The sequence below is a fragment of the Equus asinus genome, chromosome 4 (genome assembly GCF_041296235.1).
Source record: "Equus asinus isolate D_3611 breed Donkey chromosome 4, EquAss-T2T_v2, whole genome shotgun sequence".
Taxonomy (NCBI): Eukaryota; Metazoa; Chordata; class Mammalia; order Perissodactyla; family Equidae; genus Equus; species Equus asinus.
The window spans coordinates 105036576-105108664 of record NC_091793.1 but is presented as its reverse complement, the minus strand read 5'-3'; the positions used below and the strand labels follow the sequence as shown (position 1 = coordinate 105108664).

The 72089-nt window shown below is 37.4% G+C and overlaps 1 protein-coding gene across 4 annotated transcripts; it reads left to right on the top strand.

Moving 5' to 3' along the window:
* The first annotated feature begins 15599 nt into the window (after nucleotides 1-15599).
* SLC38A11 (solute carrier family 38 member 11) lies at nucleotides 15600-69890 on the top strand. 4 transcript variants are annotated; one of them, XM_070508026.1, is made up of 13 exons: nucleotides 16473-16657; nucleotides 16845-16947; nucleotides 17119-17236; nucleotides 19050-19124; nucleotides 26158-26292; nucleotides 27523-27588; nucleotides 31962-32068; nucleotides 34435-34514; nucleotides 53557-53627; nucleotides 54310-54471; nucleotides 57499-57611; nucleotides 60491-60622; nucleotides 67284-69884. In XM_070508026.1, the coding sequence occupies exons 4-13, from the start codon at nucleotides 19064-19066 to the stop codon at nucleotides 67575-67577; spliced, it is 1221 nt and encodes a 406-aa protein (XP_070364127.1). In that variant the 5' UTR covers nucleotides 16473-16657; nucleotides 16845-16947; nucleotides 17119-17236; nucleotides 19050-19063; the 3' UTR covers nucleotides 67578-69884. The 4 variants fall into 4 exon arrangements, with proteins under 4 accessions (XP_044624718.2, XP_014715781.2, XP_070364126.1 ...); XM_044768783.2 differs by lacking the exons at nucleotides 16473-16657; nucleotides 16845-16947 and adding an exon at nucleotides 15600-15811; XM_014860295.3 differs by lacking the exon at nucleotides 16845-16947 and having other exon boundaries at nucleotides 16201-16657; nucleotides 67284-69890.
* Nucleotides 69891-72089: the final 2199 nt, after the last annotated feature.

Below are 72089 nucleotides of genomic sequence, written 5' to 3'. Positions count from 1 at the left end.
ACAGACTTGTCCATGAATGTTCACAGTAGCTTTATTCATAATAGCTGAAAACTGGAAACAACTCAATATACAAGTAAACTGATAAACAAATTGTGCTGTGTCAATTTAATGGAATACTATCCTACAATAAAAATGAAAGAACTAAAGATACATTCATTGACATGGATGAATCTCAAACTCCTTATTCTAAGTTAATGAAGCCAGATGCAAATGAATAGACACTATATGATTTCACTTGCATGAAATTTTATAATAAGAAAATCCAAACTATAAGGATAAAGGCAGATTAGTGGCTGCCTGGACTCAGGGGTAGAGACAGATTGACTATAAAGGTGTACAAGGGAACTCATTGGGGTTATGGGGATATTCTACATCCTAATTGGCGAGATGGTTACAAGGATGTATATCCTTTCGAAACCCATTGGGGCTATCCCTGTGGCCTGGCGGTTAAGTTTGTACGCTCTGCTTCACCAGCCAAGGGTTAGATGTTTCAGATCCTGAGCACAGACCTACACACCACTCATCAAGGCATGCTGTGGTGGCATCCCACATAGAAGAACTAGAATGACCTACAACTAGGATATACAACTATGTACTGGGGCTTTGAGGAGAAAAGAAAAAAAATGAGGAAGATTGGCAACAGATGTTAGCTCAGGCCAATCTTCCTCACTAAAAAACAAACAAATGAAAAACGTCATAGAGTATGCACTTCAAATGTGGACTGCCAGATTGCCAGGAGCTTCTGAAGGAGTGAACAACCTTTTGGATAAAAGGACAAAAACTTGAATTGAGAGACCACAGTAATGTTGGAGGAATTTTTAGGAACCCACAAAATCAATTCACAACAGAAAGACAAAGCTTTCGTCTTTTAAGTCCAAAGAGTAGAAGCCTGTTTACAATGACACCAATCATGTCAGATCCTGAAAGAGAAGCCTTCCCCTGACTCTCAAATGCCAGAGCTGTCAAAATCTGTTGGGCAAAATGAAGAAGGCAGAGGGGCCAAGGAAGAGAGAAGAAGCTAACCAGTCCTCCCACTGCCTCCCAGCCACAGGAGGCCCCCTGCTTCCTTGGAAAGCTTTAATTACTGAATTGAGCCCCCGGTTAGCTTATCACTTAATTATTATGGGGCTGTTGGAAATACCATTTGGAACAAGAGAAAATTTTCCCACTGAGTAAACTTTAAGGGGAGAAGTAAGAAACAAAAATAAAGTTGCATTTTTATTATAGTGTATTTGCTAGCTATGCCAATGTGTCTTCAAGACAAACAAGGTAACACCACCAACTATCCCCCGCCGCCCAGCCTCTTCATCACTGATTCCAATCACTGGTTCCAATCAGACTGCCTAGAAAATCTTAAAGCTTCCACTACTTCGGTCAATCAGTTATGACTGCAAACAGAGTCATTTTGTTAAAATACAGATGCTGGTGCTCCTTTCTTTGAAATGTGTGTGAGGATAAAGGTAGATATTAAAAATTAAATGTTGAAGACAGAATCTTAGAAAGAGCAAACAGAAACTGTGCACATGAGTTATGCTGTAAGTAGCAGTTAATAGTGTTAAGTAGAGTTAGCCTTTTCTTGTTCCACTGTGCACTGTAGGGGAGGAAGAAATATTTCTCTACCTTCCTAGGTTCTTCTGGCTGCTCTAAGAATTAAATTGACATGAGACAGGGGCTGGCCCAATGGCGCAGCAGTTAAGTGCGCACCTTCTGCTTCAGCAGCCTGGGGTGCACTGATTTGGATCCTGGGTGCAGACGTGGCACCACTTGGCAAGCCATGCTGTGGTAGGCGTCCCAGATATAAAGTGGAGGAAGATGGGCACAGATGTTAGCTCAGGGCTGGTCTTCCTCAGCAAAAGGAGGAGGATTGGCAGCAGATGTTAGCTCAGGGCTAATCTCCCTCAAAAATAAATAAATAAATTGACATGAGACAGAATAACAAGAGAAAAATCAAACATGTTTAATAAGTAATATAGTTATTAACATGTATTGTTAGTTTTCTGGGAGAGACACAGGAAAACTGAGTAACTCACCAAAATGGCCAAAGCTACCACCTTAAATACCATCTTCAACCAAAGACAAAGAAGGATGTTGGGGGTAGTGATCTGGGACTTCAAAGGGGAGGAAGGCAATTCACATGGAGATGGAAAAGCAAATGTTTGGTAAACAAATCTTTGCCATGCCTTGCAGAGACAATGGGACACAAAGGGGTCTTTCATCCAAGGGGCTTTGCTAGGTTTCTCCCTGTCTACGACACCTAGTTCATATTACACTATAGTTATCTATGCCAATAGATAGATAGATAGATAGGAGATCCACTCCTTCCCGGAACAGGCCTTCTATCTGAAACTCTTTAGGCAGTTAGAGGGAAGGTCAAAATTTCCTGCTGAGTATTTTATTCTTAAAAATAATCAAGTCAAAACGACCCATTTTGGGGTAGCAAATTCTGTTCCCCTATAGCACCATGAGAAGAGCTTAAGTTCTCCTGCCCGGAAACAGTAAAGACTCAACATCACTACATCCAGCATAGAATCTAGTCTCTAGAAAGTAAAAGGAAGGAAGAATAGATTGAGGAAATGGGTGGAGAGAAGGCAGAAAAAAGAGGAGAGAAAAGAAAGAAAAGGGAATTCCCAGATTCCTTTCTGAGGTAGACTCTATTTGGGCTGACTGGTTACATGATGAGAAAAGTTTTTAAATGTTTGCACCATCCGCTGGACCCCAAATACAACTCTCCAGAGATGTTTTGTAGCCAAATTGGTCTAGAAGATCTCAACTCACCACAGTATGGGTCCCAGGACCTGGACATCCTTCTTCTTCAAGGACTAAGTCACTGGATCGTATAAAACGAATTATGAATAATTTAACTACTGAAGACCGTGTTTCTCTGACTGAATATTTTTATTATCACTGGAATCACTGAAGGAGTTAAGCCACCCCCCCTTAATCTTATCAGCAGACACAGCACACAAAAAAAGATGTCAGTTAGTAGCTTACCAGAAAAGTAACTAGAGATTATTTGATCCAACACAGAAACCTACACAAATGGGTTAGGGGATAATAATGTTTTCCATTTCATTTTTTTAGCGTGATTTTTAATCCTACCTTTTCCCATAAATATTTGGGGAGTAGATAACAAAAGAGACATACATAAATCGAGTATGTATAGTCACATGATGCTTTAAATAGAAAGTTATTACAAAAGGAATTTCTAAGGGGGAAATATTTCTGCTAACTAGGCTACAGAAAAATGTACAAATGAAAAAAATGTATTTGTTTTTCCATCTAGCTCAATCAATGAAGAGTTATGCTGCCCTGGTAGCCACTGGCTAGTTAACTTAAAGGGGAAAAGTGTACATGATTTATTTTCACTCCCCCAGTATTTAGTTTGATTTGTGTGTGTGTGTGTGTGTGTTTGTGTGTTTTGGGGGAAGATACACATTAAACATATTAGATTGCTCTTATTTTTCCCCAGAAGTTATCAAAGGGGTAAATTTACAGACTTTTTAGTACGACATACTTCACACCAAAAAGTTCTCTGATTTTTACAATTAAATTTTACGTTTATCTTTTTTTGTTGTTATTTTTTTATTTTATTTTATTTATTTATTTACTTATTTATTTATTTATTTTGAGGAAGATAAGCCCTGAGCTAACTTCTGCCAATCCTCCTCTTTTTGCTGAGGAAGACTGGCCCTGAGCTCACATCCATGTCCATCTTCCTCTACTTTACATATGGGACACCTACCACAGCATAGCTTGCCAAGCGGTGCCATGTCAGCATCCTGGATGTGAACCAGCAAACCCCGGGCTGCCGAAGCAGAACGTGGGCACCTAACCATTGCACCACTGGGCCAGCCCCTACAATTAAATTTAAAACACACACACACATACTGCCTTTTTATGGCTTACTGAACTCTGGTTGTTGCTACTAGTCTACATGTCCAATCATTAAGTCCATGGTTTCTTCCCTTTAGATAATTTACATTTTAATTGCAGTGTGTTTTACATTATTTAATTACCTTTTTTTTTTTTTTTTGCCTTTCTAGTGGGGACATTTAAGTCCAGGCCAACACCATGCATACAAAAACTTAGCAAGGGCTTTGCTGTCCTGTGTTTCCCACCACATCCGGGTCACGTCCCAATGAAGGAAGGTCATGAGAATGTGGCCGCGGTCTGCCTTGCTTCTTTTCCAGCCCTTAGGGAAATGCAGGTCCTTTTGGACATTAAGTTGAAGAAGGTAGTAGTACTTAGAACAAATATGCATGGATTCTTATCATTCTTGCCCATACTATTTTAAAACTGCTTTTTATAATCAGGCTGGTTTCCTGACTGGCTATGTGGCAAGAGGCCACTTTGTTTACACTGACATTTTTCTAGAAAACATCTCAGATATAGAGTCTCATGTTGAGAAGGAGATAGGTTGGAATCTCTGTGAGAAAGAAACACAGCCGAGGAAGAGAAAACTAAAGAAAAATAAACTGAAATTAAAAACAAACGCCTTATAAAAAAGAAAGAAAGAAAAATGGATCAAGTAAAAAAATGCTTCATTCTTGCTTTCACTTCATTTCCCAAGTGGCTTTCTATAGAGAGAAATTAGCCACTGGTAGGAACAAAGCCACTTATTACCACACATTATTTTTAACTTCATGAAACACTCATAGTGCTTCATATTTTAAAAAAATATTTTATATCTTCGCAAATTGAATACTTGTTCTATTTTTTGTTTAGTAATACGTGCATGGTACCTCCACAGTTAACAGGAAGAAAGTTAATATTAAAAACTGAAAAGTAATGAGAAATAATAATAAAACTAACTAAAATCTACCTTTATCTAGTTCCAAACACCACTTTCTCTTTCTTATTTTATTTACCCCAATAGTAGCTGTTTCTGCCTTATTCCTCATATCAGGAATTGCCATAACCTCCCCTTATCTTACTTTCAATGATCAAGGTCCAACTCAAAACCTACCTCACATAATGGAATTGACGAATTACAAGTTCCAGAGGAAACTTAAAACTGTCTATTGTCTTCATTTATACTGGTCACGGTTCAGGCCAGTGCTCAGGCTTACCTTTAGCTCAAACTGTTTCCTCAGCCCCATTCCCCAGTGCTTGGCAGGGAAGCCACAGTAGCTGGTCCAAGGGTCTGATCATTGACTGGCTGAGGGATTGGAACCTAATCCCAGGAGAACTCATCCGTAAGCTGGCAGCCACCCAGGAGGAGGTGTGGTTCAAACGGCTGTGCTCAACAGAGATGAAGGCATTTGGCTGAACCTGTCAAATTCACTCCAAACTCTTTTCCTCCAGCAGAATAGAGACTAGCTGGTCAGTTGCAAGAGAATAGGTAGGTCCACAGAGAGAACCAAAATTCCATGAGACAAAGATCACACAGCCATGATAGACAGCAAAAGCAAATATCCAGGGCTATCTGGAACACTGCAAAATTTTCCAGCCCTAGATCCAGTATATAAATTTTTCTTGTCCCTCCCCATCCATTCCTAAGGAAGTTCAACTAAGTTTCTATTTGTAAACAAAGAAGAAAATCTTCCTATCCTTCATCATCCCATATAATACAACATCCCTGCCTGGTTGTCATGCCTATATTTAAATATCTGCAGTAGGAATTTACCACTCAAGTCATTCCAGTATATCTCTAGGTAATTAGATTATAAAGCCATTCCATATATTGAGTAAACCCTTAATCCCCTGAATTTTATATTCTCCAGCTATTTAAAGCTTCAAGAGACTTTTCATCATTCTGATTCTTCTTTTCTGAAAAATTCCTCTCTTCTAAAAACTTGTAAATTTCGCAAATTGTGGCTTCCATAGCTAAAAACAATAGTCCGTGTGTGGTGTAACCAACACAGATAACCAGAACTACCACTTTCCTTGTTCTGTGTAATATATTTCGATTACTGTTGCCTATGACTGCAGTAGACTTTTTTCAAGGACATCGTTGAATCATTTTAAACTTATTATTAACTAAAAGCACTAATTCATTTTGAAATGAGTTTCAGATAACCCACAAGTTTGCCAGCCTAAATTTTATCTGTTTCCAGTCTGCTATCAAATGTCCCTGACCACCCACTGCAGCCTTTTATGATCACTTGATTCTCTGAATTGCTCTAGCAAATGCATCTATTTCATTCATTTGGTACATCACTCATAGTACTTAATTAAGTTATTCATCTTTTAATGAAGGCTGGCTCCCAAGCACTGAGCTGATATATCTTGTTTTCAGAACCTACAGAGTGCTAAACTCAAAAATCTTATTTGTAGTTAATAATGATCAAAAATGAAAATTGTGACCATATCCAGTAGATCCTACACCTTTTTTCTAGTCAACATCTGTGAGCTTGCAGATACATTATTGGAGTGCGGCTGTGCTGTGGAGCCCAGCACATTCCTAGTACATCCACTCATTGTAGAGGATGAGTGGATAATCCTCTCGAAACATGAGTGGATAATTTTTACCTTCGACTGTTATTATTTTGGATGTCCTTGACATCTTTTAGCAATATTTCTACTAAACATTTGTAAGACAGACAGTGCCTCTCACAGGTGGCTGAAAAGTGTCATTTGTCTTGAGTCTTCAATGCTTGAAGATTCTCAGATTTAGACATTAACTCAGAAGTAAGTTATACATACAACTATAGAGATATATTAATGAGATTAAATTCTGTCACTTATGATTAATTTCAAGTCCCATGAAAATGCCATCCCATTTTTATGCATTATGAATAAATATATTTTAATAATCCTATAATTATTGTATAAAAGAATACCACACTGTATTTTGCAGTTAAAAGCAGAGCATTAATTTATTAAATGGGAACACTTAAGACTGTATTACAACTTTGTGTCACCCTTTTCTATAATTTATTTTTTTCAGTATTCTAGTTGCATTAATAAATGGAGATGATCCAGGCCTTTCTCAGCTTCTCAAGGGCCCTGAAGGCAAATGAGCATCATAATCTCATTACTGAAATGTTCTCCTGATGGCCCTTATTTCTGGCCAATTTAAAACTCAGTCTCACTTAACAAGACTTTTTACAAGCTGATTCCTCTTGAGATTGTTTCTTCCATTTGGTATATTTTTAATGAGCAGTAGAAATTGTATGAATCAGTGTGCTAGGTTCAGTGAACAAAAAACAACATTATCAACAAGAGCAATATAAATGTGATCTTTTCCCTCAAGCAGCTTACTATTTCCATAGACAAGTCCACAATTACCAGTAGCACAGAGTAAAGGATTGGGTATTGCATTTTAGGAATAATCAAAATGATCTAAGACCAGAAAGAAAAAGACATAAATTAGATTAGGAGATTCGGCAAAAGTTTGCCAGCCCCATATTTCTACACTATGGGTAATCCTGGCTCTAGTCACAAAGTTCTTTTTGGTCTATTTGCTCTCACTTTCTGATTTTAACCCCACCTGCCATTCTTTGTGACAAAGAGCATTTCTGGCACATGTCATGCATGAGAAGGCAATGCTCCAGCTGGGAGAGGATACACAGTTACGGTTGTTCCTAATACTTCTGCTGCCAAGGTTCTGCCACATTCTCTGCTCCAGTTCTGCACGTGCTTGAGCTGACGAAGTCAAGAGCACTATCTTGCAGAGTCTCTGATCTTCCTAGGCAGCCCAGCTGAGGGGTACACAATATTCTTTGTCATGGCTTAATTCAACTGACACCAGGCTGAAATATTGCAAATGAAACTTTACTAAAATAAAAGGAGAAGAAAGACCAAAATAGGCAAATGAGCTCTTATTTATTTTAGTGTAACCTTATAGATTACCTTGACTAATAGGTACTAAAGAGCATGTAGCACCCAATTTCATCTCTTCAACCTTGTCACTTTGGGTGTGCTCGGGCATATTTATCTATTTATCTATTTATTTATTTATTTATCTATTTATTCTGAGGAAGATTAGCCCTGAGATAACTACTGCTAATCCTCCACTTTTTGCTGAGGAAGACTGGCCCTGAGCTAACACCCATGCCCATCTTCCTCTACTTTATATGTGGGACACCTACCACAGCATGGCATGCCAAGTGGTGCCATGTCCACACCCGGGATCCGAACTGGCGAACTCTGGGCCACCGAGAAGTGAAACGTGCAAACTCAACCGCTGCGCCACCGGGCCGGCCCCAGGCATACTTATTAATGAGTGATAAAAACTGGTACTATTTGAATATAAATCTCAGCTTGCTCACCTGTTGTCATGCATCATGCTATTCTAGTGGGCATGAAGTGACTAAGCTGTAATAGCCATTCACCCAGCTCCAGCTTCTGGAGTTTGGGAAATGATTCTAATGTTATAAAGTAAATATTGTGAGCTGCAGACATGAAGGATCAAATCTGAGTTTGGATTCCCAATAGAAAAACTTCCTCTGATAGAGACTTAAAATTGCATTCTCTATCATATATGCTGAGAATACAGGCAGTAGAGTGGGAGATGCTGAGAGTGCCCTTGAATCAGAGTCAGAGCTGCAGTTTTGCTGATGGGTGCCCAGGTTAATGATCAAGGACTAAGAATTCTTTGTGGTGAGTGATGCAGACCCTGAAGGAAGACATGGACAACCAGTGCTCACCAAACACCTAAGGATCTAAGGATAAGACCAACACAGGACACACAGAAGAGGACCCACGCCATATTAGCAGAGTATTCCCCCAGCCATATTAGCCAAGATTTCTCACCAGCTCATCAATGAGGCCAAACTGAAAATATCAAAATCTAATGATTTATAGTTTATTATATATGCATGTAATAGTAACTGTATATATTTATTAATGTACAGTTTAATTAATCACAAGGAACTCTCCTTTTACTTCCACAACGAATTTGGTTAAAGAACCTCTTTAGGTGGTGTTATATGGAAATGTCTGGATTGGATGAATCTTATTTGACTATTAGAATCAGAGTCTTGGTACCCAGAGGAAGCATGCTAACAAAGATTAGATTTGTCTGTAAATGACAGAAACTCCCAAATAATAGTAGTTTAAACAAGATAAAGTTTATTTCCTTCTCATATCACCTGAACAATCCCGAGCTGCCATATCCACCAGGGACCCAGGCCCCTTCTATCTTGTTATTCTGGGATCTTCAAGATGAAGTTTCCAACACGTGGTTGTCCAGGATAAAGTTCCCTTTTCAGCCATGTGTCTCTGTACCCCAGTCAGTAGGAAGAAGCAAAGGAGAGAAAAAGATATTACCCATCTCTTTAAAGACATATGTTCCTTATGTCTTTAAGAACATATGTCTTTGTGTCGAAGAGGACCTACATCCTTTTGGTCAGAACTTAGTCACAACCAGCTGCAAGTAAAGACGTGAATGTTATTCTTCTTTCTAGGTGGCCACGGTCCGGACAAAAATCAGAGGCTCTATTATGGTGGAAGAAGGGAGAACGAATATTCAGACCAGATGGCATTTTCTGCTGCAAGAGTCAAAATTCCCTCTACCTTATATAATTTTGGCCTAATAAAGTATTTATCTGTTTGGATATAGCAGCACGAAACATTTATTGAGAAAATATTATGTGCCAAGCAATTAACTAAAACCTTTTGAAATAGTCTGATAAGTTGAATTGTCACTCAATTAAGATACATTGAAGTCCTAACCCCAAGTACCTGAGAATGTGATCTTTTTTGGAAACAGGGTCTTTGCAGGTGTAGTCAAGTTAAGATGAGGTCTTTAAGATGGGCCCTAATCCAATATGATTCATAGCCTTATAAAAAGGTGATCCTGGACACAGACACAGAGGGAAGAGAATGTGAAGAGACAGAGAGAGAATACCATGTGAAGATGGAGTACTGAAGTGAGGCATCTACAAGCCAAGGAACATCAAAGATTGTCAACAAATCACCAGAATCAAGGAAGAGGCAAAAAAGGATTCCCTTACATGTTTCTGAGACAGCATGGCCTGATAATACCTTGATTTCAGGCTTCTAGCCTCCAGAACTGTGAGAATAAATTTCTGTTGTTTTAGGTCACCCAGTTTACCATACTTTGTTATGGCAGCCACACTAACACAAGTAGGGTATCTCTTTCGATTCCCACAACTGCTATGAAAGAGGTACTGTTATTCTTCCCTTTTTAAAAATAAGGAAATTAAGGCTTAAAAAGTCACACAACTTACCAAGATCCCTTGAACTTTTCTGATTCCAGAGCCTCAATTCCTAATCTTCTATACTAAAAAAATTAACTGAAAGTCCATATTTTTTAGATCTTCCATCCCTTCTCAGCTTGGACACCACTAGAGAAAACCGTGAGCGCTATGCAGATATTAAGTGGTGTTATTATCCCTCAGGTGCCTTTGTAGCATGATGTCGTGACATCATCCAAACTGGGACACTTTCGAGAAGGAAAATGATGTTATTCATAATTACACTGGGACAAAACGCCTAAATCAGGACCATCTTGGGCAAACCAGGCTTCCAGTTAAATTAATTTTAACTCATTCCTCAGTGCCCCAACCACTCTGACTTTTAACCAGAAATGTCATTATAGTGGCTTTACGTAATTCTACTAATTAGTTAGAAAACATCAAAATACCTTAACTATGCAATAATAATAATAACATGGTACCACAATAAGATATTCCTTGATAATGAGCAATATATAGACCATAGAAGAGTGTTACGAAAATAATTTTGTAAGATAATTGAGCCATAAAAAGAAAGGATACATTTTGATTATTTGGCCAAAACTGGCTGGGCAGTCCTTCCAGACCTCTAACAACTGAGGACTCCCACCTCTGGAAAGTTAATAAAGGGAAAGAAAGGCCTGTCTTGTTGGAGACTGCATTTTAAGGTTCTACTTGTTACAGCAGCTAAGCCCATAATTGAATACTGTAAAGAATATCAAGCATCTGTTTTTACACAAAACAAAATTATCTCTCGTCAAGACTTCTTTCCAAGGTTAAGGAAAAAGTAACTTCCCAGGGATGGGGATTGAAAGTTGTCTCTGGTCTCATTCAAACTTGAACCTTACCAGTGTCAGAAAGGAGTCAGGTTAGCCGTCAGGAAGAACTTTGTAAATTCAGATTTCTGCCAAGATACAGCCTTCTCTGATTATTTCTAAGAGAGAGAGGTGCTCTTAAAAGTCACCTAGTCTGACAGTAACCAAATAATGAAGAAAAGTAATAACCCCACATGAGCATAGTATACTATCTACATAATTATACGATCTGATAAAAAGCTCAAATTAAGGCTGTCTACTTTCCTGAAAGTCTGGCTCCCATGGCCTTTATCTGGGCTAAGACAGACTCAATAAAACCATTTCTGTGCATGTAAATACGCACTTACCCTCCACATCAAACACTGTATAATCTGAGTAAACTGTAGGGTTCTACAACGTTAGCTGTGTTCACCTCTGCATGGGAAGATTTCCATGATTCTTTGTATTCTATTCTTTCTTCTTCATGTTTTCTCACTGCGAACATAATACTTTTGAAGTTACATGAAATAAATAATACTTTTGAAATTAGAAAAAAGGTCTTTATGAAAGATCATTAAAATATATAAAAAACTTTCAGTTTCTGGTCCAGTATATAACAAGCTGAAATATGCCACTTTGTCCTAAAAATGAGTAAAAAGCTGACCAAACTGAAAAATTGACAACTCTTCTTAGATCCTTCAGAGAAGTGAGGTTACAGGGCAAACTGCTACCCCCAAAATTAGACAGACCAACAGACAAATACAGAGAATTACAAACCTGAGTGGGACCCAGAGCCAAGGTACGGACACCAGAACCATAACTGACAAACTGCCAGAGGCCTAGCATTACATGTCTGAGAGATAAAAAGTCCAGGGGGACCCAGTCATTAGGGGCCCCCACACTTTTGTGAATTTCACCTTCAGGAGCTCAACCAGGTTCTCACAGTAAATACTACAGAAAAAATCTCTTGCTTCCTGTGGCAGGAGGAAGACCATTTTTAAATACTCCAGAGAATTCTTTGCTTCTTAACAAGGTCTGTCCTCAGAAGAAACTATTTAACCAGAGGCTAACCTGCTGGGATTTAATCAGAGCCTAACTGGCCTGGAGGAAGGAAAACACATAACTCCAGCTTACTCTAACTATCCTATCCCACCTAAGGTCGAGGGGAGTACTGAGAAGCTTGCGTGGAGTTCACAGTCCAGAGGTATGTGCTCACTAAAACATTAAGACCTACTCGTAGGACTACAGAATGCTTCCCAGCCCCCTTCCTCACCATCACATTACCTATTACAGCATTGCCTATTTACAGCAGTTCCTTTTACCCAGTGCATCATGTTCAGCTATCAAGAAAAAATTACAAGACATACTAAAAGGCAAAAAACACAGTGTGAAGAGACAGGGCAAGCATCAGAACCAGACTCTCATATGAGAGGGATGTTGAAATTATCAGACCAGGAATTTAAAACAACTATGATTAAGATGCTAATAGCTCTAATGGGTAAAATAGACAGCACGCAAGAATAGATGGGCAGTGTAAGCAGAGAAATGGAAATCATAAGAAAGAACCAAAATGAAATGATACAGATAAAAAGCACTGTAACAGACATGAGGAATGCCTTTGATGGGCTTATTAGTGGACCAGATGTAGCTGAGGAAAGAATCTCTGAACTTGAGGATATCCAAATAGAAACTTCCAAAAATGAAAAACAAAAAAGAAAAAGAAAAAAAAAACAGAAAAAAAACACCATGAGAACAGAATATCCAAACTATGGGACAACTACAAGAGGTGTCACATATGCATAATGGTAATACCAGAAGGAGAAGAAAGAGAGAGGAACAGAAGAAATATTTAAAACAATAATGCAATAATGACTAAGAATTTCCCTAAATTAATATCAGACACCAAAACCTTCGATCCAGGAAGCTCAGAGAACACCAAGCATGATAAACACCACAAAAACTATGCCCAGGAATATCATTTCAAGCTATGTAAAAACAAAGATAAAGAAAAAATTCTGAAAGAAGCCAGGGGAGAAAAATACCTGACTAATAGAAGAACCAAGATAAGAATTATATCCAACTTCTCCTCAGGAACCATGCAAGCAAGAAGAATGTGGAGCGAAATCTTTAAAGTGTTGAGAGAAAAAACCTACCAACCTAGAATTTTATACCCTGTGAAAATATCCTTCAAAAGTGAAAGAGAAATAAGACTTTTTCAGAAAAACAAAAATTGAGAGAATCTGTTGCCAGTAGACCTGCTTTTCAAGAAATGTTACAAGAACTTCCTTAGAGAGAAGGCAAATGATATAAATCAGAAACTTAGGTCCACATAAGCAAGAGAAGAGCATCAGAGAAGGCTAAGTGAAGGCATAAAAAAATTTTTATTTTTCTTATTCTTAACTAATCTAACAAATAAGAGTTTGTTCAAAATAACAATAGCAACAATGTAGTCAATCATATATGCTTATGTGTATATTATATACATATATATGTCTATATATGCTTATGTCTGCTTATGTATAAGCGAAATGAGTGACAGAAATGATGCAAAGGCTAGGCAGGAGGAATTAGAATTGTTTTTATTATTGGGAGGTACTTGCACCACCCATGAAGCAGTATAGGGTTCTTTGAAAGTGGACTTGGATTAGGTGTAAATGGATACTGTAAACTCAAGGGCAAGCATTTAAAAAAATTTTTTTAAGTATAACTGATATGCTAAGAAAGGAGAGAAAATGGAATCATACAAAATGCTCAACTAAAACCACAAAAGGCAGAAAAAGCGTGGAAGACAAAAAAAGGAACAAAGAACAGGGGCAACAAAAAGAAAACCGTAAAGAATCTGGTAGATATTAATCCAACTATATCAGTAATCACTTTGAAAGTCAGTGACAAGACAGAGATTGTCAGAGTGTATCAAAAAACAAAACAACTCTATTTTGTATGCAGGAAACTCATTTTAAATATAAAGCACGTACAGATAAAAAGTAAATGGATGGAAATATACTATGCTAACACTAATCAAAATATGAAAACAAGAGTAGCTATATTAATTTCAGACAGAGCAAACTTCAAATCAAAAAAAGTTATCAAAGATAAAGATGGTATTGCATATGATAATGGGGTCACTTCTCCAAGAAGTCATAACAATCTTTCATGTCTATATGCCTAATAATGGTGCATTAAAATATGTGAGGCAAAAACAGACAGAAATGCAAGGAAAAATAGATGAATAGGCTATTATTGCTGGAGATTCCAACTATATTAGAAATGGACATATCCATCAGGCAAAAAATCAGTAAGGATATAGTTGAACTCAACAACACAATCAACTGGATATAACTGACATCTACAGACTGCTTCATCCAACAACAGGAGAATACACCTTCCTCTCATGCATACATGGAACATTCATCAAGACAAACAACATTCTGAGCCATAAAACCCATCTTAACAAATTTAAAAGAAGAGAAGTCATATCATGTCTGTTCACAATCACAATGGAATTAAACTAGAAATCAATAAGAGAAAAATAGCTAGAAAATACCAAACGTTTGGAGATTAAACAACACACTTCTGAATAACACAGGGTCAAAGCAAAAATCTCAAGAGACAGTTCAAAGTATTTTGAACTAAATTAAAATGAAAACAAAACATCAAAATTTGTGGGATGCAGGGAAAGCAGTGCTTGGAGGGAAATTTATAGCACTGAGTGCATATATTCGAAAAGAAAAAGATCTAAAATCCATCATAGAAGCTTCCACCTTAGGAAACTAGAATAAGAGCAAATTAAATCCAAAGTAGGCAGATGAAAAGAAATAATAAAAATCAGAACAGAGATCAATGAAATTGAAAACAGAAAATCAATACAGAAAAATCAGTGAAACCAAAGCTAGTTCTCTAAAACAATCAATAAAATTTATAAGCCTGTAGCCAGGCTAACTAAGAAAAGAAGGAGAGGGCACAAACTACTAATATAGAAATGAAAGAGGGGATATCACTACAGATCCCATGGACAGTAAAAGGATATTAAAGGAATACTATGAACAACTCTATGCCTACAAATTTGATAACCTAGATGAGATGGACCAATTCCTTCAAACATACAATCTGCCAAGACTCACAGAAGAAGAAATGGAAAATGTGAATAGGCCTCTATCTATTAAAGAAATTGAATCAGTAATTAACAACCTTCCAAAACAGAAAGAACCAGGCCCAGATGGGTTCAATGGTGAGTTCCACCAAACACTTAAGGTATAAATTATAACAATTCTCTACAATATCTTTCAGAAAATGGAATCAGGGAGTGTACTTCCTAATTCATTCCATGAGGCCCACACTGACCTAATAACAAACCAGAGAAGACATTACAAGAAAAAGAAACTACAGACCAGTACCTCTCATGAACACAGATGCAAAAATTCTCAAAAAAATATTGAATCAACTCGATATTGTTCAATTCAATACTGTTCAATAAAAGTAAATTGAATCCAACAGAGTCTAAAAAGAATTATACACCATGACCAAGTGGGATTTATCCCGGGTATACCATGCTAGTCCAGCATTCAGAAATCTATTAATATAATCCATTACATCAACAGACTAAAGAAGAAAAATCACATGATGATATCAACAGATACATAGAAAACATTAGACAAAGTCCAACACCCATTCCTGATAAAAACTCTCAGGAAACTAGAGGTAGTGGGGAACTTCCTCAGCTTGATAAATAATATCTACAACAAACTTTCAGCTAACATCACAGTCGACGGGGAGAAATTCGAAGCTTTCCGGTTAAGATGAGTAACAAGGCAAGGACGTCCTCTCTCACCACTTATTTTTCTCTGGGCCTGTTTCCTAGACTGTAATATAAGAGGGGTGAGTAGACGGTTATTTAAGATTCTTTCTAGCTCAGATACTCTAAGTACTTCCCCTTTCCCATCCCCTTATACCGCACCCCACCCCTCTTTAAGGTTCATTACCTGAATCCATTATCAATCCATCTTCCTTTCCCCTCTTTGTCTCCTTTTCTGAAAAGTCACCAGGAAACATTTGACGAAAGCATGCTCAGTAATCAAGTTTGCTTAAACTCTAGAAAAGTTTTTGTTTGTTTGTTTATTTTCCATTTAAAATCAAAGTCCTACGTTTTCATCTGTTATTTCTGACATAGGAAAGTGTAGAGAGGAGGAGGAGGTAACAGAAAAGATGCTCCATGGCAGCAGACGTGCTGCTGCATTCTTACCTGGGCATCAGACTCCAGCCAAAGAGCAGCTAACTTGGGAATGAACTAAAATGAGGCCATCGTTAACTCTTTGCACAATCTGGGCAGGGCAGCATGGGCGGCACAAATTGTACTTTGCATCTGGAGTGGGGGGTGGGCAAGAAAGACGCGGTGCAGGATCAGAAACATCGTGCAGCATCTCTGCATGAGAAGAAAGGTGCATTTGGCTGGGCAAGTTCCTAGGGGGAAACTGCCAGGGGCCGCGGCAGTCAAGCGAGCTCGGAGCTGCGCCCGCGCGGCCCGCGGAGGTGCGGAGGCGGGGCTGGGGCGTCCGCAGAACCGCGCGCTCCAGCTCTGCCGCTGCCCGCGCACCCGGGTGTGCGAGGTCGCGGAGGACCTGGTTCGGCTTGAGTGGGATACGCAGCCCCGAGAACCTTCCACGTCCTGAGGACCGCGGTGCAGCCATGGGCTACCAGGGACAGCGGCCCGCCGTCCCGCCGCAGGTAAAACTGGAGACTGGGGCAGGTTCTGAAGCCGGGTCCCTTCAGGTTTCATTCACCCTGCAACAGAGGTGGCCTCCTTCACCTGGGGTCTTGGTTTAGCACCACGGAAAGTTCTCCGGGAGAAAAAATTGCCTTGATCTAGTTTTTCTTGGCAGGCACTTTCTAACATAACCCCTTTGATTCACAGAATCACACCGTTGGCTCTCTAACAGATCCTGTACTCTGGGACTCCACGCTGCAGTCCGGGAACATTTTAGGATGGAGATTGTTTCCACAGCTCTGCTGAACTAGTAGCTATTATTGTTATTCTTTATTGTCATCTTCACCGTTTTCTCATTGTTATTGACATTACTTACTATACTACTAATATCGTGTTAGTCTGCTACATTGCATATTTGTCTGACAATTTTCAAATTCTTTGAGCTACTAAATATTTGTTTGCCATTTTTATATTAAAACAGAGCAATCTAGATGACAGAGAAACGCTCGTTTCTGAACATAAGCACAAAGGGAAAACTTGTCGTCAGTCAGCTGCTGTTTTTAATGTTGTCAACTCAATTATAGGATCAGGTATAATAGGTAAGTGTTTTGGGTTTTTTTTCTTTTAATTTTAAGTGAAAAGGCCAAATTTAAGTCTAATTGCTAGTGTTCATTATTTTGAAAGGAAAAGATCTTAAATGATAAAATTGATAATTTTCGTCCTTTTTAAAAACCTTCCCTTTTTTCCAATGTAACAATGAACATCACATCAGTCTCTTATGCTGAAGACGGGATTGTGATTGACACTCCTTCCACATTTGAGAGCATCCTCTGCATGTGGCAGATTAAGGTAGAAGAGCTGCATGTGGGAGATGCTGAGATTTTTTTTTTCCGTAGGCTGCACGGTCAATTGATAATATCACCAACCTTACTTTTTTCTCCTCTTCCTGAAGTGTTCACTATTACTTGTCACTTTTCTATGATCAGAATCACCTTTCTATGTCTAGAAAGAGATGTAAAATCTCCAGATATTTGTAAGTGTCGGAGGTACAAAAAGTGTAATGTGTAAACATAACAGTCTTGTGAAAAATTAAACCATACAATATCTCCTTACCCATCTATAGTCTTAAATTTTCAAAGTACAATCTTATTATGATATATTAATTTTAAATATCATTTACTCAATACAGAGAAATTGGTTAAATGAAAACACATTTTTTTTTTAACAGAGGAGCCAAATAATCAGAATTGAAAGAAATGAGCAGCTCATATTTTCCCAATTTTAAGCAAGGGTAAAATTCTGACAAAATTAAGTGCATTGCATGACAGTAATAAAGGAGGTTGTTTTTTCGGTGCTTATTATTCTTTTTGTTATTCAAAAACATCCAATTTAAGAAAAAGCAGGGGCAAAACAAAATCCTGCAGTGCTCATTGAGAATATTACTTTTCCTATAAATTTTTGACATTTTAGTCACAGTCACCATTGAACATTTATCTGGGTTGAGTCATTTTTCTCACCTTTCACAAGTTGATGCATTTCTTGATTTTACTTGTTTCCGTATGTAGACTTTTTATTTCAAATGGTACATAAAATGGAAGTGCCTGAGGTGAGAGAGTAGCATGAAGGGGCGAGGCCGCGTTTGAAGTTGTGCCCACATGTACCCCGGAGGCGTGGGCCGCTCCGCTTGGCAAAATTCCAGACTTAATTCCTGAGGTGAACACTGGAAGCTGATCTATGTCAGCAACGTTAAAAAGTACCTCTTAATTATGCTCAGCAGGGTTCTTTAAGGGAAATTTTTCGGAGAATAAAAATTCTGGGTGGAAATATTTTAAATATGTTTTATTTGAAATATTTTATTGTCCAGAATCTAAAATTATTTCCAAAAATAATTCCTAAGAAATAATTTCATATACCCCCTTCAGCTTTATAAAAAGTACTTCGCCAGCTCATTTTTCTCTCCTTTTCCTACATCGTTACCCACTTTGAGTCCAGAGTGTGTCTTTTCTCACATCCCATAACCCTTCTGTGCTCTTGTCCTCTCTGCTTTCCCAGCCAGCACATGAGAAAAGCTTTGGGTCCTTAGTCTCCACGTTTTCTGGGACATATGTTCCCCTTATCCTGAAGTGAATGTTATTTGTGTGAACTGGCATCTATTTTTCGTTTACTGCTTTCTTATTCCTATTCCATCACCTCATAAACTTGCTCTCTTGACATATCCTTAGTTATAACATTTTATCCTGAAATTAGTATTAATACGCTAACATTGAATTTCAGTAGTCATATGCACTGTGTACAACTATGTCATATAAATATGTCAATTTACTTAGCCTATTATATACAGAAATTGGGGAGAAATTTCTGTATTTCTATGTTTTATTAATGTGATGGGTGGGGCATTTTATGTCTTTCCAGGATTGCCTTATTCAATGAAGCAAGCTGGCTTTCCTCTGGGAATATTGCTTTTATTCTGGGTTTCATATGTTACAGGTAAAATATTATATAATTATTTATTCCCACAAGTTAAGTTGTACAATGACCATTTTACACACACACACGCACGCACGCACGCACGCACACCCTGTAATTGAATTCCCTAATTAAAAGTGCATCAAAAAATCCTAAAGAATTTAGACATTTGTGTCTGAGGAGATTTACTTTTCTTGCTAATCCTCTGAGCAGATTAGAGAAGCATTGTATATTGCCAGGCCTAAATCCTTTTCATGTGCCTTTTTCACTTTATGCAGAAAGTGGTAGATGGAGTCATTTTAAAGGCTGATTAAGGCTGGGAGAGACTGTGCTCTGAAAGTGTAGACGTCAGGGCTTCCTTACCCACAAAACTCATGGGCAGGTGCACACGAATGAGCAGCCTTTTCCAGCTATGTTTATGCAGGTGGAACTGAGCGCCCTGGTGCTCAGCCAGCAGGGCTCGCCGCCCCCTCCCCACCTTGCCCATGTCTGCCTGGCTCCCTGCCTGCCGCTGTCTTTAAATGCAACAATAAGATGCTTCTACCTCACTTCTTCCCTTCTGCTTCCCTCTTTTCATGTAACGTGTTCATTCACAGCCGCATTTTGCCACTCCCCCTGTAAAGTGCATGCTTTCAACTCATCATCACCTCCTCTCCCTGTTGTCTTCATCCCTGCCCTGTCAACTCACCAGCTCACCTCATGACAAACTCAGGGTCTTTCCTCCACCTTAGGATCACTGTGGAAGAGGCAGCAATCATACCACCTGCAGTGGCTGCTGCTATGGCAGCCTCTATACGTGTCACCTAGATGCCCTGTTACCAGGTCATGCAGAACACCTCAGCGTCCCCTCTCCAGAGTGTTGACCTGGGCCTCAATGGCTCGGCCTTCCTGTGAGGTTATGACCCACAGCCTTCAGCCAATGACAAAAGCTGGCCTCCTTGCCTCCAGGAGGGACCAAAGTGTGGTGCACTTGGAGCTCCAGAGTGCCACCACCACAGGACTAGGCTGCAGCTCGTCTCCACCTGAGACCTGAGACCACGTCCTTACTGAGCTGTTGCCCCTGCCCTAGCCTCTCCCTCCCCTTCTCCTGAGAGCACTCCCTCAAGACCCTTGCCGGAGAGGCTCTGTCTCAGCTCGGCTCTGGAAACCCTGACCAAGGGCCCTCCCTCATCAAATTTCAGACTTCCAAGACCAGCCTTTAGCTCTGCTGTTGTCCCTTTGGCTGAGGAAGAGAGAGTAAAGCATGCAGTAGGTACCAAAGTCAGAGCTGCAGAGGCACTGAACTCTCTTCCTCCCTGCTTTCTTCTCAGCACCCCAACTCCCAAAATCTAAGCTGCTTTTACCTTCTACAGTTCTAATTTGTAGCTTAAGACCCAGAACATAGTAATGTGGGACCCATTACTTTGTGCTTATTCAGGGTTGCTGGTGTTTAAAAATTGCATTCTATTCATGAGAGCATTTATTACACTGAAAAATCCCATTCAAGGATTTACCCTGTGGGGCTGGCCCAGTGGCATAGCGGTTAAGTTAAGTTTGCATGTTCTGCATCAGTGGCCCGAAGTTTGCAGGTTCGGATCCCAGGCGCAGACCTACACACTGCTTGGCAGGCCATGCTGTGACAGGCATCCCACATATAAAGTAGAGGAAAATGGGCACTCAGGGCTAGTCTTCCTCAGCAAAAAGAGGATTGGTGGCAGATGTTAGCTCAGGGCTAATCTTCCTTAAAAAAAAAAAATAGATTTAACGTTGTCATTTTTAATTTCCTCTTTCCCAGTCAATCAGCACTGACAGATTATTAATTCCCACCCAGGCATAATAACCATGGCTTATTTAAGTGTACTGTAAATATTTGCACACGTTGTAAAGCAGTAGATAGAAAAAATTAAAATACATGTCACCGAAGAATTCAATACTTGAGGGGAGTGAACAGTTTAGCAAAGCCAAATCACGTTATACGTAAAGAAATCATACTGTGAGTAATGTCCTCACCTGATGCTGTACGTCAGCCTGCAGCAATGACTGGGAGCAGTGCTTTGCAAAGTCGTATATTGCAAAGTTACCAATCAGTGGAAATTAGCTACTCATTTTAGTTGCATGATCAAAATCCTTAAATAATTTTGATAAAGGGTGGCCACACAGAAGCAAAAAAAATTATAGACTATAATTCCCTTTTTTTTTTTTTTGCCTTTTTCTTCTCCCCAAAGTCCCTCAGTACATAGTTGTATGTTTTACTTGTGAGTGCCACTGGTTGTGCTATGTGGGACGCTGCCTCAACATGGCCTGATGAATAGCGCCATGTCCGCACCCAGGATCCGAACCAACGAAACCCTGGGCCACCGAAGCAGAGCACGTGAACTTAACCACTCGGTCATGGGGTCAGTCCCCATTTTATTTCTTAATTGGGCTTTTAAGAGCAAAATCTACAAGTAAGGTATAATATTGAATTTTTCTCTAAATTGACACTGTAATTACACAATGGTTTGTCTCTACAATTATTATTTTGTCTTTTTAAGGCCTCTAATGGGATATGTCCAAATCAAGAGGTAGTTTTTCTAAGCTCTGTTTTCATGGTTGTGAAATATTGGGTAACAATAAAGAATTATAAATACTTAAGCAAATAGTTTTATTTTAATTTGCTTTAAGATTTTCAAATTTGTTGATTAGAATAAAATAATTTCTTTTTTTGTGGTGATGAAGATTGGCCCTGAGCTAACATCTGTGCCAATCTTCCTCTATTTGTTGTATTTGGGACACCTCCACAGCATGATGACTTGATGAACGGTGTGTTGGTCTGCTCCCAGGATCTGAACTTGCAAACCCTGGGCCACCGAAGCAGAGCGCGTGAACTTAACTGCTATGCTACTGAGCCAGCCCCTAGAGGAAAATAATTTTTATTGTCCAAGCATACATAATAATTTAAAAGAAAATTTTCCTGTTGAATGACAGACTCATTCAAGGATTATCTAAAATTTTCATACAATGTATTTAAAGTGAGATCAAAATGCTATAGTGACTGATATTTCAGCTTTCTAAAACTTTTAAGAGATATATTTGTAGCCTGTATTTTACAAGTAGCTTAAAGCACTTATTATTGACTACATTTTTAGCAAATTGTTAACTAAATTATTGACTCGATTCTTAGCAAATTGCTAACTTTAAGTAATATGTTTTGAACTTCCGTAAAAGTCAGCATTCTCATCTCAAGCATATAGTTCTTCCCCAAAATGTCACAACTTCTGTGAAATTGGTTACCTCCTCCCTGTTACTCACGTCTTCATTGATTCTCTTCCCAGGTCAGTATGTTACTGTTCAGTCTTCCTGCCTTTAGCATCCATCCACTCTCTATATTGCTGCAAGAGTTCTCTCTATAAAACCTCAGCCTGACTTCTGTTACTCTCCCCATCAAAACATTCCAAAACTCTGTAATGACAACAGAAAAGAAATGATTGCATTCAAATTTCAAATTTCTTCATAGTTTGGCCACAGTCTGCATTTTTAGTCTCCTCTTTCACTAACCTAACTTCTCTTTCACCTTGTCGCCAATGCTGCCATATGTGGAACTTGCGTTTTAGCCATTCTGGACTATTCCATTCCCCACCTATTGAATATGCTTTTGTGCTGCCTTCCCACGGATAGTCCCTTGCTTGACATTCTTTTTCTCCTCTCCACCTGATGAAATCCTGTTTATCCTCAAAGGCACTACTCAACTCCTCTATGAAGCTTTTCCCAGTCTTAAACAAAGGAAAATAATTAATTGCTCTGTCCTTTGTGCTTGCAGAATATCTTTAAATATATTTATTAGGTAATTTATCACATGGAATTTGAATCCAATATGTAGACATCTAGCAATTCTGCTCTATTGATCATTGTTTCATTCAACAGATATTTACTGACACTGATGCCATTATAGCCATGAAGAACATTATTCTTACCTGTGCGAAGCTCACAATGTGGTGTGTCAGGCAGACAAAACCACATAATTATAGTACTTCATGAAAAAACACCATAATAAAAATATATGCACTATGATAGTGATACTGGCGTTTAACCCAGCCTCAACGGAGCAGGCATGTTTCGGGGTGGAAGAGACACCTCTACTGACCGTTTATGGAAAAGTGTGAGTGAGCGAAGAAAATGGAAGGGTACTCCAAGCAGGTGGAGATGTGAAAATGCAAAGGGAACTGTGTAAGTGAACCAGTCTGGCTAGAGTGTAGGCTTGGTGTTCGTGAGTGGAGAGAGACGAAGGCAGAGAGGTTTGCAGAGGCATCTATGCAGGCTCCCATGTAATGCTAATCATGACCATGTCCTGAGGACCGGCTAGATGCTGAGCATAACTCGGCCACTGCTCTTAAGCCTTCTGACTCCATGAAGTAGGTATTCATGTTCTACTTTTATGAAGGAGGAAATTGAGACTTTAATAGGTTAAAATGACTTGCTCAAGGTCTGCAGTTACTGGTAACAGAGCTGAGATTTTCATAAAGTGCGTGGATTCTAGGGCCAGACTACCAGGATCTGAGTCCTGACTCTTCCTTACCAGCTCTGTGAAGTTTGGAATTTGCTTAACCTTCTGCGTCTCCCTTTTCTCATCTATTAAATGGGGGATAATAATGGCACCTACTTAGGATGGTTGTGGAGATTAAAGAAGTTAATATACATAAAGCATTTGGAAAGAGGCCTGGCACGCAGAAAGCCTCGTGAGATTATCTGCTGGTATTTTTGTGGCTATTATCATTATTATTATCACTGTTATTGGACCCCAAAAGCAATGCTTTTTCTACCACCACATGCAGCCTATAGAAGATAACCAAAAATAGCACAGATTCTCATGCATTTTGGCTCTATAATGTGCCAGGCATTTGGTCGCCATTTAAACAGCATAAACCTCACAGACTCTTCAAGGTTGCTGTATTGCCTTACTTTACAGAGGAGACTCAGGAAAGTGAAGTCCTTCGCCTAAGATCACACAGCTAATAAATAATTTTTTTCTGCCTCATGAAAATGAGTTGATTTTTATCCTAAGGCATTAGAGAATTCCCCTGGAGGATTTGTTTATCCTTCTTTCTTTCTTTTTTTTTTTTTTGAGGAAGATTAGCCCTGAGCTAACTGCTGCCAATCCTCCTCTTTGTGCTGAGGAAGCCTGGCCCTGAGCTAACATCTATGCCTATCTTCCTCTACTTTATATGTGTGACGTCTACCACAGCATGGCGTGCCAAGCGGTGCCATGTCCACACCCAGGATCCAAACCGGAAAACCCCCGGCCTCCAAAGTGGAACGTGTGCACTTAACTGCTATGCCACCGGGCCGGCCCTGGCGGATTTTAAGCAGAAGACATGAGCAGGTTTACACTGCAGTCAGATCCATCTGGTAGAGGAGGAATGTCAAGAAAGTCTTGAGAGGAAGGGGATGTCAAAAGTGTCTTGATGGAGGGCCAGATTGGTGCCTGAGATTTCTATTAGGAGATGTTGCAGTAATCCAGGTGAGAAGTGATAAAGGCCTAAACCCTCAAATAAAGCAGGTTAGAGATTAGAAGTGAGGGGGTACAGTTGAATAATTTATGATGCAGTAATTAATGGACTTGGTGACCAAGGGAATACAGAAGGTGGTAGATAGAAGTCTAAAGCAATTCTCAAGTTTCTGTTGATACTATTCACAGTTTAGAGAAATGTGGATGGAGACACGGGTTCCAGAACAAACATATACGTTAGAATTGGGGTATTTAAAATAAAGATTCCTATGAGATCTCCAAGTTAAAGTGATTATTAGATAGCTAGATGTAGAAATCTGGAGTTTTAGAGGAATCTGGGTTAGAGATACCAATTTGGGGTTTACTAACATCGTTTGAAAATTGAAACCCCAGGCAAGAATACAATCACAGTGGGACATCTCAAAGAGTGAGAAAAAAGTCCAAGAAGCCGGGGGTTGAACAGAGTAAAAGAAACTGGTGAGAAACTGAGTATAAATTGCCAAAAAGGTAGGAGGAAATCCAACAGAAAGTGATGTCATAAAGGCCAAAGGAGGATGGTTGAGAAAGGGGAATGGTAAACAGGAGAAAAATGCTACTGAAAGAGGAAATAAAATAAAGATTTAGGAGGTGCCAGTTGGATTTATGAACTTGGAGCTTATTGTTGACCTTCTTGGAAGAAGTTTTAATGACATGGAAGGGAATCGAGGTGGAAACCATATTGCAATGATTTGTATTTTCTTCTTTGTATTTTAATGCATTTCTAAATCACTTAACGGATAAAATAAAAAATCACCTGTGATGGAAGCATGAGCAAGAGCAAAGAGAAAGCAAGAAGCGCACGTGTGCATAGCTGTGTACCCAACATGACTGCAGCGTTGTTCACAAGGTGTTCCAAAAATGTTGAGTTAAATGAAAAAAAAGAGAGAGATTAACTTTTAATTATATAATTTATACATATTTTTATCTTTACTTTCAACTCTAAAATTGGAACTTAAGTCTCTAAAATGTAAATTTAAAAAAAATTCTTAGAGTACTCTCTTAACCATAATAACTATAAAATAAAATTAATAGTTGTACTGTGTTATAAAACAAAGAATTTGATTCCCCTAAGTATATGTTTTTTCTGAATGCTGACAGCGTTTTTCATTTGCAGTCTTTACATGTTGATGCCTATGAAATATTTGATCTTTTCATTCGCAGTCTTTACATGTTGGATGCCTATGAAATATTTGATTATCTGCATTCTGTTGCTCAGACAATTAGCCACATCCTGTTAACAGTCGTTGCGTTGGTTAGGTTAGGAAAGTAAAATGGAAAAGTGACGCTTTGACTCCAGTCTGCGTACCCTCTTTTGTCAAGTTCATTGCACGGATATGTTAAGTATATTTGCATCTTGATTGAAAAAAATATATGACTGGAAACAGTACTCTTTCATGAAAGATAATGTTTTATGAAAATAAGCCTTGTCATGCTAATCTACTGTAGCATTAAATTAAACTCTTTTTTAAAATTTCCCTTTTTCTTTAAGTCAGAACATGAAAAACCTTTGTATTAAATGTAATCTGACATTTGTTTGTTATTTTGCCACAGACTTTTCCCTGGTTTTATTGATAAAAGGAGGGACCCTCTCTGGAACAGACACTTACCAGTCTTTGGTCAATAAAACCTTTGGCTTTCCAGGATATCTCGTCCTCTCTGTTCTACAGTTTTTGTATCCTTTTATAGGTAAGATTCGGGTGAAAATGAATATTGTCATTATTTGCATAAAAATACAGCCATCTCTGAATAAAATAGTTTTAATAGGCATTAAATAGTCATTAAGGAATACTAGCCGTTGAAATATTTTCCATGTTAAGTGTTTACATCTTTAGCCATTTTTCCCTTATTTTCTGGTTCTTTTCATTGGTTTTCTGAGTATTTCATTAAAATCAAGTGAGGATGATTTTCAATAGGTTAATGCTTGTGCTTCCAAATTTTGGTGAAAAATAGAATGATCAGGAAGTAAAAGTGAGTGAGAGAAATAATAGATTTCTTCTAAGGCTGAAATATGTTTTTTTGAAAACCTAAGGATTTGTGGAAGCTGTCTACAAGGCCAAAATGCTATTTAAAGTTTGTATCATAATGGCGGGAATGTCACCTAGCACTTCTTAAATAAGTAAAATGTTAACATTCACCTATGGCCAAATTGACTTCATTGTTTAAATCAGTAATACAGATGCTATTGTTCAAACCACTAGCTCCTTATGTCTCCACAGAGGCTTAGCATGTGTTTCCCCAAAATCTTCCCGTTTCCAAATGAGGGGATATTTTGGAGCCTTCACAATTTTCTGTTATTGTTCCCTCACTTTGAGTAATACACGTGTTCCTGAAAAAGTATTCGTAAACTGAATTTTAATAACAAAACAAATTGCATTTTATTTGTTTAATTTTTTTGGTGAGGAAGATTGGCCCTGAGCGAACATCTGTCACCAATCTTTCTCTTTTCGCTTGAGGAAGATTGATGCTGAGCTAACATCTGTGCCAATCCTTCTCCACTTTGTATGTGGGATGCCACCACAGCATGGCTTGATGAGTGGTGTGTAGGTCCACACCTGGGATCTGAACCCATGAACCACAGGCCGCTGAAGCAGAGCACACAAACTTAACCACTGCACCAGCGGGCTGGCCCCAACAAATTGCATTTTAAATCACGACCAAAACTTAATATTATTAAAGATGTTCTAGAAAGAATCAATTTGTAAAGTGAAAACCTTTCTGTAGCAAAAGTTGATATTCTCCCATAAGTCTGTGGTCTACTTGTTTTTAAAGTTGTGCATATTCATAATCACAGCATGTATTTAAAAGTTGTAAGATTATACCAATATTTGGGAAGTAATAACTGATGACTTTCAGAATATTGAAGATGAAATCTGTGATGGCTTGTTGGTGATGGTATTATTTTAATTATGTTTTTAGCTATGATAAGTTACAACATAATAACTGGCGATACTTTAAGCAAAGTTTTCCAAAGAATACCAGGAGGTAAGCCAATATATTTATTTCATAGAGTTGTTCATAGTTAAAGTGGTTCATAATAATTTACAAGTAAAATATTTGCAAGTGGAGGAGTTCTTAGCTGTTTAAAAAACATCATTACTATTCATATAGTTAGAATACTTTATATTTTGCATATCTTACGTGACATATCACCACCCCTCTGTAGTGACATTTTTTCATGTACTCTTTTTACTACACCATTTGTTAAATAAGCAAGCTGAGGGGCTGGCCTGGTAGCACAATGGTTAAGTGCACATGTTCCACTTCTTGGTGGCCTGGGGTTCGCTGGTTCGGATCCCAGGTGCGGACATGGCACCGCTTGGCAAACGCCATGCTGTGGTTGGCATCCCACATATAAAGTAGAGGAAGATGGGCACAGATGTTAGCTCAGGGCCAGGCTCCCTCAGCAAAAAGAGGAGGATTGGCAGTAGTTAGCTCAGGGCTAATCTTCCTCAAAAAAAAAAAAGCAAGCTGACCTTTTCCCTATTATTTAAGGTATAATTTAATATAGTAAAATTAACTCTTATTAATGTATAGTTCTGTGAGTTTTGACAACTGCATATAATCATATAATCACAGCCACAATTGAAATATGGAACAGTGCCAGCCCCCCCCAAATTTTCCCTCTTTCCCTGTGTAGTCAAACCCTCCCTCGTCTCCAGCCCTGTCAACCACTGGTCTCATTTCTCCCCCTGGTTTTTCTTGTTCTAGAATGCCAAGTAAATGGCATCACATAGTATGTAGCCTTTCGTGTCTGGCTACACTTAATGCATTTGAGATTCGTCCTTGTTCTGGGGTGTATCAGTCATTTGCTCTTTTTTGTTTTTAATTGTTAAGAAGTGTTCCATTGTATGGCTGCACAACAGTTTATCTGTCACCAGTTGAGGGACATTTGGGTTGTTTCCAGTTTGACATTTATGAAAAAGCCACTGTGAACATTTCAAGCAGACCTTTTCAGCATGTGCCACAACCCCACTCCCTGTTCAGTCTTTCACCATAGCACGGCTATTTGAATAATTCAGAAACTGTGAATCTTTTTGCTTTGAAGAGCTTCTCATCCAAGCCACTTAATCCCCATTTCTTAGGGACCTAACTCTATAGTTGTTATTACAGTCAAAATTGATGCAAAAACACATTTCCCCTTACTGCTTGAATCACTCCTTCCAGAGACATACAAAACAAAATCTAAAATTAGAAATTGCACCTATTCTTCTCACAGAGTTTAGTGGAAACTGAAATCAGGGAGACTTGACCGTCAGATCAGACCCTCCACTTGCTAGCTGTGTGACCTTGGAAGGGTTAATGCCCTCTCTGAGTTATAGTCTCTTCATCTCTAAATTATGAATTAAAGTATCACCTGCTTCCTAGGATTATTGTGTGAAAAAGAGGTAATACAGACAGTATCTAGCATACAGTAGGCTTATCCCACACTGCAATCTGCAGCTTCTGTCCTAGCCCTCAACTGCCAAATCATGTTTTCATAAACTGAGATCATGTGAGTGAATGGAATGCTAAGAAAAAAATGAGCAGAGTATAATACCGTATATACAATATGATCTAAATTATGTAAATTTTCCATTTCCATAAATAAAGAAAAAATATATTCACATGTAAACTGTGGTTTTCTGTTAATTTTGGGACCCCTAGGATTTTTTTATTTTTCATTTTTTCAGAGAAGCATGTATTAATTTGGAAAGAAATATTTTTTGCTTTATGTTCTTATTTGAGAAGTAATTCATATTTATTGGGAAAATATTAGAAAACACAGATAAGCCAAATAGACACGATAGAACATACTCATAATCTCTTTCTCTTTAGACAACCAGGTAGGGACCATCCTTCCAAGAACTTCCATCCTTCTTTCCTTCCTTGCTTCCTTTTTAATGTACACATTCAGTTTTTAAGACTGCGTGTACCTTTGGATATTCATGTGAATAAGATAACGTTACACATCTTGTTCTGAAACGTGCTTCGTTCTCTTAGACGTACATTAGGAACACATTCTCCTATCATAACATAGAGATCTATCTTATTTGCTTTAATGGCAGTTCAATATTCTGTATAGTATCTACTATACAGGGAGATGGACCATAATTAAATTAATTTCCCCTGAAAGAAACATTTTGATAATTAATTTTTATTTATTTTTAATTTTAAAAATAATATATAAATATATACTCATCGTAAAAATAAAACATCCTAGATAAGGCTAAAGTTCCCTTTGAAACCCCTTCCTGGTTATTAATTTTATAGTCATCAAAAATGACTTTTAAAAAATAGGTCACATTGCAAAGAACACACTTAACTCATCACAGTTTCTTCACTGTTCTTGAATGTGATATTTTATAATGTATGCTATGTTTGTATATCTTATAAAGCATAATATAATGCCAAAGTCTTTTTAGAAGTAGATAAATTCCTTAGCAAAGCTGTACTTTTTTTCCTGAAATATATCACTAATGCTTTAGACTGGCATGTGGTCAAATGCTTATACTTTTCTCAGGTAACCAAAGCCTTGGTTCTTTTTTCTTTTCTTTTTTTGCCAAGGAAGATTTGCCCTGAGCTAACATCTGTAACAACCTTCCTCTGTTTTGTATGTGGGTTGCCACCACACCGTGGCCACTGGTGAGTGGTGGGGGTCCTCGCTTGGGATCAAACCCAGGCCACTGAAGCAGAGCACACCAAACTTAACCACTAGGCCATGGGGCCAGACCTAAAACCTTTCTTCTTGATACAAGTCAAACTAATGTTGTGTAAAAAGTAGTGTGTTTAAACGATTTTGCAATTTTTCAAAAATTTAAGTATTCGATTTTCTTGACTATTGTTTAAACATTTAAAGTGTGTATCCAGGTGCGTTTTTGTTAGAAGATCAGTATAGGTAATAGATCTCATCATTAGATCATTGGTGAAAAATGTCCTTTCTGCTAAAGAAGATCCTCAGTTATTAGGCTCCTACGTGCTATTCATTGCAGGCTATCTCAGTGTTTTTCTAGGCCTTAGAATTTTCCCAGTGAAGGAAATATATTTTCTACCAAACATATTTAGTAGAGCAAATGGTTTGAAGGTGTAAGTAGAAACAGATATACAAATAACTTAATTCAGATTATGTTCACCAGACAGACGTGAACAGTTGAGTTCAGGGTTTGGGAAACTTTAACTTCCTATTTTCTTATTTAATTCACAATTTTATCATGATTGTTTAGTTATAGCTGAGTTGAACAAATACTAATGATTAAGTATTCCATTCTACTATGTGTGTGTGTGAAATTTATGCCCTTTTGAAATTCCTAGCTTGAAACTTCCTTGTAAGTTAGTTTATTGGCCATATCAGAAAATTAGTCTCACTTTTTAGAGTAACAGCTCTTTTTTTAAAAAAAATCACACTTATTTGACTTGACTTCTATAGACTTTAGACTTTGCAGAAATTAATGCATAAAGATTTGGTAGGTACCACTGAAGACATTTCAAAAATATAATGACATGATCTCTGAAAGAATTCAGAATGAGCTAAAAAAATTTAAACAATAGTGTCTTCATTGGAATAGATGTACAGCTCCTGAAGTGAATACTGTGATTAGCACAGCTTAAAAATATATAAAGCCTTGTAGGTATGTTATTTTATGTTTACAGATTTTGTTTGTGTTTGATGATAGACACACACACACACACACAGACTGTTATCTGCTCATTCTGATAGGCAAGAGTCTGTGGTGTATACCAGACCCAGCATCTTCCCTGTGACTTCTCTATCCAAGTTTCTTCTGTCTGCTTTCCTTCAGGGAAAACACTTCTCTCTCAACAAAAGGATAGAAATTTGTGAATATTTTTATCTGAACCTTGATTTTTGAAATTTTGCTGAAGTTTTACTGTTCAAGTCTCTCTTGGATACAGAAGTTAAAAAAAAAAAATGCACCTCAGAAAATGCCTTTCCTCATGTAGCTTACTTTCTCAATGTAGGGTTCTGGTATTAGAGGGTCTGGGACAGGAAGTGACGTAATGGTTTTAGCCTTTGGAAAGGAGCTCTGTAGTTTCTAGATTAAGAATATATTCTAAAAGGACAATGGAAAGTAGAAGCAGGGAAACTGATTAGGAAGCTATTAAAATAGTTTGAATGCAAAATATTATAAAATTATTTGAACTATAGGTTCATCCTTAAATTATTTTGTATTTACATTTTCGTGAATTCTTTCTATTTTTACATGGTTTTATGGAATTTATTTACCCTTAAAATCTTTGCCATTTAGGTAGCACTTAATGTTATTTAAGTCATTTTTATAATTAAATGTTTGGCTATTTGCTTGTGTCGCTGGTGTGTTACTCATACCTATAAACACTTCCTAACATTGATTGTGTTTCAGTTGATCCTGAGAACGTGTTCATTGGTCGCCACCTGATTATCGTGCTTTCCACGGTCGCTTTTACTTTGCCTCTGTCCTTGTACCGAGACATAGCGAAGCTCGGAAAGGTAATGTTTACATTTTAAATTGGCACAGAAATGCACTTTGTTACCTGCGTTAATTTAACTACTGTCTATGTGACCAAGTTCTTAATTGCAGTATTCATCTTTGGTTTCTTTCAGTTTACTTCTAATTATGCTAGAGTAAACTCGGGTTGAATCTTTAGCTTATTTTGGGGAACTGATGATTAAATAGTTGATGAGTACGAAATAAATGTGTCCTTTATTTTTCTTTTTTAAGGTAAGTACTCTAACTGACATCAGACAGCATACTTTAAATTTAGAAAATGTAAAGAACTATACTTAAACCAAGTGTAATTTATTGAAAAAATGTTCTATCATTTTTTATAGATAGTAGTTAAATCAATTTAAAAGTAAACTAACTTAAGAGGTAAGGATGAATCACTTCATTGGCTTAAATTTTTTTGTAAGTTACAGTGCCTGTTGTGTCTATTTTTCCTCCAATGAATACAAATGTCAATGTGTTGATTGATCAATTGTTGAGAATTTGGCCAATATTTATGATTCTTATTGCTAAGAAGAAATACTGATTTCTTTCGAATGAAACCAACTAAATAATTGTTCAACTCACTGCATATGCTCATCTGCATAGATCAGCCTTTATCTGACTGTATTTTATTTCCCTACTTTCAAGGAATGTTTGTATTTGACTCAAAATGCTGTTGGTGCTGTATCTACACAATGCCAGCCATTCCAATAAAAAAAATATTTGTTATACATTTGACATTTTTAATATTCTATTTTTAAAAATCCAACAGTTGATTGAATGTTACTTTTCACTGGATGTTTGATGTGTATCCACAGTTAGGGAGTTTCTCTGTCCAGGTAGAGCTGAGAGTGGAGACGATGTTCCAGGGTATTTCAACCTCTCCCCCTTCCTTCCCTAACAGTCATCCAGGAATAAACAAGAGTGTACAAAAGGGGCTTTTTTTGGTGAATTATCTGAAATAGTTGAAATGTTTTCCATTTCACATGTTCAATGTGGACATAAATGTTATCTTCTGAGAGAAGAAGGCAAGACATTCATGACAAGAGAGCTACTAATATTCTATCATATCATTAATACCGGAACATTTTTTCTCTAAATGTATCTTAAAAGTCTCATGTTGACATATCTAAATAGATCTCCCAAAGAGCAAAGCAGGTTAATTAGGAGCCCTGATCGGGAGTCAAGCTGCTTGCATTTGAGTTCCCCTTCTGCCGCTTTCTGGCTGTGTGACCTTGGGAATGTCACTTAATATCTCTCTTCCTCAGTAGATGAGAGGAATCATGATAGAATCTTCTTTCTAGTCAAAAACTAACAACCTAGAAAACATGGTTGATGACAATCAAATGAAATAAAAGGAATTTTATATTATTTTTTAATCAGAGAAAAAAGTCTAAAATGTGCTTATCCATTAAAAAATTAAGAGCGGAAACAGATCTAATGTAATGATGTAATAAGTTCACAGAACACATGCACACACAGACCAGTGTATATTGTAAGCAGTTGAAGTGGTGGCAGAAGAGAAAGGAAAATGGAAAGGAGAGAAGACTTAGAAACACAGACCAAAGGGCAAAAACACATAGGGAAAATAGACTAACAGAGCTAGAGAGCAGAAAGGAAAAGCAGAGGCAAAAATGTAAGTGAGGGAATCGGGGATGGGGGTGGCATTGAAGGGAGAGGGTAAGATAAAGACAGAAGCAGAAGATTAAGTATACACAGAAAAAAGGTGCAAGTCAACACTAAGATACAGCCTGAGGAAAAAATAAAGCATAATTTCACTTTATTATTATTATTTTTTTTTGAGGAAGTTTAGCCCTGAGCTAACTGCTACCAATCCTCCTTTTTTTGCTGAGGAAGACTGGCCCTGAGATAACATCCATGCCCATCTTCCTCTACTTTATATGTGGGATGCCTACCACAACATGGCTTGACAAGCGGTGCCATGCCTTCACCTGGGATCTGAACTGGTGAACCCCAGGCCGCCGAGAAGCGGAATGTGCAGACTTAACCTCTGCGCCACCGGGCTGGCCCCTCACTTTTACTTTCATAAACTAAAATCACCAGTTTTGTAGTCTATGCAGGAAGCCATTAAAAGCATTGAAATCCATGTTGCAAGATTACAATAATTGTCATGTATGATACTTGCTCTCCTATTTAGGGGGAAAAAACTAGCACTGTGATCTGATAAGAAGTTATATGCCTGAGATTATCAACACCAATTTATAAGAATAAATTACCAAAGAATTATATTTTTAAAAACAGTACATAAGTTTACTCAGGTAAAAAGAGAAATACCTAATATTTTCAATAAAATAATCTCTATTCAAAGCTAACAATAGCTTTACTTTTTTATTTTTATTTTTTGCAGATCTCTCTTATTTCTACAGTTTTAACAACTCTGATTCTTGGAATTGTGATGGCAAGGGTAGTGTCACTGGGTCCATACGTGTAAGTTTTGTTGCTATATTAGTTGGTCTTCAATTTACAGCCTTCCTATAGATAGAGATACATGACATATAAATACTGCGATAGAAAGTCATCATGGTACCAGAAGCATCATTTATCTTTAGTATTTGACACAATGAGAGAAAATAGTTATATGTAAGTAGACATGCATTTTTCAGCTGGACCCTGCATGGCTGAGGAGACTAAACTGAGTTTATTTATTATTTTAACAGCCAGCCCTAAGAATTAGAATAAGGAAGGAATTTTGAATAGTGAGAAATAGGAACATAGCAGAGCTCTCAGAAAGAAAAGGGGTACATTTGGCAGAAATTTCTATATCTACCCCAGAGATGGATTTATTCTTAAAGTTTCACCAGTTTAGGCTGAAATGAGAATAATAAACAATATAGTGGATGCCATTAAGCAAAAGGCAGGCACTTTGAAAACCACCCTTTATCCTCTACTAAGATTACATTCTTTAATTATTTTGTGTTAAAATGCTTTGTCATTTATGAACTGATGGTGATAGCTGATAGTGGTATTTATTTGTTTTTAATATTATTATTTGGCCAAATAAAATGTTGGCAACTTGGTATTGGTGCTCCAATTTTAATTTTGAAAATGTTACTTATCCACGAAATTCAAAGTGTGGCTACTGATGGTCTAAACTACACAATTTTTGTGCTTTGATTGTAGAATAGATTCCCAGGTAAGGACTGGGGAGTTTATATTCATTGACCCAGGAGAATGCTGGGATGAAACTAGCTAAAGTTGGCTTTAAACACAAAATTGGATTCCCAGAATGCACAATAAATATTTATTGAATAAATAATACATTATGTAGTTTCCATGAGACTTTAAATATTTTCTCTATCCTAAATAAGACAAAATAAAATTAATTTAAGATGTAGTGTTTAGCACAGTGCAAGGAACATGTTGGTCTTCAATGAATGTTATCTGTAAGAAAAAAATGGAAACCTGGTGAACAGCTATAATTAGTAATGCCATCCCCAAGGCAACATTTTTTCCTATTGATTAATTGTTCTGCAAAATCACTTCATTTTCAACTGTATGTGCTTATGTCAGGCTTCTTAGTTTACCAGGAAAGTACCAAAAATTGTGCCTCAAATTTATCTGGAAGGAAGTATGAAGTGTCTAGTCGAACTAAGTTTGACATAGCCTTTTCTTTGAAAAAACAAATGCCTGTTTTTTAAAGGAGTTAAAGAAAAGGGGAAAGCATAAATAACTATAATGTTTATATTAATGTTCTCTTCAAATAACTTAAACTCAGTTCATAGTTGTATTAGTCAGCTTCAGCTGCTGGAACAAAAAATTACAGACTGGGTGGCTTAAACAACAGGAATTTCTGTTCTCGTAGTTCTGGAGACTGCCAGCGTGGTCAGGTTCTGGCGAGGGATCTCTTCCTGGCTGCAGAAAGCTGCCTTCCCCTTGTGTCTTCACAGGGCAGGGAGTGAGAGAGACAGCAAGCTCTCTGGTGTCTCTTCTCCCCAAAGCCCACCAGTACATAGTTGTAGCTTCTAGTTGTGAGTGCCTCTGTCTGTGCTGTGTGTGCAATGCTGCCTCAACATGGCCTGATGAGCCGTGCCATGTCCATGCCCAGGATCCAAACCACTGAAACCATGGGCCAATGAAGTGGAGCACACAAACTCAGCCAGTCGGCCACTGCGCCGGCCTGTGGTGTCTCTTCTTAAAAGGGCACTAATCCCAGCAGGAGTGCCCCACCCTCACGATCTCATTTAAACCTAATGATTTCCCAAAGTCCCTATGTCCAGGCACCATCATAGTGCACTGGGGCTTAAGGCTTCAACATAGGAATTTTGTGAGGGGACACAATTCAGTCCATAGCACTACTGTTTTTGAAATGTGCCTGGTTCACTTTAACATGGCCATTTATTCTTTCATTTAGTATATGCTTTCATTAGTATATGCTTCTCGAATGTTTCTAGCTATTCTGCTGTGCCTGGAAAGAAAAAGAGCAGAGAGGCTAAGTCAGCACCTGCTGCAAGTTATTCACAGTCAAGAGTGGAGAAGGGACTTACTTTAAAAACAAAAAAAGAAGAAAGAGAGGGGCTGGCCCAGTGACATAGTGATTAAGTTCATGTGCTCCACTTCAGCACCCAGGGTTCACCAGTTCAGATGCCAGGTGCAGACCTACACACCATTCATCAAGCCATGCTGTGGCAGGCATCCCACATATAAAGTAGAGGAAGATGGGCATGGATGTTAGCTCAGGGCCAGTCTTCCTCAGCAAAAAGAGGAAGATTGGCAGCGGATGTTAGCTCAGGGCTAATCTTCCTCAAAAAAGCAAAAAGGAAAAGAAATGACAGCACAGTATGAGGAGTGCAAAATAGAAGCATAAATGAGAGGCAGTGGCAGTGCCGAAGAAAAGAGTACTTACTAGTCTGTCTGAATCAGGGAGGGCTTCCTGCAGGAAGAGAAGTATGATCTGGGTGTTTTGAAAGATGAATCTGAATTTTTCCAGATAGATAAGGGGTAAAAGGTATTACAGACCTAGGAAACATAAGCATAAAAGCATATATTAAATTCTGCTGACATTTATTTAGTGTCTATTATATTGGTACTGTATTCAGCTCTGGTTTTCAAAAGCTGAAGTCACAGCAATAAAAAGCTAGTAAGTATATTGAAGAGAATACAACAAATAATAATTTTTGGTTAAAAATTTTGATTGTATAAGACAACTATTTTAATTGAAGCTTTATTATGAAAAGTGATTCTAGGGAACAAATCACAAAGTTATAATAAAAGATCTTACAGATTTGGTAAATACAGTACTATGAGGCAATATTGAGGAAAACAAATGTAGTTAAGGGTTGGAGGTAAATAAATTAATCGTTAATTGAGCCTCAGGAGAAGAGTTGAAAGCAATGATTTTCCACTCTGGCTTCACCTTAGGAATTAGGATTAGAATCACCTTAGGAAATGGCTTTGAAGAGTACTGACCCAGGGAAGCACCTGCAGAGACTGAGAGAGAACTGGTCGAGGAGCCGGGGCACTGGATTTCTTCTTTAACGCTGGTGATTCTGTGAACAGGGATCTAGAACCTCTTGGTTTAAAGAAATTAAAATTGTGAAGACGCATTTTAACTTATGCATCATTTCTAAAATTAGACTGGAGATTTTGTGTTATTTTAGTTGCTGTTGTATCATTATTTTTCATGATTCATTCTCCCCTTTTTTTTCCAGTATCTTTTATATATAAAATATTATTATGAATACAAAGAGAAATAAAATATCTGCTCTCAAGAGGCTCATAGCTTAGAGGGGGAGACAAGGCAACACAAATGAGCATCATATAGGCATTGTATCTTGATACAAAGGAAAGCAGAAGGAGAGACACTTCCTGGTGGCGTAAATGAATTGATTTTATGGCCAAAGGGCTGTTTATTTCTGTTGTGAACAAAATGTGGCCTGTATCTTTCTAACCTTTCTCTAGTGGTGATATCATATTTTATCTGAGCCTTTGAAACTTCTCTAATAACAGGGATTATTTGCTTAACTCTTTCAACATTTAGATGTTAAAGAAGTGTGTTTTTTAATACTGTGCTGCCTTTTATTTCTGTTTGAATACTACTGCAAACAACTTCTGTTTGTCCAGATTTACAGTCAGGCTAATGAAATCCTGTGTTCAGTGATTGGCTTAGGAGCTAGGCAGGCGGGCGTCTTTCTGAAAATATGACAGCCACGAATGCTTATAATCCATAAAACATGAGAAATTCAATACTCCATGTGTGTTTTCCTCATTCTTGGTTCAGATGAGTGATCAGAAAAGCTGCACTTTTTCATAGGGCTTTTAAAGTGGTGTTGGAAGCAGGTCTTTAAACCCACTATCAGAGCAGAGGAAGGTCTGTCATAGCTACTGGTGTTGACCTTGTTACTATGGAAACACCTTTTTAGTGATTGTATTATAAAAATAAAACACAAAATTCAATTTCCTTTTCTATACCTCATAAGGCTATAAATTCTGCTTTTTGATATGATTTCAAATATCTCACAGTCCAATGGCTTTCACTTCTTTTTGGAAATAATGTTCAGTTTTATTGTATTTTCTAACCTTTTGCTTTCTAAAAACTGAGGTGGCAAGGCAATTTAATTGCTTCCCAGAAAGTGTGCTAGTATCAAAATACAGTAACACAGGTCTCTCATTTCTTTTCCAAACTACAATCAGAAGCATTATCACTGTGAAAACCTTCATTCTGTGCCTTATCAGTATTCAATTCTTTACATTCAGGATGGAAATGATAGCATGCAGTCCAAATTGATGACTGTGTTCTCTTCATATAACATCTCTTTTATGGCATTTTTAATCAATAGTGTGGTGTTCAAAACATAATTCTGAAAAGTGTACCTTTACTTTCAACAGGTATTTATGCATATAAAACGTGCCTTCCCCAACGATCTCAACACCTATTAGTTTCTTTGCCCTTTATCCAGTCTAACCCTGAAATTCTACAATTTAATGCCATACAAAAAGAGAAGCTAGAGGGAATTAAAGAAAGGATAAGGAAAAAATGGGCAAAGACAGAGGAATACTGCATATTTGAAAAAGGAAACAATTAGTTGTGTCATACAGTGGCCCCTGATTTTTTTGATGATGTATAAATTATTGCCCTTTTTGTTGCAAATGACAGCAACCATAGAACCCCAACTGGTTGAAGCAAAAGAGAATATATTGACTCACATAAGTTCAAGGGTATTTCTGTTATTAGATTTAGTTAGATTTAGGAGGTCAATCAATGAAATCAGACGTAGTTTCTCTTTTTTCATCTTGGCTTTGCTTCCTGTTTTGGCTCTAGTTTCTGAAAGGCTTACCCCTCATTGCGACAAGATGGAAACAACAGTCTTAGCCTATATCCACTCAAGTCCAAGTCCATAAAAAGAGAAAGAGCTTTTTCTTTTAGGTTACCTCTAACCTCACTTCCAGTATTCGTTCTGATTAACTCTAATGAGGACCCATGCCAATCCCAAACCCTGTTGTCATGGACTGTGTGGAGTTGCTTATATTTAGGTTACATCCCTCCCTTGATGCTAAGGTTAGGGTCAGCCCATCTAAAAGCATGTGAACTGAGAGTAGGTGAGAGGGTGGTCCCAAAGGAAATGAAGGCAATGATGCCTGAAGAAGAGAGATTAGCCATTGCATGGTGCAAACTACAGATGTCCAATTCAGGTGAAATGAGGTGACTGGTACCCTTTAGGAGCTTCAATCAAACGATATGGGTGGAAGCCAAGTTAGAGAGAATTAAGATGTAAGTGAAGGATAGGGAAGTGAATTTGGCAAATCTCCCCCTCTTTTTGTTTTTTAAGAGCATCACTGAATGAAAATAACATGACAAAACAGTGGGTTGAGGCAGTCAGAACCCTAAAAAATACCTTTTTTACCATGGGAGATATTGAACATGTTATAGACCAAGCCAAAAGATGGAGCTCAAGTCCCCTAAGAGATCCTGAAAAGTTGGAATTGCTAATATAGAGTAATCCTTGGAGAGGAACTGGGATACTTCTCCCTCTTGAAACAATAAGATAAGACTATGGAGAGTGAAATATGGACAGATTCTGAAGACCAGTGAAGGGAATTTGAGTGTTCATGCCTAATAGCCTCTATTTTTTCAGAGACGAGATTACTATCTGAGAGTGTGGTAGACAAGGGTATGTTCAGGACCTGAATCCTTTGCTTGGTTAAATTTGGAACTTTCACCATAGGAAGTGAGAAGGGATCTACACATAGAAATAAAACAATCATGCTATATGTCAGACTATCTTTATTGATCTTTTATGTGTTTTCTTGTATTTTATGTCTTTCCCACCATATTGTAAGCTCCACGAGAACAGGGATCACATTTGCTTTTTCACACTGTATACCCATTACTCAGCACAGTGCCTAACACAGAATTAGAATTCAACAAAGAACTGTTGAATGATCAGTTGAATAAGTGAGTGAATCCATGTGCCTTCTGGTTTTAGTTGATTCAGCTTAGAGATCAACTGACCCAAATTTTGAAGTAATAAGACAATAAAAATCATCTTGAGACAATAAAAATTTTACGTAAAAACATTTCTCGTCAGAGAAAATTTTCCTAAGGTTGTTTCCATGCTAGCAAAATTGCTAACTCATTTGCCAAAATAGCATTTGACTCCAAGTTCTGCAGCCCTATCAGAGTTAATGGTAAGTCTTAGCTGACCAGTTGCCTACATGAAGCAATAGAGAGAACCATCATTTGACTTGAGTCTACGTGAAAATAGGAAAAACAGCTGCAAGACAATATATTCTCAGAAAGGATTAGTCCAGTCGCTGTGTTAGTGGAGCTGGAGGAACAGCCTAGGCTGCCCAGGGTTAGGAACTCATTCCACTCATTATCCATTATGTTCGTAAATGGCTGCCTCAGTAAGCTTTGCCACTTGTCTGTTATCTCCAAGTAGAAGCCAAACTGGTCTCTGGTGTAGATTCACAACCTGAGAGCAAAGTAGAGTAGCCTGTTCTTTCAGCCAACAGGCATTTATTAAATGTCTTGCTGGTGCCAGTAAATCTTCTAGATATGGGGGCTACAAAGACGAAGAAAGCACAGAACCTGACCTCAGATGTCTACACTTTGTAGATGGGGAAAATAGACATTTAAAAGACAATCTCCACATAATATTTAACAGAATTATGGGAAAGTGCCATGGAAACAGAGGAGAGGCCCTTTGCCCAACCTGGGCAGGCAAGAAATATTTTAAGATAAGACAATATCTCATCTGCTGCTTGGAAAAATGTACTAACATTAATTGGGTCAAAAAGGAAGGGAGGAGAGGTCGGAAGCTTTGCTTAGCAGAAGTGTGTGAGGCCCAGAGGTGTGATGCATATAATGGTAGAAGCAGTTCAGGATTCTAACATTAGGAGGGCCTAGGACAGGAGGGTCACCACCGTTGGTTAGGGGAACTATCAAATAAAAATAAAGGTGCTTTCTCTGAGAATTTTCTCATAAACTCTATCTCACTTTTATGTTGCTCCTCAAATATATATTTTATCACAGTTCTAACAACAGTCATGTCTCCATATAATCCCTTTTGAAAAACTGCTGAAGATGCTGCCTACCTAATCCATTGACCCCCACTCTCCCATCACCACCACCTATACAGCTTCTGTGTTTAGGAAATAATTAGAGTTTTGTTTATTCTGAGCTGGAAGTTTGGCTAAAGGGTACAAAGGAATGATGGTAGAGAGGTTGGCAGAGACCACCATGAGAGGAAAGCTTCGTGTGTAGTGCTGAGAAACTTGGATTTGGTCTTTAGTTGATGGGGCACTGAAAGTTCTTCAGCAGAAGAGGAACCAGAGCAAGCCTCCATTTCAATTGGACTGCTCTCACAGCAGAGGTGAGGTGAGGCTAGATTGGGGGTATGAAGACCTGGAAGGAGGCTATCTATAGCAAGCATCCAGGCTAAAGACAACTGCAACAGTATGAAGGCAAGGCTGGTAGAATCAAGAGGAAAAAAAGACGAGAGTGATGCCAAGGTTTCCAGCTTGGTCAAGCAGGCTGGTGTATGGTCCAGAACTCACCACCAAAAGGAGGAAATGGAAGAGTGTGTTCAGTCAATAGCATTTACTAAACACTTACTGGGTCAGTCACTTTTCTGGTACTGGGGCTGTGAAGATATAGCACAATCCCTTTCTGCAGGTCTCTTAAAATTTACTGAGGGCAAGGTCGGGTGGATAAACACATAAAAGATAACCTTAATAGATTATTTAATAGAATTATGAGAAGGGTGCTACGGAAACACAGAGAAAGGACCCCACCTTCTTTTAAGTTGTTACCCAGGATAGGAGAGGAAGCAGATCTGGGAAAAACGTAAGTTTTTACTATTTTAATATCTTGATTTTGAGTAACTTCCTTGGCATGGGGAGAGAGGGTAAAGAAGGAGGAGAAGTCACCCAGAGTTTTGGAAATGCAAGTCTGGAGTTTAGGGAGGGTCTGGTATGGACAAGATTGCACAGGGACAGCATGTAACGTGATGAGAGGTGAAACCCAAGGAGAACACCAGTGGAAAATAATTATCTGGAGCTCATGTATGAAACTACATTTATTTTTAATATAAACACATTATATTTTAATTTAATTTTGTTTTGTGAAAAACACAGTAGAGAACCAAAGCAACACCCATGGTTCTAACAAGTTTTTGTTGTATTAAAAAGTGGAATCCTGCCCCCTCCCCTCCACTCCCTGCCCTTTCAATCCCAACCCGCAAAAACAGTTAACACCCATTTTTAAAGAGTTGACAGAGGAATTGGAGTTAATAGTGGGGAAAAATAAGTAGGTGACAGAATAAGGATCAAAGGAGTTTGTTGCGCAAATGGCAAAAAGGAAATATTTGTGCTGTTTATGGTGCCAAACCATGCAAGGTTTTTATATGATTCATATGAAAAATCAAAATTACATTTTGGCCCAAAAATATCAACACAAAGTTTTATGTAAATTTTAACTCAAAGTCAACTCTGTTTAAAATTTGTGTTTAAAGAAAAAATTGCCAGTTTGATGTTTAGAGTGATTCCCAAGAAGAATTTTCCTGAACAGCTTTATCTGTTCACATAAGACACGATTGTCTGCAGAAGAGAATCGGAAGTGAGCTGGGAGTGAGGAAGTGGCAGAGAGCCGTCAGCTGAGGCTGAGCTAAGGAAGTGGGCAGATCTGCCTATGTCGTTAATAGCTTGTGGTGTGACAGGAAACGTGGAGCCTTTGTGTGCCAGCCAGAGCACTTCACTCTCAGACGTGTCTGGGTGAAGAGGTGAATATGTAAAGCTCTCCTAACAGAAACGCAGGCTCTGCCGAGATTGTATGATTTGGAAGGTAGCCGTATTTAGCCAAAAGGAGTTTGGACAGGTGCCACAGAGAAGTGTGCTGTTTTTTCGTCCTCCTGATCAGAAGTCTGATGTTCTGGGGATCAGAAGCAATCGCCCTGAAGCTTGTTTTCATGTCTGTGAAGGATGGAGATGTGTTCAGTAGGACTGTTTCCTAGGGCTTATTAACTGCTCAGTTGTTGTGAAGCTAAGGCAGAGTGTATCTTTCAAAATAGGATGAAACGCCTGAATCCAAGAATCCAAACTGAGATGACTTTGCAAGATGAATTTAACGCCCCAAAACCTCCCCACTCCCACCCCTTACACACAAGGGTTTCTAGAAAGTATATAACCTAAGCATCTGTCTGAATTTTTCAGAGGAAAGGAAGCAATCATTCTTTTAAAAGTATTTGTCATCCCAAGACTGCAAACTGCTGTAAGCCAGTCTCTGTTTTTGTTAGCATTAAAATATATTAAAACACTTGAAGCATTCGTTGCTCCTTAAATGAGCTGAACCTTATAGTAAACATCCATTATGTGGCCATAATGGCAAAGCTTCAATCTGTTCAAAGCTTTGTAAGACATTTTAAACGATCCTGCTTCTTCCCAGTACTGCCTTCATTTGGATTTATTTTTGCTCAAAAGAATACATTCACATATTTTTCAAAATCAAGCATTACAAATAACTTTTAAGAAAATAGAGCAGCCGCCCACCAAATCCTTCCCTATTTCACTGTCTCTTTTGGCATTTACATCTTTCCTTCCAGGTAATTTGGAATTATAACTGCTATTTTTGGTATCTCACTGTTGCCTTATTGTGTGCTAGATGAGGATTTAGCTCTCTCAAATTTTCTTACCTCTACTATGTGGTAATACATGGAGATATAACACAACTTCCAAAATTAACTAGTTATATTTCTCTTCTTGTACATTTTTTTCTAGAATTAATGCTTGCTTTCGGTTTGTTTTTAACCATATTTAGCTGGATGTTCAGTTTAGGTTTTTTTTAAGACTTTTTTTTAGAGCAGTTTTAGGTTCTCAGCAAAGTTGAGAGGAAGGTACAGAGATTTCCTGTATAACCCCTAGCCACACACACACATAGCCTCCCCCATTATCAACATTCTCCACCAGGGTGGTAACACTAGTTACAGTGATGAACCTGGATTAGTACATCACAATCACCCAAAGTCCACAGTTTACATCAGAGATCACTCTTGCTGTTGTACATTTTGTGGGTTTAGACAGATGTGTGATGCCATATATCCATCATTATATTAGCATTCAGAGTATTCTCACTGCCCTAGAAATTCTCTGTGCTCTGCCTGTTCATCCCTCTCCCCCACCCCCAACCCCTGACAACCACTGATCTTTCTACTGTCTCCAAGTGTTGCCTTTTCCAGAATGAAATATAGTTGGAATCATACAAGATGAAGCCTTTCAGATTGGCTTCATGCACTTAATAATATACGTTTAAGTTTCCTCCATGTCTTTTCATGGCTTGATAGCTCATTTCTTTTTAGCACTGAATAACATTCCATCGTCAAGATATATCAGTTGTCTTCATCCATTTGCCTACTGAAGAACATCTCGGTTGCCTCCACATTTGGGCAATTGCGAATAAAGCTGCTGTAAACATCTATGTGTACGTTTTCAGATCTTTTGGGTAAATACCAAGGATTATGGTCACTGCATCGTATGCTAGGAGTATGTTTAGTTTTGCAAGAAACTGCCAAACTCTCTTCCAAAATGACTGTACCATTTGGCATTTCCACCAGCAATGAATGAAAGTTCCTGTTGCTCCACATCCTTGTCAGCATTTGGTGTTGTCAGTGTTCTGGATTTTGGCCATTTGAATAGCTGTGTAGTGGTATCTCATCGTTGTTTTAATTTGCATTTACCTGATAGCATATGATGTGGAGTGTCTTTTCATAAGCTTGCTCCTTTTAGTATATCTTCTTTGATGAGATGTCTGTTAGGTTTCAATGGGTCTTTGGCCCGTTTTTTTAATTGAGTTGTTTGTGTTGAATTTTAAGTGTTCTTTGTGTACTTTAGATAAAAGTCCTTCATGAATTGTGTCTTTTGCGAATATATTCTCCTAGTTTAGCTTTTGATTTTGATCATTTTCTTTATTCTTTTTCCAAATGCTCAAACATATAAGGTAATTTATCAATTTTATTATTTTTCCTGGACAACTCCCTCCCAGAACATTCTGTATTCTTGTTCATTTCTAGATGGATTGATGTCTCAGTTTGCTGTCCCACTGTTATTCCAGGACTTCCTTTACCTCATTTTTGTGTTAGATACGTTGTATCCAGCATTGTGATCTTTATTTTTCTCTATTTTCTCTTTTTGCTGGAGCATCCTGAGTAGCTTTGTGGTGTTTCTGAGTCCTGCACACACAGGGGTTTAGCAAAATGAAATCAGCTCCTTCACATCATTAGCTTCTTCTGTGTGGTGGTAACTTCTCCATTCTCAGCAATTACCATGTAGGCATCTGCTTTCCTTTTCCCAAAATGTCATCTCCCCTGGTGTCTCTTCTCCCACTATCCCCTCCCTCATGGATTAATCTCCCTTTTAAATTCATTTAGTAGCGTTCTTGTGAGGTCTGAGGAGAGAAAGAAGAAAAGTTTATGTGTTCCATCCACCATATTTAATTGGATGTCCAAGTTTAACTTTCAATTATTAATTTGCCTGAGGATTGAAGTACAAATTCAAACATTCTATTTAAAATATATTTTCCTCAGAGAAATTATTTCATTGTTTGTGGGGTTTGCACTATGGCTTGAAGGAAAGCAGACCTCGTGTACTGGAGGAAGATGATTAGAAAATTCTCTCAAAATTTATCTGATTACTAGCTTATCTGGTCCCCTTGTTTACCTCTTAGTTTACAGCCAGTTTTACTTTCTACTTGATCAAGAATTTAGGAAAGAAAAGGAAGAACAAACACTATCTCTATTAGCACTTAATTGAAAGCTTTGGGAAGAGATATGGGTGAAAAACAATGACTAGAATAAGATTTTATCTTGTTTTGCTAGATATTTCTTTATTTAGCACCCACAATTGGGAATCGTATACTGCTGCCTGTTATTCATGCATTCAGTGAAAGTTACCATGTCTTCACTTTGGTAAAAATCATGACAGATTAATTTCCCATTGCTTCCAAAGACCGTTCAACACCTACACACACCTTAAGATTTTACAAGATGTGCAAGGCCATTTCACCTTATTAAAACAAAATTCAGGACCCCCAAATAATTCCTGAAAGTGAAAGTCTCAGTTTCCTGATCAAGTAGGGTAGTCTCTGTCTCTCTATAAGAAGGTAGTGCTAAGTGATCAAGAAATAAATGTCACTGCACTTATATTTTATCAATGTCAATGGTGAAATATAAATATATGCCTTCATAATATTTCCCTGTGGTGAAATGCAAAAGGAAGAAATTTTATCTTTTCCACACTGACAGAATAAAACTCTTTCTATAAGCAGAAAATTATATAACAAAAAAATAATAAGAATCACTCAATTTGTGTATGTGTGTGTGTGTAGACAGAAGCTTAAAAATGTAAAAGGTTAATTTTATACTTTATTTTCCTTCAAGTGATTAGTCTCAGATGTTATCCTGTGATTAAATAATCAGGCAATTTGCTACTCTATCCATTTTAGATGTCAAATATCTTAAGGTTTAATGAGTGTCCTCTTTTGCTCAAATGTTTAATTATCTTCCATTGGTGGTAGTCTCCACACCAGTGTAGCAAAATTTATTATATCGCCACAGAGCTACAGCTCAATGGGGGAGACTGATGGCTGGCCTAAGATATAATCCCTGGAGGGAGGTGAGCAGCTCCAAATCCCCCGAGATCGTCTAAAATGGCTTTAAAATTCACCTGGAAGTTGCACCAATTTGGCAGACCCAGTTGTGCAGAAAATTGTATGGGATATGGTGTATGGGATAGAATATGGAATGTTTACTGTGAATATCCAAAACGTGAACGAAGCATTTCATCTTTTTCATTATCATCCAAATGGCTGCCCTTTCGGTTGCATGTATATTATTACGATTAATCATCCATTTATTTTAAATAAGATAGCTTGCCTTCCCCAAGGTCTCTTCATTCTCTACAAGAATATGAATACCATGATGAAGATTGCATTTCATGTATGTGCAGGTCCTTACATCCAAACTAAGACGTGTATCATTACTTTAATGATAAAATAAGGAACGAAAGAAAGCGTGGAAGGTGGTTTCATTCAACATTGATTGTCCACTATATACCACACTCTTTCATTCATTATGTCATTTAACCTTTACGTCAGATATGTAAAATTCAATTATTAACATTGTCTGTGTTCTACAGCAGAGAAAACTGAGACCAGTGTCGTTGAGTAATGTGCCCAAAGTCACTCTGGGCACAGTATAGTATATGATAAAGTTAAGATTTAAATCAAGGTCTGTCTGGCCCCAAAACCTGTATTGTTTCCCAATGCCACTTGCTGTATTCCATATGGTTTTCCTTAGTCAAGAGGAAGTTTGTCCTTCACAATGGAAGTGAAGTTCAGTATTGTTCTAGTTGTCTTTTTATCGATAATATTAACCACGGTTTGATCTGTAGCCAGCAAATAATCACATTAAATGAAAGAAGCAGGTAGGAGCCAAAGGAGGGTGCAGAGCTGTTCCATTCATTAGCAAGTAGCATGAACACTTGCTGAAGAGACGCTGTTGACTACAGAGGACTAATTTCAGAACTATTGGCTTCCTTTGCAAACTCTAGACACACATCAATAAATGAGGTTTGTTTCAGTTCCTCAGGGAAATTAATTTCGAAAGTGGCAACAGAAGAATCTAAAACAAAAAGAAATTGGAGAGTAGTTCTTATTTTGGGGTTTCTTCAGAAGAAAACTGACCTCACTTTATGCAAAAGAAATACTGCTAAAGAGTTGTATGTTAATTAATGTTTGAATTTGAATAATCATTTGAAAGCTATTCCCTGTTTACAAGTAACTTATTATAAATTACGCTTTAAAATTAAAAAAGGAAAAAGCTCATCCTATATTAATCATTTTGTAATAACAAATTAAGTTTTTAGTTGATTGACATTTTGCAATATTTCAATATCACCATTATGTACTATGTTTTTCCAGTCTTTATTCATAATGACAATTTTGATTTATTTCTCCAAGTTTGTTGTTTTTTGCTTTTATTTCAAATTCTCTAATAGCCATGATTTGTTATAAGTTAATAAAGTATTCTTGTTATAAGTATAACTTATTGTTATACTCAACTCCTCCATTCTTCTCCTTGCCTCTCAGAAAGTTCAAGTGGTAGATAATAGCTGAAACTTATGACATAAACTACACCACAAGAAAAATTAAACCTTTTTAAGTAATTTCTTTAACTCTTTTAGACCATTAGAAGATAATTACATTTTCTGAAACAAAAATTACCTACACGACTTCATGTAGATCTGTGTTATCCAATACAGTAGCAACTAGCCACGTGAGACTATTCATATTAGATAAAATTAAATAAAATTAAAAATTAATTCCCCAGTTGCACTAGCCATAATTTTAAATGCTCAATAGTCTTGTGCATCTTAGTGCTAACCATATTGGCCAGCATGGAGATAGAACATTTCCACCTGCACAGAAAGCACTATTGTATAGGGCTGTTCTACATTATGATATAGAATATAAACCAAAATATTTCTTTCTTTTGTCCTTTTCTCCGCAGCATCCCTAGTGATTATCACAGTGACTGCCACATCACTAGTGCTCAGCAAATATTTGTTGAAAATTGAATGAATTGAATAAGTGACTGGAAAGCAGGAGGAATGTAGTTTCAGTTATAGAATATTTATGGAAAATCACGGTTAAAAATTAAGTTCAGATCCAAAAAGATTTTATGTAGAAAATATTGTATAATTATATAAAGTTCAGGGAGCAGTAAATTCGGCTAGGTCTTTTTGAAATAATTTTCTATATTTCGTTCCACTCTTTATCAACAATAGGCTATCATATTTAAAAGTCGATTTATTTCTCTTTCCCAGAGGTAACTATTATTCTTAAGTTGGATTCATTTCTCTTTCTTAGAGGAAATTATTATCTTTAAGTTGGTTTGAATCATTCCTGTTCTTTCTTTTATACTTATGCTGTGCATTTATATATTGACAAAATATGTAGTATTGATTAGTATGTTTGTAAAATATACATAAATAATTACTATGGTAGGAAAATGTACATTCCCTTCTATAACTCACTATTTTCCTCTATATACTGTATTCTATACGTTTCTATTTTGATACACTTCGCACTGAATGACTCTTTTTAATTGCTCTATAGCACACAATCTTATGATGGTGCCATATTTTAGTTATGGATTTATTTATCAATTCTATTGCTGGACATTGAGCTTCTTTCCAAAGTTTGGCTAATATGAACAATGCAGCAGTAAACATCCTTATCCAGATCCCCGTGTGCACATGTGCCCTACAGACCTAGAAATGTAATTGTTTGCTTACAAGCTTTGAGCACCTTCCACTTTACTAGATGCTCCCCAATTCTTCTCCAGAGTGTTTGACAGTTTACAGTTCCCTCCATAATAATTGCAAGTTGTTCTTTCCCAGCAATTTATCAACTTTTCAATTATTGAATTAGATGTAAAATGCTCTTTTTTGTGGATTTCACTTGAGTTTCTCTAATTATTAAGGAAGCAAGCAACTTGTAGCATATTTATTGGCCATTTTTTATTTCCTTTTCTATCAATTAACTGTTGTCTACTGCTCACTGGAATATCATTTTCTAATTGATTTGCAGGAGCTTGTACTATACACTGAATAGTCACCCTTTCTTTGTTATATGCATAACAAATCTCATCTCTCGGTTTTTAGCTTTTCTTTATTTTTTAAGTTTGTATATGAATTACTTTATCATATAGACATTTTATCTTATCTGCCACTAGTTACATCAGATTTATCAATCTTTACCTTTATGATTTTAGCTTTTATGGGTTTTTTTAAAAAGTCTTTCTTCCCTCAATATCATATTTTATGTATTTATTTATTTATTTATTTATTTATTTGAGAGGAAGACTGGCCCTGAGCTAACGTCTGTGGCCATCCTCCTCTATTTAATACGTGGGACGCCTGCCATGGCATGGCTTGATAGGCAGTGCATAGTTCTGCACCCGGGATCCAAACCAGTGAACCCTGGGCCGCCAAAGTGCAGCGCACGAACTTAACCGCTATGCCACCGTGCTGGCCCCTGATATTTTATCTTTTGAATTTAAATATTAATTTGGAGAGAATTGACATCTGTATGATATTGAGTCTTCTCATTCATCTATATGGTTATGGTTTATCTCTCCATTTATTTGTGACTTTCAATAAAATTATATAATGCCATTAAGATTATGCATATCTTTAAAAGTACTTAGTGTTTTTGTTGTCACTGTCATTTAAAAAACTTTTTAATTGGTTGTTATTTGTGTCCATCAACTCTATTGATTTTTGTGTATGGAGCTTGTATCCAGTAACATTTCTGAATACTCTTGTTAATTCCAATAGCTTGTCAGTAGATGCCCCTGAATTTTCTGTGTACGTATATTGTGTACAAATATTTTATCACTTTCCAATGATTACATGTCTTATTGCTTCTTATTTTCTTGTATCAGCTAGGAATTCCAGTAATACATTCTGAAAGCAGTGAGAGTGAACATCCTTATCTGGTTTCTGCCTATAATTGTAATATTCTAACTTTTCACTTCTAAATATGTCATTTGCTATTGGTTTTGGTAGATATTCTTTATCAGGTTAAGGAAGTTCTATTTTATTAATAGCTTACTTAGTGTGCTTATCAAATTGAATACTTTTCTATATATTTTGAAATAGTCATAAGCTATTTTTCTCCATTAATCTGTTAATGTGATGAATTACTTTAATAGATTTTTCTATTATTGAACTTCCTTGCATTCATTGTAAAAACTCTTCTTGATTTTTTCTGATACACTGCTTGATTGCATTCGATAATATTTCAGTTTCTATTTGAGCATCTATAGTCTAAAGTCAGAGCGGTCTATAACTCCATTTACTCATCCACATTGGGTATCATGGTTTCAGCAACCTTATATAATAGACCGAGGAACTTGCTCTTTCTTTTCTGTGGAATTGGTTGTTTCTGGAGCTCAATCCCAGGCTATTGTATAAAAGATTGGAAAACCATATACACTGTCTCTTTCCTTCTCCTTATCTAGATTTGGAAATACACTTTTTCCTTTCTGTAGCATGTTTTTTGGTACTTTCCATCTTATAAAATCAGCATCATTAAGATGAACACAGAAAATCCAAAATTATCTCTAGGTACATTTCACACTCCATCTCATCTAGGAATATATTCAAGGAACCATATGAATCAGGAAAAATTTCAGAAATTTAAATAGAATAAATAAGATGAAAATCAAATTCCTCCTACGTTTTCATTACTAATATAAGAGTTAAAAAGTAGGACACCACCATCATCTGTACTGGAGGGAAAGATGAGTATTATTGACATGCAAATACCCTAACAGGGAAAGTAGATCATTTCAAACATATTAGAAAGTGAAAGATCTTTAAGCTTCTACGGTTGTCAGTGCTGCCTTTTCTAAATGATTTTTTGTTTAAGGATCGTGGACAAAGTTGGCATTTTGGGACTTGACAGGTATGCTGCAGCTGGTGGTGTTCGCTGCAATGAGAGGAGTGGAGGCAGCAGGTGGCAGCAGCTCCCACTCAAAAAGCTGTGGGACTCGGAGCAAGCCGTCCCCGCCGGAGGCCTCCCTCATAGGCCAGCTAGTACCCTCTTTGTATAACTGCTCGTTTCAAATACGGAAAGAAATGATACAACACATAAATCCCACTAACTTTCACAAAACAAATGGTATTTTTTTGTGTCTGCTTTACGTCGAGAATGAATAACAGACACAAAATAGATGGCTTTACACTTAGTGCCTTTGTGCTTTCTAGACTCTTCTCTCCCATCCCCTTCATCTATCTTCATGCATTCTTTTGGGTCTCACTCAGGCCTTTCCTTTTCAGGGAAGCTGGCCATACTTTCAGATTTTTTGCTACCTTTTATTAAATGATAGTGGATAATAACAATATTAATATATAAGCTAATACTAATGACCATTTATTGAACACTTACTATATGCTAGGCTCTCTTCTAGAAGTTTTACATATTTTATCTCATTTAATTCACACAATAACTCAATGAATTAGGTACTATTATTATTATCCCCGTTTTATAGATATCAAAAGTGAAGCACAGAAAGGTTAAGTAACCTGATTAAGATCACACAGCTAACAAGTGGACAGGGCCAGTAGACTAACACAGGCTGTCTGACCTTGGAGCCCTTGCTCTTCACCATTGCTCAAGGATCCGTTAATCAGGGAGACCAATCCCTGCCAATAAACAGGTTGGCAAGTGTTTTAATTCCACTAAGAAATAGATTTCTTCAAGCTATTTCAAGTGTGTATATTTCCAAAACCTCTTTGAGAAGTATATCCACAGCTGGGAATTTGAGGCCACTGATGGAAGAGATATTGGGATGGACAGACCAAGGAGAGAAATCTCAACTTCTTCACTTACTATGTGTGGAAGCTTGACAAGTTCTGTCACCACCCAGAGCTTAACCTTTCTAATGTATTAAATAGTGATAATAGTACTTAAGTGTTACTGTGAAGCTTGAGATAACATAGGATAGTTGCCAGAGCATAGTTAAGTGCATCCTCAATTAATATTAGTCCATGTCCATATTCCTCAATAAACTGTGGTGCCAACTAAGCATTTCCTTTGGGTGTGATGAGCCTGGAAGAATGAGTTAGAGGGGAATAAGGGCAGCATTGATTAACTGAGGAAGAACGTAGCATTATTAATTTTTGTATCTCCCTCAATGAGTATCTCAAATGAAGAGTGCATAAAAATGTTTGTTGTTAAATTGATGAGTAAAGAAAGTCACAAAATTAAGTAGTCAGTGGAAATGCATTTTAGAAGACTAGGGTTAACAGGTAACGTTAATATTCCTGGGAAATTTATTTACAATCAATGGGGGCCTCTTATTAATTTCTCTCTTAAAGATATTCAGGTTATATTGTGTCATTTCTTGTTCTCTGATATGCTTATGCTTGCATTTCTTTAATCATTGATCAAATTAACTAATTTCTCTTCTAGACCAAAAACAGAAGATGCCTGGGTATTCGCAAAGCCCAATGCCATCCAGGCCGTCGGTGTTATGTCGTTTGGTGAGTGTATATAGTTTCAAAGGCCCTTTCTCAATATGGAGGCTTCTGAGCAATGAAAAAGCACTGTTTCATGTTTGTGTCTGGAGAGCAGATGTCCTAAGTTTTAGACTTCCTATTAGCGGCACATGATGTAGTTTATGCCAACATAAAATGAGGCTCAAACTTCTCTCACTCATCACTAAAATTTGCTTCAATTTGGACAAGTCTCTTTCTCATGCATAAAACTCATTTAAGTCATTTTTTTTTTCATCTTGAAAATCTAGCAAGTTTTATGTCCTTCTTCAAACCTTGCACACAAAGTATTACAAATTGGCCAGACATCGGAAACTACTCTGCCACATCCCAGATTGGAAAGGAAGCCACAGACTGAAAATATGGTGTTGTTGAGATTTCCCTTAAGATTGGAAAGGCCACTAGGAAATGGAAAATGGGAGAGAAAGTTGGATAGACCTGGTCTGTATCAAGAGTGACATGAAGAGACCACAAAAGCCTAACATGAATGAAATTTCTCATTCCTGGAGCTGTTAGAAAGATTATTTTCTGACATAGCTAGTAAATTAGTATATTTGAACTTCGGTTCATTAGCATTCCAAAGTAGCATATATCTCTGAATTTTCAGAAGTAAAAAGAGAACCGTGGTGCTTACTTTAATAATGCTTTTTTTTTTTTTTTTGTATTGCAGCGTTTATTTGCCACCATAACTGTTTCTTAGTTTATGGTTCTTTGGAAGAACCCACAGTAGCTAAGTGGTCCCGCATCATCCATGTGTCCACCTTGATTTCTGTATTCATCAGTATTCTCTTTGCTACGTGTGGATACTTGACATTTACTGGCTTCACCCAAGGTAAAATGAGAGATTCGGTCTTAACATATTTTGGATTTCACGTGGAGTGGTGCTATCACTTCTCATTTTGGGTACAGTTATACCCAATGTTCTGCTTCAAAGGGTCACTATGTCTTCTACCCACTCTCTCCTCTACCTTCCTGCCTCTCTGCTGTTTCTGTTTCCTAATTTTCTCCTTTTTAAACTGCTAAATGTCTTTCTGCACTCTATTCGCTCTCCTTTCGTGCTTTCACTTCAAAGCACGTGAGTTCTGGCTTCCTCCTCTACTACACCACTGCAACCTCACTTTCAAAGACACCAATATCTTCCTGCTCTTGAAAGCTAATAATCTTCTTGGTTCTGATTCTCATGGACCTCTCTGAATCACTGAAGAGTTCTAAACATTCTTTCTTTCCTCTCGTAGAGAGAAGAGCACTACCACACCATTATCCACTCTGTTAATATTTTTTTCTCGCTGTCATTCACCTTTGCTTTCTCCTGCCTCCTCTCCCCCTTCTCTTCCGCCTACCCGCCCTCTCCCCCCCATTAACTGGCTTGGACAAGTTACCTTTTTTTCTCTGAACAAATTCTCTGGAGATTTTCATTGTTTTAACTCTAGTCCAGACATTTCTTTTCCTTTCCAGCCTCTTGCCTGCAGGACATTTTTACTTAGTTGTCCCATTCTTACCTTAAACACAAAAATCATCTTTCCCACAAAAGCAGAGCCCCTCCCACCCCTCCCCCCACTGCCCACACCCAGGTTACCTCCCTTTTCTTCTGTTCACCCAGGCGCAACTGAGTGGTCACCTCTTCTGCTTCCTTTGACCCTGACATTCCCACATCTATGTAGTAGGATATTCAGGGTATCCTGACAGCCTGCTGAATGCTGTGATTCATGCATTTCACAGCTTTTGCAGGTCTATTATCTCACTTGACCTTCAAACAACCCTATGAAGGCAAGTGGAATAACTAGTTTTACCCCCTGCTTAAAACACAAAGAGGTGAACTAACTTGCCCAAGCTGCTGGTGACAAAGTAGAAAACAAGTCTCCTGACTTCCAGTCCAATTTTCTTTCCCTTTTACCTTGCTGTCTACCCCATTTTGGTCAAATATGACCCATTAAAAGCTATCTCTCAGCCTCCAGCTCCTCTTACCTTAGTTTTCTGATGACGCTGAAAACTGGGTGGATGGTGGATGGTACATTGTGTGCTAGTGCATTGTTTCAAGTAGAGGTTACTGGTGACTGACTTATAGGCAAAGATTTCTCAAGAAATAAAGAAAGATGGCTTCAAAAAGAGTGATTAACGTAATTCCTGTGCAGTCAAAAATAGAATACACATGTGTGCCATTAGAGTACAGTAATGGAGTACCTTGAAAGTCTTGGTAAGAATTGTGTTTCAAAACATTTCTGCCACGTGTCACTATTGCCAAGACAAATGACCTGGAGGCTCTGGTCTGTACAAAACCTTGGTTTTTAAATGCCTTCTCTGTAAAAAAGACATAAACCCTTTTTCTTAGTCATACCTTACCGGTGGTATGACTCAGATATAATTAAATCTTAACATAACAAAGCTGACAGGTTGGTTTTGGTTTTTAGTTTTCGGGTTTTTTTCCTAGCCGTAATTCCCTAAAATCCACTTAGACTCAAGCTGGACTAAACTGACATTGTTGCTTCAGGCCATTTCACCTTAGGCAAATCTGGTCTTGTTTGTGCAAACTGCCTTCTTCTTTTCTTTTCCGTTTCCGTAGATAAATTCCAGCTTGTGAGGCAGTAAGAATTCTATATTGTTCTTGATACTCCCTGGGACTTTTGAAAAGGTGCAGGCCCATTTTTCTAGCGGAGGTTAGTGAACAGGGAGCTTCAGTCCTTTTTTTCTCAGACTGCTGGAGCCTTTCCAGTCAACCTCAGGGCAGGTGTCTGCCACTACTGCTTTGTGGTTGAATCCTCTTCTGCCCAAAAGGGACACTAAAAAGTAATGTACATTTGTTCTAGTTGGTGGGAGGAGAGAAGAGTCACTTTACGTCTTGGGAAGCAGTAAGACATTTAGCTTTTTCATGAAAAAAGAGTACAGAAGTATCGTTTTGTTTTCTTTTTAAACAATGTAGTACTGTGTGGCTTTTATCTAATTTTCGATTCAGTCTAATTGAAAAATGTGACCAAGATTATAAAATGTAAGCATGTTATATTTAGGAAATAAACAAGCCCAAATATTCCTTGTTTCAGCATGGGAAATTCTTTTTTGCTAATATGACTTCTACGCCCTCTTTAGTCCCTGTATCTCTTCATAGGTATCTGAGAAAACACAGTCTGTAAATAAGAATTGGCTCAAGAGATATATATATATATGGTCCATCATTTAGTTTGGAACTAATAAAATATAGTGGTCTTCCTGGGAAATAACCATATTTTCATAGTTTTCAATCAGTGCATTTCCACTTCAGTTTGTTGGATGCCATGAAACATAATGCATGCTTGGGTTCCTTGCTGTGGCCCTGTGTTTGTGACTGAACCCATAGTGTGGTGTACAGGAAATTCAGCTCCCCACACGTACTGGTCTACTCTTCCTTTCAGGATTGTCCTTGATCTAAGAACGGCAGTTCAAAAGGAAATTTGTTTATTTTAACAGACCTTTTTTTTAAAAAAAAAAATAATGAAGTCATTTACTTACCAGAAACAAAGACCAGAAGTAAGTTTATAAAACCAATGCGCAAGAATTTAGGGAGTTGATTCTGTGTGAACACAAGACAATGGATAAAAGTATTTTTTAGAAGTTAGTACAAATTTAAGGAAAATCTGCCCAAAACAAACAATGAGAATAAGAGAAAAATTATTAATGATGAATTCGTCTTAAAGTGGAACATGTACTAGTTTTACTATCAGTCAATAATTATGTACTTACTGAGTGTAAAAACATATTTAGACATTCTAATCTATTCTACTAAATTAAATGAAGTTTCTGTAGCTTCACTTACATAATAAATATCCAATATCTCATTTATGAGATATTTGTCTTAGATATTCAGTATCTAATTTATGTTATTCTTTAGGAGACTTATTCGAAAATTATTGCAGAAATGATGACCTAGTAACATTTGGAAGGTTTTGCTATGGAGTCACTGTCATTATGACGTACCCAATTGAGTGCTTTGTGACTAGAGAGGTAAGCACAATTCCTTTCCAACACTACCTGGATGATCTCCTTACTATATTTAATTTAGGAAGATTTGCGAATAACTCGATTCTACAGATTCCAAAGTGCATGACAAGTAATGTAATTTACAAAATTTTCTTTTTCAACCAGTTTAAAGATAAATTTATATTCAAATGTTTACAAGATATTTTTTCAAAAGTTAGATTTGAAAATTCTGTTTGGTGGTTTAGTTTATGTTAGCTTAAGTATAAATATTTGTACAACTGCATTCCAAAATGAATGCCAGCCTTTAATACAGCCAAAGTTTTTTTAAAAACATTCTTGCAAAGAAATTAAGTACTAAGGTTTAAAATGTGTTTTACAAAATTGTCTTTTGCTAAGACGTTTTATAAGTCAACATGTATTAAAAACACCATAGAACAGATTCTGATTAGTTTTGTTATTTTTAAAAAACTAAAATGTTTTCCAGGGGAAACCAAAATTTCATTTAAACCATTAGTTTTGTAGATATATGTTATTTGTATTAATATGTTTATTTATTTATATTTGTATACCATATGAATAATATAGGTAGTATATTATTCATATCTATATTTCATTTCTACATCAACACCAAGTATGTTACATAGTCCACTGGATTTGTGGAGGAAGATTAGGTGAAAGAGAACTAATTCTTTTTGTGTAAAATTGGACAAGGACTTGTCGGGAATCCCTTGTGCAGTCGGCTACAAGGCCACTGTACCAGTTAGCAGAAAAACATGATCCTGCTCACAGTGGTTCTTTCAGGAATCACACTGAAAAGTGCTTAGTCTTAGAATCTATTCCTAGAGGCTGTTTACACAGGGGCACCATCTGAATGGGTCTAATGTGTGAAGCAAAACACCTACAGTGCTTTGGGTATACTAACTGATCGGCAGGTTTCTTGAGGCAGACCAGTGCTTACCTTATGCCAATTATGGGGATAAGGAACTGCCCAGGGAAATGGAATAAGGAAATGCTCAGCACTGTGTATGGCCTTTACAATTAGCATTTGTCCTCACTTAGAAATGTGCAACTCACGGGAAAGTTCTCCACCTCGACTATAAGGGAGAAGTAAACTGAACTATTTTATGAAGATTTTTAAAATCTAAGGGGCTTTAAAAATCTTGCTAACTTTTGTTGGATGCAGGAAATGGTTTTATTTTAGCTTCTGCCCAGTGTTTTGGGTTCCGATCTGATCTCTAGATCAGCAGTAACAGATGGCTCGTCCTCCTGCGGTTTCTGGTGAACTGCTTGTGGAAGGTCTGAGTCACTCCACCTGCGCAGCTTATGTCTTCAGTACTTGGAACTTGTGTTTCCTTTCTAGCTGCCATGACAGGAAGACAGAACTAAATCAAGATCTCTGCCATGGTAGCAAATGCTAGACAGAGAGACCGTGCATACGCCTTGCCCATTCACTTCCTTTCTCTCTCTCTCCTTTCTAGAGACACACACATACACACAGACACACAGACACGCACACACACAATATACAGTTGGTATAAACATATAAACAGAATCTAAGCCATTTCTATTCATAGGTGAGGTGGCCAACCACATACAAGGGTGGCAAAAAGCCTGTTTACCCCTAATAAATCTCCCTCACTAGCTTGCCTCACTAAGTGATTTTCCACTATTAACAATCATATTTTAGAGGCATCTATAAAAATGAATTTTAAATAAGATAGTATTAAGAAAGACATTACCAACTGTAAACCATACATAAGTAAAAGTTGTTAGTATCCCCATTAAATTGTGAGCAGAGTTATGGCAGCATCTAGTCTATGGGGAGTGTTACTTATCATAGTTTGGAGAGTTGGTTTTAAGGTCCCCCAGCATCGGACCCTCTCCTACCATTTCCAACTCTTGTCTCATTGTTCTTTTGCACAGTCACCACCCTATTCAGTGTCTCCTCCTTGTCCTCTCCATAGTTATCTTTCTTGTTCTTACCTCTTTGCTTTTTCACACTGTTGCTTCAGTCTGTAATTCTGCTCTAAATCCTATCCATGTTTCAAGCCCCATGTCAAGCCAAGGTGGGACGAGTACATTTCTGGAATGCTGTAAAGCCAATTACTCTAAGGGAGACAGCTCTAGATACCCAAAGCTCCTTCTAGTTCTAAATTGTATTTGATCTTTTTTATCCTCTCATAGATTGATTGCTTATTTGTTTTATTAGATTGGTTGGATCTCTCCAAATAGAATGTTAATTCTTGAGAATAGGAATCATCTCCTAGGCATTTTCTCTTTGCAAATCATGTCACAGTGTGAGATGCATTAAATAGGTAACTGTTAATTGATTTCCTTATCCGAATATCAGTGGAAAATGGTGATCAACTCTTCTTCATTTTTGTTGAGGAAAGGCAAGATAAAATAGAATTAAATTATATCAAATAGGATTTATTTTATATAAAATTAATTTCCTGTTACTAAAGGATATTACACATCTATTACTGTTAAAGGAAATTGTGTAACTCTTTCCTTAGAGGTCATTCAAATAATCTGAATAGCGTCTGTAGTTTGTATTAGTGGTAATCTTGTTGGACTCAGGGAAGAAGGATAAGGTAACCTCCCAAGTCTCTCTTATACTTGAGAAAGATATTTATTCACACATTCATGTGCTGTGTCCTGAGTCTGTAATATAATCCATTGCCTGTCTAATAGTTCAACAAAGAACACTTGTTATTGATATGTGTGAGTACAATGTGTAAATACTTTGGAAAAGATAGAACATTCATAGTGACTTAAGATTTAATTGATTGCCATATTTGTTGTGTTTTATACAGCCCTAGGTGCTATAATATGAAATACTCTCTTAATAAGTCTTGCATGCGTCTGAGAGTGCCTCTCTAAATAATCTGTTTATTTGGCAGGTAATTGCTAATGTGTTTTTTGGTGGGACTCTTTCATCAGTTGTCCATATTGTTGTAACAGTGGTTATCATTACTGTTGCCACACTTGTGTCATTGCTGATTGATTGCCTTGGAATAGTTTTAGAACTCAACGTAAGTACATTTAAAGATTTACTCCTTCCATTCTAAAAGTCCCTTTAAAAGATAATGTTTACGTTTAACATCAGGTGTCTTTTCTTTAACAAGGTATCACTTTCTGAAGTGAAATGAAAATGTGCTTGTTATATTATAGTAAATATTCATAATAACGATGCTGTGTACTTCATAGGACTGTATACTTTCAGAGCAGTGGTTTTCCAATGGGGGAATTTTGCCTCTCCTCCCCCAGGGGGCATTTAGCAATGTCTAGAGACATTTTCGGTTGTCACAGGGTAGGCGGGTGCTCCTGGCATCTGGTGGGTAGAGGCCAAGATGCTGCTAAAATCCCACAATGGATAGGACAACCCATTACAAAGAATTATCCAACCAAAAATGTCAGTGACGCTGAGGTTGAGAACCCCTGGTTTAGAGCACTTTTACATATTTTATTTTCTATAATATATAGATATTCCTAAAAAATAACTATAAATTAAATAGATCTAGAATGTTCTTTGCTGAGAAAATAGGTCTAGAGGGATTCATTAAAAACAAGTCAATGAAGAGAGCTAGCTCCATACTCCACATTCACTTACCATGGCCCAAGTTCTTTTTCCTTAAAATATTTTTCTTCTCTCTCTAGACCTTTCCTTTGGAATCTCTACTGCTACATCTCAAATATAGGTCCTCATCTGAATTAATAGTGGCTTTTTGCTTCAACTAGCACATATTTAAGTTCGGCTTCCAATATTTCACTATTTTGTTTAAAAACGTTCACTTTCCAGCCAGAGCAAGTGTAAACTCTGTTGCCTCTAAAATCTGAGCCCATGCTTCCTATGGAAAGTTATTTACTATTTACTTCCCCAAATCTACCCTTAGCTCTAGCCAATCTTACTTTTGACCTGTCAGTAAGCCATATTAATTCTTCCTTTTATCCTTTGGCTTATCTGTTTATCCTTTCCTGTAATTATTATTTTCCTTTCATTTCTGTCCAAATCTTACAAAGATTTAAGGTCTAATGTAATTTCTAGCTCGTTTATTCGTTGATCAGATATATACTGGGTAATTACTAAGTGCCACACAATAGAGATACAATGATGGGAGGAAATCAGGAAGGATGCATGCTTTCATAGAATTTACAGACTCACAAATAAATGTAAAAGTTCAGCTGCTATATAGATGATGAAGAAGAGAAAGGGAAGTAGATGGGCTCCCAAAAGAGATTTTTGAGAAAAGATTTGGTGGACAGGTTCCATTGGGAGCACAGAGGGATAGAGGGACATATCAAGAGTGATGCCTTGGTTCAGTTTTGTGGAACCAGGATAATGATGCCGTTTGGTGAGATGAATCGAAGTAGCTCTCCCACTCTAGGATCATTAATCTTCCTCTTCTACAATCCTTATGGAATTTCTATTCAGAATCACACCATTTAGCATTTATTAGTCATGCACCATGAGGAGGACACACTTTTACAAGTGGGATCCCAAGTCATCATTTACTCATTCCATTGAGAGTTGAGGGATAGACCAAGGTATTAATTGTCAGTGCCCAAGTTACTATTCCCTTCAGATGTCATGTGGATTTGAAGTTTCAGACAAAGGCAGTAGGAGATTCAGTCAAGAGCACGCTATTGGGGATTTTCTTACAGTAGAGTAAATGGAAAGTAGGGAGTAGACAGCTTCCCCAAAACACAGGGGACTGGGGAATCATCTATTCCACCAGTAAAGAAAAGAGAGCTCATAGGAGAGGTGGCTAAATATTATCAAAGGAACCTTTACCTACTTCCCAATTTTGCATAGGCCAAAGGCTAGTAGGTCCACTCAAAATCATTTCATGTTCCAACTTTGATTTGTATAAATGGATGACTGCTGCCTTAATGCACTATCTCATGTCATGTACTGTTTGTACTGTCCATAAGCTTGCCTTCTCTACCAGATTGTAAGCTTTTTGAAGACAAGAATGAATTCAGCTGCCTTCTACATCCTCCACAACACCTGGCATAGTGCTAAGAACACAGTGCTCAAATTGCTGCATGGGCGATTGCCACTTAGGACCACAGTTCAGGAACTGTTTCTACAAATGCTCTTGGACATAAGAGACACTCTTTAGTGTAGCACCAGGAAATTAAATGTTGCAAAAAATGGTTGGTGTTGACAGTAATAGTAATCCTTCAACTGTGCTGAGATGATCAACATAATCATTCCCAGCTCTATTATTTCTTGTTTTTTGAAATGACTCATTTGAATTCACGTTTGGGCTGTTTTTTAATATGTAGGATGTTGATATGAGAGAAAATATGTTTATCAACTGCCTGACCACTCACCACATCTTGATAGCCTAACAATTTTTTGTTCCCTTTAAGTTAACCAAGCACACATATATTGCTTATTTTTTAGGAATGATGTATTTTTGTAAATTTGACCATTACTTTCTGTTAGTTGCTAATCTCCCTGACACTTGCACAACAAAATCATAAGCACATAATGACATTAAATATTTTCTCCTGTACTTATGTTGAAACTTTTTTGTGGTTAAGACAGAATTCTGGTATTGTAGAGTAATCAGAGAATATTTGGTGAATATCTGTTATAAAGTCAAGATCTGAGCTGGCTGTATAGGACTACTTTTTAAAATTTAAAACATGATTCTAAATCCTTAGATTTTCTAAAACCTGGTTATATAGATATTCATAAAAAAAACAATTAAAGAGTGCTAAGTTATCTGTTATGATCTAATAACCAAAGACAATTACACTAGTTTTAAAGCACTTTGTAGGAATTGTTAAAATCTAGGATCTCCATTCTCTTTCAGACCACCTGATTGTATGTTTTTCCAGTCAACAAAAGTCTTTTGGTGTGCACAATAACGTATTCAGGTCTTTACTCAACTCCCTTTTGTGTGGGCATTTGTCATGTTTAATAGAGCCAGATCAAGCATCATTTCTGTCAGTAATTAATGCAGGCTGGGTCATGCATCACATTAGAAGTAACCAAAGCATGCTGTCTTCCACTTCAGAACGACAATGTGAGCCAACATGTATTGAGTATTTACTCTGTGCCAAGTGTGTTGCATGTGTTACCTCCCTTGATCTATATTAATTTTACAGATGAAGAAACTGAGGCACGGGGTGATTAAATAGGTCACACTAGTTGTAAGTGGCAGAATCAAGATTTGAACATAGGCTCTTGGACCCTATAGCCCATCTTTTTAATCATTATGCTAGTCTTAGGTTTCCTAAGTATAGGCTTTAAATTATGTAAAATAATTACATTCATTTCTCTATTCATTTTTTAAATTAAAAGATCTATGCATTGAGCTTACCTGTAAGTAAGGTTAAGAGTAATCTGTAACATGCACAGATAGACTTGAATAATGAGTTAAAATAAATATCAGGAGATGAAATAAAATGGAACTAAAACTTTTTCATCTAAATTAATAATTGTTAGCCAACAGCTTTTATCCTAGTTAACAACTGTAGTACTTTTGGAATTCTTTTCTATTGTGGCTTCTGAATCATCACTAAGTAGATAATAATCTTCATAAATGAGACATGTAATAGAGTCAGACCTACAATTTGCAAAGTTAGGGAAATGCTGTTACTGAGTATAACTAAAATAATATAGGATAAATTATTTGTGGTTGTATTAGTTATTTAATAAAAAGCAAAACCCTGGTTAGAACTTAGCTTCCCTTTTATTTCATTGTTTTCACAGGGTAGACACAATGACATATTTTTCCAAAGCAAACACACTCTCAATTTTACAGGATTCATTTTAGAAGCAAATAAAATAACTTGGTGATAAGAATCCAGCATCTTGGCACTGATGTTAGTGTTAGAGAAAAGAGGCATCTGCAGTAATTGGGCCCTATGGGTTTCTACTTGCAGCAGTACAAAGAGAAAAGATGAAGCAGCTGGTGCCTGTGGCCAGAGTAACCAGCCCAACAAGCATTGTGTGCAGCTTACAGTGGAGGGAAGAAAGCAAGCCAATTACCCAGCAAGAGCCCAGATAGAGAGATACAGTCATGAGGGTGAGCAAGCCATAGTCCCAGCTACCAAAGACCTCTTGAGCTAGAGAGATTTTCTTTTTAAGGTATAAGAATACATATCATGAGTCCACATTGATGACAAAGCATACATTTAAAAGTTGTATAAGCATTATTTAAACTTAGCTTTCAGCTGCCTTGTATCATTTGAGAGGTTTCTATTCAGGTAGGAGATTTCAGATACTTTTCCAATCTGTATTGCCAGTAAAAATCTTTAACATCTTCTGCTATTTCCCTACAGCAAACTGCAAAATGCCATGGCCTCCATCGTATTATCATCAAAGGATAGAGCTATTCTGCCTTTATAAATGTGACTATATTTTATTGTCTCTTTAATAAACAGTTATAGTATTTACATCCTGTCAAGCAATTTCAAAAATTATTTAAAGCCAGTGGTATATTCTCAAGCAAGACTATATTAAACAGATCAAGCAGGCCAGACTAATTCATAGGGAATAGAACAGATGGAATTGCACTATCGTTTTACTGATGGTCTTGGGTCCTAGCAACAACCTCTTATAAGAATGAGCTTTCAAATATTAGGAAAGTAAGTGCTATCTAGACAAGATACCCAACTGGACTTCTTCCAGTACAAACATCAGCTATATAGTTTTCCCACTAATTGCTACTTTCTCAACTTTTAGGAATTATAACATAAACAGAACACCCATTGCTTTGCACTGCCCAGCAAGTTAGATTTGGAAGAGTCCCAAAATGCTGACTGATGACAGCTTCTAAGCAGCAGCTGGTGGCAGTTTCATCCTGATAGCATTTTCACACTCTGCAGTTCCAGATGCATTCGCTTCACGTTTGTTTTTACAAGGGTCTCTCTCTCTCTACACACACATACACACACACACACACGTTTGTATTTTAATTACTATTTTATTGTTTTCAAAAACTATTTCAAAGAAATCAAAGGATAATAATTATTGTAAACACACTGAATTCTACAGTATTTCCATAACTTAAACAACATTGCCAGTTTCAAGTGTCATGATACAGTCTAAGGAATCCATAATTCATTTAATTCCAGCCATATGACAACTCACTTTTTATACACTATGGACCTTTGCAGGTATTCATTTGTATTCAGCTTCTATGAGTAGCAAAATTATATTGTCCCTATATTTTAAAATAGAATACAATTTGGTACCTCTTAGTATTTTCTCACTGCTTTATCACTGACGGTAGAAATATTTTCCATGAACTGTGGTCCCTTCTGTTCGTCCTCAGAGTTTCAGATACTGCCCGGCTAGTCTAATTTCATAGTGTGTCCTCCTTAATTGCCATTTCTCTGGATTGTTGCTGTCTTTGTAAAAAAATTAAAAAGTGATATTTTTGGAATCATAGTTGTAATATTTCTGGTATGAGGGTGGTACTTATTATAAAACACAGTAATTTTATTATATGGTGATATTGAAAAAATATTTCTTTTAAACTATTTTTAAAGGATAATCTGTTCTTTTATACCATCCACTTCAAAATCAGTTTTCTGTAATTTTTCCTTGAAAAATCTACCAAAATAATATCAAAAAGCTTTCAAACCATAGGTGGTAGGTATAGAAGCTTTCTTTATACTATTCTTCCTACTTTTCTCTATATTTACAAATTTCCATAATAATTACTTTTTCAAATATAGTAAACATGTATTTTATGGAAAACTTGCTTTTAATTCTAAACCAGTATCGCATTTGCTATTGAGTGTCTGTTTTAAAAAACTTGTGTTTTATGGTTTAAGTGACTATTATTTGTCATAGAATTATATTTAATATATTTTGTTAATAATGTGTTATATTTTGCTTAATATTTAATATAATTAGAAAAATATATTACCTAAAATGCATTAAATTTTAACGTGATTTCATTTGCAAAGTTTCCACAGCAAATTTGGCCTCAAGGGGAAAGTCTCTTTTCCTTTGAAGTCAGCAACTCTTGGTATTTTTATGATATTCTCCATAAGGTTCAGCCTGACATTCCCCTCCATAAGCTAAAGTGGGGGAGGCTGAGTGAGTCATAAACATTTAGTTCCACTGTCAATTTTCTAGGGTAATTAATGTGTTTAGTTTTACTTGAAAGAAGATTTAGAAATGCTGTTTCATGTTAAGTACCCTTAGGGTTATAGTTTTCATTTCTCATACAGACAGGCACCTACTTTCATACAAACTCAGGTGAAGAGGAAAGACAATATGCCGTAAATACCTCCCAAAAGTCCCCTCGTACACAAATCAGAAATAGACCTCTCAGATTTGACCAGCGTAGTAAATACACAGAAATTTGTAATGAAAGGTACAAGGAAATATGATGTAACTGAAAATATGGGAAATTTCAAGAGTTTGCCACAAGTCCGTCCTACGATCTGCTTTATTTTCCATATTATTTTCTGATCATTTTTTCTTAAGTCTGATATACTATTACATTATTTTACTCTCTTTTGTAAATATTCCATCAGAAGAAGAAAAACCTATTCCTCGTCTTTCTTGTAATTCTTTTTATTTCCTTTTTTTGATTCAACTGAACCTATCAAACTTTTAACAAGTGCAATGACAGATACATTTTGTAAACGTTTTTAGAAAACTACCCCAGGAATGCTCCCTCCAGTGACATTATCTCGTGTCTTGTTTTCAACACTCAGGGTGCGCTCTGTGCGGCTCCTTTAATTTTTATCATTCCATCGGCATGTTATCTGAAGCTGTCTGAAGAACCAAGGACACACTCGGATAAGATTATGTCTTGCGTCATGCTCCCCATCGGTGTGGTGGTGATGGTGGTTGGATTCGTCATGGCCGTCAGAAATCCTCAAGACTGCACCCACGGGCAGGAAATGTTCTACTGCTTTCCTGACAATTTCTCCTTCACAAACATCTCAGTGACTCATTTTCAACTGACAACACAACTTTCAGTTTTAAATGTCACTATCTTTCAGTGAGTTGACTGCTTTAAAAAATATGTATGTTTTCATAGACTTCTAAACCACATGACGTTCACATATGTTTTAGTGTCTATATTGTAAAATTATTACTTTGGCATTTATCAAGACGGTTTTCTTTACTCTTCAGCCCAATATAAAAGATAAAGAGGAAAAGAAAGTTGATTGTATTTTGTCTTAAACTGGGACAAAATAAATGTTTTATTTTAATAACTGTGCTACACTAATTCGAACTGCAGAAGGAGCAGTGAAGCCTTTGGCATCAGCTGCCATTCTTTCAAAGCATTATTCTTTTATTTAATACATGAGCCGACATATTGCGCTCCCAAATAAGTAGAAGATTATGGGTTGGAATTGTGTATGTCCTTTATGAGAAAAAAAAAAGTGTTTTAAAGTTAATGGAATTGAAGGGAAGGGGAAAAAAATTATTAAAGAGAGTAGATATTTCGAGAGCAAAGTGAAGCTCTCCATTATAATTTCAGCTGCATCCTTGTTTAGAGAGAAGTGACTCCCTGGAGAAATGAGTAAAGTTCTTTTCTTTCCATGTTAAGAAGCACGAATAATAGATTGAATATACAGAGCAAGGTGTGTGAGAAATCAAAATTACCTCCCAAGTTTTGATCCTTTGGGAATACGATGGTAGTGCCGTTAACCAAATCATAAAACAGGAAAAAAATACCTCACAAGTTGTTCTTAGGCACGAGCCCAAGAGATCTGTTATCCATCAGCCTTGGACTGGTTGAATTTGAAATGCTGGCGGGAATATAAACCTGGAAGCTGAACTTTCAGACTAGAAGCTTGCAAGAAGAATCAGGGCTACAGAAGAGGCATTCTTACTCCTCCGGGAGCCCTCAGAGAGATTCTCAGGAGCTCTTGTTGGCTGGAACCTCCAGAAGCAGACACTAAGATGGAGTCCGGCATGCAGGGTGGTTATTAGGGATCATAACTACTGGGAAAGAGGGGCAAAGCAGGACTGGGAGGGCAAAATGGACCTGCAATGCAGGCTGGCAAACCTTCAGCCATACCCAAAAGGGAGTCTAGAACATAGGTGGTCCTTCAGAGTTGTCCCTGTTCAGGGGAAATAGCCGGGTTTTAACACTGCTCTCTCCAGCAGTCCTTGTAGGTGCGCAGCTGTGGAAGGACAAGCCCTTGGGCTAGGCAGTTCTTTGCAGCTGAGCAAACCCTCAAGGAACTGAGAGCTGGAGGCTGGTAGGTGGGGCACCACATGCTTCCTTGTAGGAGATCTGGGAGGCCCAGCTGTGCCGACCACAGCTGCCCTCAGTTTTTAATGCGGGCTTTATATCTCTCAATGAGGATTTCATGTCTTCATATCTATGAAAATCTTTAAAAAGTAACAGAATAAAATTGGGAACCATCTGGTTGGCTACCTTAGGTTGATATATAATATATCAAGTATCACCCAAGATTTGGGCTCTCACCCTTTTCATTTGTATTTCCATCAAGTTGACAATCCATAGTACTATATTAATTGTTGCCAAATAGAAAGTATCACAAGCAGAGTTAATATACACAAAGTCTTTGTACAAATCACAGCCCCCCCCCCCCCAAAAAAAATCCCACAGGAAGTGTATAAAGGATGGTTTCACAGCAGTTTGAATAAAGAAGTGGTGAGCGCTGAGTCATCGTGTTACTCATGTTAAGAAAGGCCTATTGAACACGAAGGAAGTTGCACCTTAGCAGGCAGAAGCAGGCTCCGGCTTTGAGTGGTGATTTTGGCTTCATTGAACATTATTTATGCCACTAAATTGATTTAAATTCTATTGGCTGTATAGCTTTTCTGTATTTAATTTGTAAATCTGTTTTATATAGTTGTTTAAGAATCCTAACGTTAAGTGGCTTGTACCTATTTTTAGATTGATGTATGTTTTGGTAAAATAATGATAAAAATATTTTCATTCCTTCTGGGGGAATATAAGAAATTTCTGCAGCAGTCCATCCCTACATTACTCAAGAGTGAGAAACACTGACCTACATAGTTATTAGATAGAGTCACGAGAGATGAGATTTCCAAGAGAGTACAAAGAGAAGTACATCAAGGATAACGTAATATAGCACTTAGCCTCTATTATCATGAACTCTTGGTGTTGCTTCAGATTCCTTAACCTTGACTCTTCAAATAGATAAAAAGTTCCTGGTAGGAACTGAGTGCCATATTAATGCCTAATAAATACTTGTTCTGGTTTTTTTTCATAATCAACTGTGGAACAAGACTACCTTTGACCCAGTTATTAGCTGCATGGATTACCAACATCTTTCAAATTATGATAAAATAAATCTTAGGAACTCAAGTCTATTTTGCAAGAATACTCGTCTTTTTATTTTACCACCATGCAGAACTTCAAGAACCACCCCCCCCATCTATTTCCTGCCTCAGTTTAATAAGAGATTTCCACTGAGACTCGTTTGCTCCCTGCTACTTCTTGCCCCTGACAAAGCAACTGGAAGATTTTAAACCAATTTTTAAAGTTGTCACTACGTTTAAACTTATAAAGTCCTTCTTAATTTACAAAAGGAGGAGAGGGGCTAATATCTTTACACACTAATGTAAACATCCAGCAATACGTTTCCTTTGAGGGTATAAATTGGACGGCATCTGTATAACTTATGTATGGGGTCCTTGTCTACTTCACTTCTAATAGAACCTTTGCTCTCAACCCTCACTTGAGATCTCCAAATATCAGAACAGGTAGACTGCCTCTCCTCTGATTGTTTCCAACAATGTCAAGCAATAATTGTTGCTTCTTATCTGTCCTAAAAGGACTCTGAAATCCAGGTTATCCAACTAAGAAAATCCCAACTAATCTGCTGGAGTCATACTGCATTCATCTACCTAATGAAACAGTAACTTATTGGACAGGAGCAGCCTTCCTTCTGTTTATCTGCTGTACTCTTCACAGGAAAGCAGTGTTCATCTGTTTTTCAATAAAGCTGGCCACTGACTGGGCCAGGTGTTGTCGGGTCGTCCACGTGTGGTTTGAGCATGAATCAGCCAGTGACCATGAGGTGTTGAGAGTAATAATTAGCGACACCAATCCAATAAGCTCCTTTAAGAATTTATAATTACTCTAAAAAGTATTTAAAGGATTTGCCAGGATAACAGAGCCAACCTGTAGAGTGGATGAGAGATACCATGAGCTGGAGAACACAGAGGGGGAGAAAGAAAGAATACATTCATTGTCTGGAGCAGTGGTTCTCAGACTTCGACATGTGTCAGAGCCACCAGAAGGAATTGTTAAAATGCAGATTACTGGGCCTCACCTTCAGAGTTTCTATTCAGTACTCTGGAGTGAGGCCTGAGAATTTGTGTTTCTGAGGAGTTACCAGGTGATGCTACTACTGTTGGTCTCAAGATCATATTTGAATAATGTTAGAGGTTGGACATAAGAGAGATGCTGGATAGGGCCATCTGTTTAGAGGCTGGGTCAAAACACAATCAAGATGTAGAGATGCCATGCGGGAGCTCAAGGAAGAAACTGCGGCCAGAGACATAGGACGGAGAGCTATTGGCACATATTAAATACACTTATCCTGTGCCTCTTTTAAAAAAACATTTAGAGAAGCTTACAGAGGGGACAGGAGAAACCAAGACAGCAAGATTAGTGAAGAGTAATGACAAGAGAGAGGAGGAGAGTTAAGAACAAAGGAGAAAACACAGATTACGGTCTAAAGTCAACACAGCTGCAGTGGTTAAGCTGAAAGTCTGGTCTGGAGCCTGTCGGCATTCAGGGACGATTGCCTAAGCGTCATCCTCTTAGTACGAGAAGGAAGAAAATATACCAGTTTCTCAAAAGTACACCAAGTTTTCCTAGGACCAGACTCTCCCTGGAATGTCTTAACTTGGAAAATTACATAAGGAATCGAGTAAAACTGGGTTATACTCATAACAACGTCATGCAGGTAAAGAATTCATGTCGCTGTCTTTTATAGGACACTTTAATAATCATTCCATTAATGTTTGCTCCCTGACAATGATCAGTATCAATAAATTTAGCTTTGGAATTTTTATTATATTATTCATTTATAGTGATATGTTAAATGCTCCATTTAAAAAAAGAAGCACAATGGCTGGCCAGTGGCACAGTGGTCAAGCTCACTGGCTCCACTTCAGTGGTCCGGTGTTCATGGGTTCAGATCCCGGGTGCATTCCTACACACCACTCATCAAGCCATGCTGTGGCGGCGCCCCACATACAAAACAGAGGAAGATTGGCATGGATGTTACCTCAGGGTGAATCTTCCTCACCAAAAAAATTGAAATAAAATAAATAAGTAAAAATTAAAAATAAAAAAAGAAGCACATACAGATTTAGTCTGTCCTTTACTCCTAACTCCCACCTGATTCTGGTCCTTACCACCTCCCACTCAGACTTATGCCATGGCCTCTTACCTGAGCATTCTGCCTTCAGGCTCTTCTCCCTTCAAGATGATTTATGCATCACTTTAAGAATCCTCTTATTAACCTGATGCTTTGATAACACTACTTGGTTGCTCA

What these genes read in the sequence shown, in the direction of transcription:
- SLC38A11 (XM_014860295.3), top strand. Translation starts at nt 16,619, where the DNA reads ATGGGCTACCAGGGACAGCGGCCCGCCGTCCCGCCGCAG. An exon ending in GTTTTTGTATCCTTTTATAG is followed by an intron (nt 26,293 to 27,522) that starts GTAAGATTCGGG and finishes TTATGTTTTTAG; the next exon opens with CTATGATAAGTTACAACATA. An exon ending in TTTCCAAAGAATACCAGGAG is followed by an intron (nt 27,589 to 31,961) that starts GTAAGCCAATAT and finishes ATTGTGTTTCAG; the next exon opens with TTGATCCTGAGAACGTGTTC.